Source organism: Vanessa atalanta, chromosome 14 (genome assembly GCF_905147765.1).
Source record: "Vanessa atalanta chromosome 14, ilVanAtal1.2, whole genome shotgun sequence".
Lineage (NCBI taxonomy): Eukaryota > Metazoa > Arthropoda > Insecta > Lepidoptera > Nymphalidae > Vanessa > Vanessa atalanta.
In genome coordinates this window covers 9,421,654-9,493,742 of record NC_061884.1, presented here as the reverse complement: position 1 = coordinate 9,493,742, position 72,089 = coordinate 9,421,654, and the positions used below count along the sequence as shown (strand labels likewise).

At 32.1% G+C, this 72,089-nt stretch overlaps 2 protein-coding genes across 2 annotated transcripts; both read right to left on the bottom strand.

Annotated features, from left to right (window-relative positions):
• Positions 1–33,159: 33,159 nt before the first annotated feature.
• Positions 33,160–34,821, bottom strand: LOC125069006. Its single transcript, XM_047678409.1, has 4 exons — positions 34,329–34,821; positions 33,984–34,116; positions 33,431–33,563; positions 33,160–33,347 (listed from the first exon to the last, which is right to left on the bottom strand). Exons 1-4 carry the CDS (start codon positions 34,388–34,390, stop codon positions 33,160–33,162), a joined length of 516 nt encoding a protein of 171 aa, XP_047534365.1. The 5' UTR covers positions 34,391–34,821.
• Positions 34,822–56,647: 21,826 nt separating this feature from the next.
• LOC125068692 lies at positions 56,648–64,439 on the bottom strand. Its single transcript, XM_047677972.1, has 3 exons — positions 64,285–64,439; positions 57,691–57,811; positions 56,648–57,268 (listed from the first exon to the last, which is right to left on the bottom strand). The coding sequence occupies exons 1-3, from the start codon at positions 64,376–64,378 to the stop codon at positions 57,151–57,153; spliced, it is 333 nt and encodes a 110-aa protein (XP_047533928.1). The 5' UTR covers positions 64,379–64,439; the 3' UTR covers positions 56,648–57,150.
• Between the last annotated feature and the right edge of the window lie 7,650 nt (positions 64,440–72,089).

Sequence of the window (72,089 nt, the reverse complement as noted above, 5' to 3'; positions counted from 1 at the left end):
ATGAATATTTATTACGTCTATCTGGGGTACAATGCCGGCTCTGTTCTCGGCCAAGATTGACAGGTTAATTTACGCCTTGACAGTCCGCCAGCCTCCATGTTGAATGACACATTGACTCGCCTGATTCGGATTGCTAAAAATTGTAAATGTTTGCATTAGAAGGACTGTATTCTGTAAAATATTTAGTAAGCTACGATGGTGATGTGGTTGAAGCTATCATTCAATGTGTGAGTTTCTGTTGGGCGTGAAAATAGAAGATTATCGAGATTGAAATATAACCTTGTTTTTTAAGTTAAATATGTCACTAGCATAAGAGTTAATTTTAACCACTGGTCTATCTCGGCTCGACCGTATCAACATCCATCAAGTATCTAATTTTCTAAGCCGAATGCTGTAGAGATGATGCAACTAGTCATCATATCAACCGCTCCATTGCAGCTCAGAATATATATTGACATTAGGGAATTCAGTAGTGTCTATAAAATTTTAGAGTACATCTTACGTTGGGAGTAGTGAATTTCAGACATGGTCTCTTTTATTATTTAATAGTAAGTTATTACGACGAAGCCAATGTACTATTATTCAGAATGACCATTTAGAATCAAAATAAAAATAAACTTTATTCGAGTAGGCTTTTACAAGCTTTTGAATCGTAATTATATAGATTTGAATTAAACGTTAAACTACCTCTGGTCCATAATGTAGATTCTACCGAGAATAACTCGAATCGAATAAATAGAGATAAGAAACTCAGTAGTCACTTTTTCCAACATACGGGTATAAGATACAAAGTAAAATATTTCCTCTCTGAAATTCGAGAATTATCAGGTCCACGCTTTTTTATCATATATGTATCATCATGTCTATATAAATTTGAATATTATTGAATAATAGGCGCTCTTTATTAATATTTTTATAATTTATTAAAAATTACTGTTATTATAAAAACTAGCTGTGCCCGCGACTTTGTGCGCGTTTGAATTTAACATAAAAGTTATTGTTGTAGCTTAAGTTACCCCTTATAACATCAGCTTTCTGTCAGTGAAAGTCCCGTCAAAATCAGTCTATCCGCTCCAGAGATTAGCCGGAACAAACAGACAGACAGACAAAATTGAAAAAAAATATTTTGGTATATGTAACATGTACAAATAATGCATTTAGTAAAAAGCAGTTATTTTAATATTACAAGCAGGCACTCCAATTTTATTATATATATAGATAAGACTAAGACTTAAGACTTAAGACCTTAATCTTAATCACCAACAAATACCATGTTCCATTTGTAACCAATAGAATTAATCATTTATATATACGTGAAATAAAAATGGCCCAAGAATTCACTGTTAGACTCCTTAGTTCCGCCACATGTATAAGATCATCAGAATACTTCTTTCTATGTTCATTTCGTCTGCATTAGCAGCCCGTAAATGTCCCACTGCTAAGATAAAGGCCTCCTCTCCCTTTGATCAGAAGGTTTGGAGCATATTCCACCACGCTGCTCCAATGCGGGTTGGCGGAATACACATGTGGCAGAATTTCGTTGAAATTAGACACATGCAGGTTTCCTCACGATGTTTTCCTTCACCGCCGAGCACGAGATGAATTATAAACACAAATTAAGCACATGAAATTTCAGTGGTGCCTGCCTGGGTTTGAACCCGAAATCATCGGTTAAGATGCACGCGTTCTAACCACTGGGCCATCTCGGCTCTTTTCATCTGAATTAAATTGTTTAGGTAAGAAAACTGAAAATTGCGCAGGGTTTCTTAAGTCTCGTAGATATAGCTTCCTGAGATTTGCTTAATGTTGCAGGCATTCAAAAGCCTTAGATACCTCAGGCCTCAGTTATTGAAAGATCTCCTGCAAATCAAAAATATTCATTATAACTTTTAATAATTGCAAATATTTAAACGAAAGCAATGTTTTTAAGTATATTATATTTTTAAGTATACAGTACAAAGTTCAAAGTAGTTATTTCACATAGTTTTTTAAGTCCAAAGGTTAAGTGACCTACTTATAATTTATACGTAGGTACATATATAGTGATTCAATATAATACTGAATCTATGTTTTAACAGTAAGGCAGTATTTTTGTTTTATTTATTATATAAGTAGGCAGACGGGCAAATGGGCTACTTGGTGGTAAGTAACCGTAGAAATTGGCACTAATGGCAATTGGTAAAATATATTAACCATTCCTTACATCGCCAATGCGCCAACAATCTTGTAAGGAAACTAAGATGTTATGTCCTTGTGCCTGTAGTTACACTGACTCACTCACCTTTCAAACTGGAACACAACCATCCTAAGTATTGCTGTTTGGCGGTATAATATGATGAGTGAGATGAGTGAGTGGTACCTACCTAGCCGGGCTTGAAGAAAGCCCTGCCACCAAAGTAGTAACTAAAAATGTATACGTAAACATTATTTAACCATCATAGTATAACGAGCTATAAAATAAAAATAATTTAAAAATACAAAAAATAATTTACTTGTACTAGGTAAAGGAATCTTAAGGCACTTTGAAGTTCACCTTTAAAATTAATATACGCCCGAGAAAAAGTTAAAATTAGAATATTCAGTGTTCAATGTTCTTTGTTTATTAAAGAAAAGATTTTACTAAATAAACCCGACTGTGCCTTGCTCTTTGAGGCGATTCCTAGACCGTAGAAATTTATAAAGGTTTTGTGTTTTAATTACTAAATATAAAAAAATACAAGTAATCTATATTTATTTTGATCAAATGTTATATATTGACTGCCTCGTCGATATAGTGATTGGGTATAAGGGCTTAAATCCTGATGTTTTAGGTTCAAACCCCAGTTCGGGCCAATAACACAGATATTGGGTTTTTCTGTCCCAAATTCTTAATGATAGCCCGAAATCGCGAAGTTGGAAGTGTTTAAACTCCCGTGCCTCGGAGAGCACGTACTCTCGTTAGTCCCGTCCCAGATAGGATATATTTGCCCAGATGTCGGAATTTACAGACCGTTGCCAAGTAGGTATAAAATTTCCTTATACATATACGTATAATTTATTAAGGAAAGCAAAGGAAAATTTTCCTTTCATATTTATCGTTTCGCGATAAAATATTAATAATGTTATAATTAAGAATAATTAATATTTACAAAAGAAAAAAATAATCTCTGACTACTGGCCTACTTATTTTTTAATCTGATTAAAGCAAAATTTTAAGATTATGGAAGCTTATAATTTTATATTATTTGTAGATACAGGCCTGTATAGGCTTATATCAAATTCTACGCAGCTGATAATATTAATAGAACTATTTAAAATGAAATCTAATAAGACTTTTTTCAAACTATCTGTATAAACGAGATGGTCCAGCGATGATTGCTATGAATCCAGCAAGCACCACTGAATTTTCGTGTATGCGTATGTGTGTGTGATGCGATTTGATGTGTGTGTATAATTTGTGTTTATAATTCCTATTGTGCTCAGCGGCGAAGGGAAAATACCTTGTGGAAACCTGCATGTGCCTAATTTCAATGACATTCTGCTACATGTGTATCCACCAACCCGCATTAGAGCAACGTGGTTCATAAATTTCGAAAGAAAAATAAGGCCTTATTGGGTCATTTACAGACAGCTTACATTTACGTTTTACAACAATTTTACTTACTCAGATTATACACAGACATTTTTCTTCTGTTAATGTAATTTTCTATTGTATAATAATTGGAAGAAACTGATACTTCCTTAACCTATTTCGAACAAAATACATTATTAAACATGAAAAAAAAAACCCTTAGCCTTTTCTAATTTAGACGACGAAAAGAGTCGTCGAAAATAAGTTAAGGCGTGTTACGCTGAATAGGCTGACCGTCTAGACTTCGCACTGGTATAATTAGAGATCTATAACGAGATTTTTCCTGCTTGCTCGTTCATCTTGTTCCACTTGTTTTTTTTTTTTTTGCTCAATCAATCAAAATCATTTATTTGCCGAGCAACTACAAAATTTTTGGGTAAATACTTTTTTACATACACTTTACTTATTTGAAGAAAAGGTCTGGTGATATTGTTTTGGTCGTTTAATTAATATTTAAGAGAAACGCGATAATCTTGACAGAAGATTTTTCCTTGCACGCTGCTCAACTCTTGGGACTATTTTGTCCACCAAATCGAATATCGACTGACCATAAAGCCGTTCATCAATAACTCTCTCAACAAACCCATCATTTGATGTTTCCGTTTTAACCTCAGTAAATCGTTTATATTCACTCTGCTGGTTTAATTGAAGTGTTAACATATAATTTCTTAACGACTTATTTAATTCCGGCTTACATGATTAATGATTCAGCGTAAATACAGGCACAAGGAAAAACATAACATCTCAGGTCCCAAGGTTTGTGGAACATTGGTTATGTAAGAAATAGTAAGAACTTTATACGGCGTCAAATGTTCAATTCATTTATGTCAATTTCAATTGATGACCACTTTCTATCAGGTTATAACTATGCCATTAAAAAGGGATTTATTCCGGTACATCCAAGATCTGAAAAATTATAATTACAAATTGTATCTATTCACGGCCAAACCACAGAGCCTAATTAGATGAAATTAAGCAAGTTTGAATACAAATAAAAGGAGGGCTATTTTATGCCTAACCTAACCTAATGAACTATTAAAACGCGAGTGAAGCTGCGAGCGACAACTAGTGTTCAATATAACTAGACAAAGAGATATAATCTCAGTTATATATATTTTTTTGTAATATATTATACAAATATCTGTACATATACTCTTATATTTTAGCTACTTTCGTAAGAATTATGATAAAGATAGAAAATTTAGTTTTAAGTATTACCTTAAAATGAAAATAGGGTTACCAGTGCGAATAGAGTGCAGCAATCAGTTCCATAGTCTCGTTGCGTTAACGGTAAAGGAGTAGAAATATGAAGCAGAATCGTCAGATTTCTCTTGTTTAAAAGTTAATAAATAGTTATTGTGCCCAAAATTTTTGTGACACTGTATGCAAATTAAAAGTTGCAGCACGTGTGTCAAATTAGAATCAACTGTTAGCATCTCTCAAATAAACTTCAGTTCTAAAAGTTCTGCGACGTTAGCTTCTAATATTTTTCAAACAGCGATTTTTTTAATTTAATCGAGGGAACTATGGTAAAAACATATTAATAGTATAATTAGTAGAGCTATCATGGATGCTAGGTGCTCCATCAAACTACTAAACACAAACTAAATAAAAAGTTCCTAAAGCGTTCCACACACATGATAGCAGTCGCACGACTTATTTATGCACATATTTAAAATAAATTAATATCATTCAATTTATTAACATGTAAATAGCAGAGTAAACATGTTGACATATAATATATGAAACATTCACGAAGCCGTTGAAAGTTGATAAACAGTTCACTAGAATGTGAATTAATCGCGTGTCAAGCGAGTCCTCAATCACCCTGTAGATATTGATGGATGAACACGGCAGTTTGGGAACTATCAATCATTGTATCGAACAAGTGAGCAATCGATTATGAATGTACACAATCAACTGTTTACATAAGGAAATTTTATAAAGCGCTGTTAACGCTTTAAGATCATATATTTTTTTAATAATTAAAGCGCTGTATAAAATTTTATAAGAAATAGCGATGTGTGATTTATATAATGGGTTCAAATAGATTCCGCTGACAAAGCGATATCTGCGTTCATAAAATCAGATTACATTCAGTATTGGAACGTAAATTAATCACATGTCAATCGTGTTCTCAATCATCCTGTATAGCTGATGGATGAACACTACTCTGGTCGCTATCGATCATGATTTTGAACAAGTTTGAATGTGTTAATGCAAGAACGTTTGCAATTACAAACATTAATTCTAGCTACTTAGAATTTAACTAGCTTTAAGTGCTGACATCGCCCTGGTGAATTAAAGTTTTGTGTTTAGTTTTGTTTTGAGATACTAGTTGTGAGCCTGATGAGGTTTTCCATCTGCAATTTCTTAGGAACAATTTATTTTCGATTGGGAAGAGTTTTTTTGATAAACCTACTCTTGCTTTTTGTGCTTTTTATTTACCTTTTGATTCTGGGTGGATGAATAAAGACGAAAATATCACGGAACATCCACGTTTCTAATTACGAAACTGATATACTTCCTTGACAAAAAAGGTTCCTTTTCGCTTCAATGGGATTTGATGAATAAACATTTGGTAGAGTTTCATCCGATGCTTGCAGGTCTCCTCACGATTTTCGTTGTATAGGCAAAACCCTCATTTAGGTTTAATATTCAAGTATCCTTCTCTCCGGACCAAAGATTCCGGTTAAGAGATATGAAACCTCATTTGCATCAGATACTGGCTTGACTAATCTCAAATGTTACATATGATAAAAATCCACCTTAAAATCTCATCGCGTCCAAATTGTTTCAATTCAATTCTAATTCATATTATAAATGCAAAAAGGACTGTATTTGTTTGTTATGCTTTTACGTCTGAACTACTCAATCAATCATCATAAAAATTGCATACACGTTCAGGGGTACATAACACCTGCCCACACCACATTCATAAGCAAACGAAACCGCGGGCGGAAACTAGTAAAATAAAACAAACGAGTATTCTCACAATGTCATGAAAAAATCATTTATCAAAGTGAAATTCCGAAATAAGACTTCTTAACTTCGACTGTATAATTGTAAAGAAACGGTTTCCGTACAATTATTTGGAGCGAAAATGGATATAATAAATCAAATGTGAAGAGCCTCTCTACAGCACATCACACAATGAGTCAGGGAAGCATTAACACTCTCAAATCCGGCTTTTACATTAATGTGTTTATTTATAAGCAATTTCCTTCCCTCGCTGTGGAAACATACGGATCTTATTTGCGTGATTCAACGTAACTGGTGGTGATTAGCGATGGGCACAGGTATACTACGGATAACTTTATTAGTTACTAGCGATCCGCCCCGGCTTCGAACGGGTGCAAGTTGTAATTAAATAAATTATATATCAATATAACTTACTACCCTATAGCACTCTACCAGTGAAGTTTTTTTTAGAATTTGATTTAGTTATATAACCTCCTCCATACAGACAAACAAATTTTACCTGTGTATATTAGTATTGATTAGGTTACTGTACTGGTTAACAGACTGGCTAGTCTATTTAGGTATGACCATTTATTAAAGTTCCAAACTGAGCTTGCTTTTTCTTTTTATATGGTGATACTTCTAAGGAAATGACTAGAATATGAGTTAACTAGCTAAGCTAAACAACACTATATAATATCAACCTAATATGAATTATTATTCTATAACCTACATTTGACTTATTCTTATTCTGAAAAAGCCTCTTAGACGAGGTGTTATGTGTTATATGTATTTAAATTGTTTTTTATGAAATGAACGGGCAAATGGGCTACCTGATGGCAAGCGAAGAATTTACCACAAGTGGGTAATAACCTAACCTAACCTAACCTAACCAGATGAGCTTGCATAAAATCTTTTGCCCTAACACAAAGTGATATCATAATTAAAAAATATAATAGCTATTGTATGTATTAAAAAACGTGTTCATTTTTGCCAGTAATGAAAAAAGCGAACACGTAATTATTTTATAAATTAATCAATAATAGAATCGTTCATATATGAAATAGAAGCCCGTATGTTTCCAATCACAATAGGTGTCAACTGGGACCATTGATAACAGGCGGGAAGCGGCTAATACCCGTGAGGGTGCATTTTTTGATGCAGTTCTATTATAACATAAGTAAATGAACACGAAAACGTGTTACAAATGTCATTTGATTTCTGTCTATTATTGTATAACTTAATATAAGCATTTTACTTTATTACGTTATCTCCATTTACAGGAGTATACTTGGTAATGTTTTGTTGTGTGATGGTTAATGTTTTTTGGGTAAGTTTTAATACGTATTGTTTGATGACTTAGTATTAGTGTGCGTGAAAACACTTAAACGTATATTATAACACAACAAAACAGACCGCAGAAATAAATACAAAAATCTGAAGCTAACTTTTGAAATATTCGTGTCTTGTTCCAAATTTTTTTTGTACCATTTGCTGTTGGAGTACGAGTGCAAGAAGATTCATTAAAAGTATAACACCTGACCTTTTTTTTTTAGTTTTACGAGGAGCAAATACATCATGCATTTACGCATGCCGCCCGATCGGGGGACTGGGACGGATATGTGGGACTCCCCGGGGCCTAGTGCCCCGTCCTACCCAATAAAACCTCCTCGAGTTTCCACCGCGCCGCATGATGGTGGGGCTACAAGAACGCTCGTGGCTTACCACCGCGGCCCCATCAGCGGAAGCCGCCATAAGGCAACTGAATAAATGAGTGCGCGCCTTCCTCCTCTGCCTCCGTCTTGTAATGTGACGGACTCCCCCGAGTCCACCACTGGAGGCCAGACGTCAAATGCTGATAGCGTGCGGCGAATAAAATAACTGACTCCGCCGCTGACCACCGCTATATAACAACTCAACACCAATCTACTCTACTGATCAGAGAAGTACCAGGAGCTGTCCCGTGGGATACCGCCGTATCAGTCTTAGCCGTGACCTGGCCTTATTGCTTCAATTGGTGACAGAAGGGCTGGTTAGGTTAGGGTAGGGCAAATGCTGCTAGTATTCTTGCCACTTGTAAATTAATGAAAAATCATGAACGATTATTATTGTTTGTAATCAAGTTAAAAAAATTGCACCTCAGAATTCGGTAATTTATGAAACGATTCGGATTTTTTTTTTTTTAAGGGTATTCTTCTCGTTGTGTTACATTGAAATTTGAAGAAAAAATACCATGCCAAAAGGTATGAAAATATATGGGAAGAAATTTTTAAGCGCTCTTCTCAGAAAATTATTAGAAGTTTTTTATAAATAAAATTACGACACTCAACCAAACAAACTTAAAAGATTAAAGAGTTATATTAAAATGTCATGCGTTTTATTGTAATTGAATATTTTACTTTACTTTGATTACCTCGTTGGTCTAGTGGCTTGATATAAAGCTATAGATCACCAGGTTCTGAGATCAAACCTCATGCCGATTCGATAAAAATTTATTGGCTAATTCTATCAAAAATTCTTAATAATAGCCTGAAGTCTGAAAGTTGCAAGTGTGTGTGCTCCGGTGCCTCAGAGAGCTCGTAAATCCGTGCTGGTCCTGCGTCTGAACTATTAACGTTCGTCTCGTTTTATTAAAGTAAACGAATAGAAAGCGTCCTTGTATTTACCCCAACACTTGTGCACTGTTAAATCCCCTAAGTAGTTGGCTAGGCACCCTGGCGATTGTCAGTCGTGGCCACTATCGGTCAGGGAAATATAATCATAATAGCTTAGTAGATAGTTCTTTAGCTAGGTATTAATAAAAAACTGCTCATTTATTATTTAAATAATTTTACTTTATAAGATTCGTTTAACTGAAAATATGCAATTCGCATACGAAATCACGTTTTATGAGTTGGATAAAAATGTCCTTAGCTTCTTATTAACTAGGCGGCAGTGTGAATACAAAAAAAGTCTTAATATTACTGAGAAGGTTTGCATGGGCTTGGATAAATATTGTTCAGACTCATTTCGCCCACGACAATATTTGCCTCAAATATTTTCTTCCCTTTGTGAATAATCAGTGAATGATCTACTTAAATGTAATAAATGCATATATATTGTTACTTTCGTAATGTTTTTATTTTGAGTTCGTTCAGTATCATTTATATTTTTTTAACTTATATTTTATTACTTACCGTTTATACTTCTCTGTCAGACGATTTTTTTTAATAGTCAAGTACTTGGTCGTTACACAAAGCTTATTGATATTGATTGCTCTGACGTATAACGGGAGATAAAAATGAGTAGATGACAGTAGTCTGAGAGCCGAGATGGCCCAGTGGTTAGAATGCGTGCATCTTAACCGATGATTTCGGATTCAAACCCAGGCAAGCACCACTGAATTTTCATATGCTTAATTTGTATTTATAATTCATCTCGTGCTTGGAGCTGAGGAAACCTGTCTAATTTCAATGTGTATAATTTCAATGAAATCCTGCCACATGTGTATTCTACCAACCCGCATTGGAGCAGCGTGGTGGAATATGCTCCAAACCTTCTCCTCAAAGGGAGAGGAGGCCTTAGCCCAGGAGTGGGAAATTTACAGGCTGCTAATGTAATGAAAGTAGACTCTACTAAAATAAAATGTACTATATAATAGGTACTTCTATATTTATTGCATTTTATTATGCAGAGAGATTGCGTAAAATAAAAATAAACTAACAAATATACGTGCTCGTATATAATATTAGTAGGTGTCAGCTGTAATAATGTCTATGTGGTTGCGATCTTCGGAAATTCTCACTAACTTTGAGAAGGTGTGAACACTTCACAGGATGTTCGGATGCAACTTGCTTAAAACTTTGGTCAGTAAAGTCATAGTTAATAACCTTGAATTTAGGTTAAAATTTCTATTTAATACCGACAAATTAAATAGTGTTAGTTTACTTTTCACTTATAACTGTTCAAGTACGTATTAATCTAATTCATATATATTTTTGGTGTCTTTATTTATAAGTACATTACACATCGTCACACACACTAAGATATTTTTGTTAGCACGAGCGTCACGCATACAAATGCACGCCTACAATTTAACATGGAAGGGCGAGCCTTCGTGAGTGAATAATTTTATAGAAACTCAGTATGGCCACAGTAGTCAATGAACGTGAATCACGACAGAAGATGGCGGATTCAAATTCAGCCAAGTACCACTAACTTTTCGTATGTTTAATTTGTGTAAATTATTTATCTCGGCTGTAAAGGCAAAAATTGCTTTAGTTGGAAGAAAATTTGGACCATGGGTTACATTGGAGCACTGAGGTTGAATAAACTGCAAAAGTTTTATCCTCAAAAGGAGTATAGGTCTTTGTCAGCTGTGGGATAGTGGTGCCCAGCACTGTACTTTATTTTGATAACTAACATAAATAAGACAATGAGTTCATCCTTCAAACCGAAATACTTTGTTGTAGAATTATTATACGTTCATTTTATATAAATACACGACTAAATTATTCTGCATATATAAATTTATTTATAATATTTAAAAATTAATAAAAAAAAGTTAAGTGCACCGCAATACAGCGAGTAATAATTAAAAAATAAAATGGATTTTACGATTAAGATCTAAAACAAATATGTCACCGACTGAAATATATCTTGTCTGAGAAAGGTAAATAAGGAATGGGATAATCCAATAAAATTTTCCAATTTCGCCTTTTGTCGGCACCTGCGTCGCTTGCCATTGTGAAATGAATATTTCGCTACAATTCCTATGCAGGTCGAGGCGGAGACCGCGATTTTTATTCTCATATATGAAGTTTTTAAAAGTAAATATATGTACATGATATTGTGGTAAGGTGATTTCATTTAAAAAAAAAAAAAAAAAATTTGTTGTAATAATATTTTTTATGTTCGTTTCCCACTAGCCATTACTATTAACTGCTTGTAACTAATGTGATAATCGAAATGCCCCATATTTTAATTTCAAGGTCAAATCGAAGAAAAATCGTATTCGTTATCATCGCATCGAAGACATATGTATGCCAAAATTCAGATCAATCGAGGATATGCACTAAACTGAAGTTTATCCCTATTAACTGCAGTCGTATATAAAATTACAAAATATGAAGCGTCGAAATTCTCTGGTGACTTCGTTTCCATTTACATTTCACTTCCAAGGCAGATCGTGACCAAGAAAATAAATATATACCTCAGTGTTTTATGTTTTGGTTATTTTTTTTTTCATTACAATTTAATTGATATAATGGGCCTCAAGTGGACGAAGCCGCTGGCGGATATTAGTTATAAATAAAAACGTTCCAAATTTAAATACGATCATATGACTTTAGACAATATATCATTGCTTGTAAACTTAATTACGTCTGGATCTTTTTAGTAGTCTCTTAAATAACACATCACTTAGATTCACTCGAAAAATATCGTCCATATGCTCTTAGAGCACTCAAGCACTTGAGCGCTTTCTAACAAATAATTACTCGTTATTTGACGCTTGAAACAATTGTTCTAATGTTTTTACTAGCACTCGGGCTTATATACTTAGCGTGATTAATAAAGACTAATTGTGTAAATTAGGCTCATTGTTTTAGTATCTAATAGTAAGTGATATATATATCAATAGAAATCACCGATAAATTGAATGTCAAAGGTATTAGAGGTCCACTGTAACAGATTGGATGTAAATACTTTTGTTAGCGATCTTTTTTTTTAAATATTATGCCGTCAAAACTCTAGAGTACCAGTTTCACGGTATCTTTTAAACTCCGGACGACCGCAGCGGCTTAACTCAAGGTGTAGCCTAATTGTTAGATTATATGACTGCCTGATAAGATCACTTCTATATATTCCGACTCATTATGTATTCTACCGCCAAACAGCAATACTGAGTATTATTGTGTTCCGGATTAAGAGGTAAGTGAGTTAACTATGGGCACAAGGGACATAACATCCAAGTTCCTAAGCTTGATGGCGATTGGCTATATTATGATGAGTGATGAATATTTCTTACAAGATCAATGTATATAGGAAGTGTTGCCGCTTACCGTCAGGTAGCCCATTTGCAAACCTACCAACGACATATATAAAAATATAAAATTAAAAAAAATCACAAGTGTGCACAAAATTGGTATCCCATATAAATGGTATATTTCCTAATTCTCTTAATCCGATAGGACGACAATCCATCACGATCAAAGGCAGGTAAAAAATCCATGGCTTAATATATTTTCCTAACTTAGGGCTGATAATCCACATTTATTGACAAAGATTTAATTAAATTCTATTTTCCCGACCCGGGATTTAAACTCAGGACATCGGGTTGTGTAAGCATGAGCTACTAGACGATCATGACAAACCTTAAATGTGCTTTAATTTTACAAATATAAAAAGTATTTTATGTAATTAAAACCAGAGTATAAATACTCGCATTACCAAGCTTCAATGAATCGCATCCAAAAGTTTTTAAAGGAAATTAATTTTAATAAAAAAGTAATCCTTTTAAATATATATATTTATCATAGAGAGAAATATATTTTCTTTCTATATAATATCAATTTTCTATTTCATTTATTTTCATAGATTATTTTGAAAAATAATACTCAGTTTGAAGTAGTATTCACAGTACAGTGGAAGTAAGCCTACTAGGGCCCACTACTGAATCGTTTGGAAACCTTTGAGGAAAAGATTAGGACCTTATCCCATCTTGTTACATTTTTTTTAAATTAGCAGCCCGTAAATGGCCCACTGCTGGGATAAAGGCCTTTGGAGCATATTCCACCACGCTGCTCCAATGCGGGTTGGCGGAATACACATGTGGATTTCGTTGAAATTAGACAAATGCAGGTTTCCTCACGATGTTTTCCTTCACCGCCGAGCACGAGATGAATTATAAACACAAATTAAGCACATGAAATTCAGTGGTGCCTGCCTGGGTTTGAACCCGAAATCATCGGTTAAAATGCACGCGTTCTAACCACTGGGCCATCTTGGCCCATCTTGTTGTTCCAAAGTAATAATATATGTTCATGTTCAAGTTTTTCAGCTGACAAATGAAACTTTCCATACATTGGTTTCCACGCGTTGGTTGGAGATGAATTATAAGCACAACTAAAGCACATGAAAATTCAGTGATAATTGTAATAGGTTTTAAAACAACAATCTTCGTTTATTCACGAGTTCTAGTCACTGAACCATCTCGGCTCTTTTATAATATTCGTATTTATTTCATAAGCCATGAAATAAATACGAATCGATCATTTCAGACGAACGAACGTTCATTGAAGATTAAGGGCCGTAATGCGAAATCAATTTTAGGGAAAACACAAAGCAATGGGGCTATTTCGTTTGGTTGAAAAGGGTCCAAGGGTAATGCCTGATATACATAATGATCAGCAAATTTTATTTTTGGTACAACTAGATAAATACAATCGTTATCATTCCGGTGTATTTTAGGTATAACTATGTAAAGTAATTTTAACAATTTGTTACCAACGCTACCCGTTGAGTTTCTTTCGACGGCCCTTCTCAGATCCGAGGTGTTTATTTCTGAACTGATGGTTTATTTTTGACAAAGCAATGTTATCGCTTCTATATTGAATAAAGATTTTTTGCTTTGACTTCGCTCAAATTTAATTACTGTTAAAAGTTTGTTATTTGCCAATGATCATTTGTTTTATTTTTAAGCACTTAAGTCGCATAATCTTGTCTTAGATTTTCGCGATTATTACACATTGAAATAAAACTAGTTTTTTAACGGATTTAATCGCGTATATTAATTATTTTTAACATCCCGACGTTTCGAGCCTGTGACCACGAACACTGCAAAAAACTAGTTTTATTTCACTTAAGTCGCGTTTGATCCTATTGTTTAAGAACTCTATCTATGTGGATGTTGTGTTGAGATTTTATGTTTGCCTGCGTCATTTGTTACGTACGTTTAGCCTGGACGTTCCCATGCCTCGGATTTCTCTTATCGAGTCGGATAATGGTGCGACGGGTTATGCGTGAGAAAAAAGAGTACACAAGAAGAATATTTATTGCTATGACTCGAAATTGACCATCGTTGGCGCAACTCGGTCAAGAGACATTATTATAATTAAATTTATCACTTTCGTCTAACAAATAAACTAAATAGTTCATTCGTTTTGTAATATGAAGAAGTACAGCACGTTTTGTTTATTCTTGTACACGTGATTTTGCGCCCTTTTATCCTTAATCGCTTTTAATCCCTTAAATATAGAAAAGTTGCACTAACATTTTGCACCATTTGAGCGTAACTTTTCGATCTGTTAAGATTTATTTGTTTAAATATTAAACGGAATATGAATTTGTAGTTTCTTATTATATAATCAAATTACACCTTTCACCTTCGTCTTCATCTACACTCTTCATCAGGTGAGATGGAAGACAAACGACTATTCCACTACAACATTAAAAATAAAAAAATTAAATGAAGTACCACGATATTTTTTTATTATATTTACTCTAAAAAATTAGACAAGTTCCAAATATTACCATCAATCTACGTCTTTTTAATAATAATAAAAAAATATATTCATAATAATATAAAAGTCTCTGAATTTAATTCACAAAACAATAACCTGTCATTCAACCTTGAAATATATTATTGTTCTTTTAGCATATCATAAAGAAGACAGATGAATTGTTGTCAAAATATATTATTTCGTCTTTCATTGAATAAGTTTGAATTGCTCGGTTGAGTTGTAATTGGGCAAAGTCGACACTAAATGACGTAGAATCAATCTCAATTTTCAACGTTTTGTAAGTAAAGTGGCAGTCGTTTTGAAGGCTTTCTTTAAATTTGGTCGTTGGGAACAGGACTTTCTTAAAACGACTCGCAGAGAAAATATTTTATTGCTAACATTTTGTTACAGATTTTATATAAATATATTTTTGATGAAAACTTATTTATTTTCCACGTTGTTTATAAAATTTAGGCTTAAAAAAAATATTTTTATATGCATAAATTTCAAGGTCAACGTTAATCTCTTTCGCTTAGTGCTATTAGAGTATCTACATTTTACGCCTAAACCAAAGAATAAAACCTATAAGGAACGCGTAGAACTTGTAGATTAAGACAGCTTAGGAAATACCAGATAGCAAAGTAATACCATGCCACACGCAGTGTTTGCAATCCTCGAACGGGAGCGTATGTCTACTCACAATTAAATGAAATTACAAATGTACGGCATCGCTAAAATATTACATAAACATAACAGCAGATCGTAATAAAGATTGGATATTAATTTTAATAAGTAATCATTAAAACTAGAATACATTTCTTATTATTTTTGGGACAATATTTTATTGTTAACTAGAATACAAAACAATTCATACGATCTTTAAGTCGTGAGCTGTTGTTACAAAGAGTTTATTTTAAAAAAATCAAGTTGAATAAAGTAATGATTACTTTTTTATATTAAAATATACAGACTATTTTAAAAATGTGTTCAGTTCCCATTCTCTGAGCGAAAAATGAATCAAACTTCCAGTTACCTGAAGACGACAAAACAAGCCGGGCGATGGGGATAAGAAGTTTTAGAAATATTTTCACACCATCACACCAAACGTTTCAACTTCAAACGGCACAATATATTATTTAGAAATAGTGACGAATATTTACGCAGTCTTTTCGCTTCAGTATTTTCTCATCTCAGACCTTGAAAATATTATGGAATCAATACAAAGTAGCAAACCGTAATTAGATTATTGTACCTTAATAAGTAGTAAGAATATATTTTAACACCCGGTATTGCTGTTCTATCATGAAATTCTTAGTCCAGTGGCAATTCCGTGACCAAACACCTACAGCCGTTGGACCTTTATGACAGCAGGGGAATAAAAAGTGCTTATGCTTTTCCAAACACACTTGTGCAGTATAATGTTTCCTCCGCAGTTGTCTAGTCATGGTTGAGAAAGGATAGTGAACTAATAGTGAAGCAAAGACTAATGTTTAGTTAGAAAAACCTGGTGCCATCCATTCGTCAGTTCATTAATCGCTAAATAACAACATTGTGCTGCTGTATTGATCATAGGGTGTGTGTGTGATGTGTGAGCTAGTGTAACACAAGTGACGATAATAAAGAGTCTTATTTCCTATAATCGGTACTTCGATGTTATAAAAACTGTTATATATATCTTACAGCGTCTGTCTTTGGGCATATATCATACCATCAGACGGCCGATTTACTCGACTGTTTCACTAAAATCAGTTTAATATTTATACTTGTATGATGTTTAGACCAATGAAATATTACATTTAGAATTCAACTATACAAAAGTTGAGGACATGCACCAGTAAAAAGAGTAACAATATAGAATACTCTCACCGCAGGTGCACTTCTCACAGAATATTAGAAACATGTTCAACATTTTCACACAATATTCTGAATATATTTCATAGGAAAAGTCATATTTTGTTCTTACTAATACCATAACTGTATATAATAATATTATAACTGTCTAGTTGTCTTTGTATCTAGCTTATAAATCTGCAGATGTCGAAGTCTTGGACTTGAACCGCATTACCAATTAAAATATTATTGAGTTTTTCTGTCGAGAAATTCAGAGTAGAAGTCCTAATTTAGCAAATTTGCCTTTACTTATTAGATTTTTTTTTATCTTCTAGTCTCTCAAAAGGTACGTATAGTCTTAGTGGTATCACATGAGCCTTCAAACTGCATTAGTTAATATTGTAGTATTATGGTTAAAGGCTGAGTCAGTCATTGTAACTACAGCTACGAATACATAACATCTCAGTCGATCTTTAGAATTGGTGGCCCATTGGCCAAGTAAGACCTTCTGGTTTTATTTTAAGTTTTTGCTTTATGTTTCCTTAAATTTTCTATATTTCTATTTTATAAGTTTGTATCGTAAAATATTTTACATTTTACGTCAACGTAGTCGAAAGAACGGTATAATCTATCCTGTTATAACATGTAATTTTTTTTAAAAATAGAATGCTTTCGGCGTAAAATATATTATCTGTCTTTCGAATAATTAATTAAAAAAATATTATAAACTTGTAAAATATTCATTTGCAAATTTTAACGGTTTCGAAGATGATCTTGAAGTAACGCTCAAGACACGTCACGATAATAATAGAAATAGATGTGAAGAAAGATATGTTAACAAATTAAATCCGCATGACAAATGCTAGAGCAAACAAATGAAGCAGATAAAGTGTAACAACAAGCATTGTACCGTTTAATTTTAAGGGCCAATTTCTTGTCGTCCCTTCTGTCTTGACTTCAGTATTGGCTTGTGCTAATGTGCGAATTTTATAAAAAAATTCTAAAATGTTTGTGTAAAAAAAAAACTTCAAAACGTTAACTTTTTACGATCCGAAGAATCTATTTCATGTAAAATATCTGTTGGTGCGCCTTACCGACCAACAGGACGGGCAAGACCGTTTCGTATGCCGTCACGACAAGCGGCATTTGCAAAACTACCGACAAAAAAAAATTCAGCAGCAGCTTGTGTTAAAGCTATTAAAATATATGACGTAATTTCAATTAGGTATTAAAACATAAAAATCGCATTAAATCATACTATTAATTAAAGGTTTTAATCGTAATCACTAAAAATAATCATGACATTGAGAACTATGAACATATTCGTTATATATTTAGGAGTTTTTATTAACGTTTGTATTTGTGATTTTTATGTGGGTATGTTTAAGAAAAATGATTTTTTGGTTGCTCAAGACCGACTTTACAAAGAAAGAATACCGTATAGATCGATATATGCGAAATATGGAAGAATATTCAAATGCCCGGTGAATATATGTACTTTTTTCAATAACAACCTCTTTGATGTTTCATCATAATATAGACTTTCCATATTTAAATGGCATATGAAATAGCAAAGTTTGAAAGAGTTGAAGCGATCAGTAGTACGCATAGTCATAAGTCATTGGTGTTAACTTTGGAAAATTTGCTATCAGTGAAATATTTGACAAGACATACAATATACAAAAGTAACAATTTTTGATGTTTGTTTAATCTCACCGTGATGATACATGTTTTTGACAGTGACTTCGAAGTAAAATTCCCGCAAAGGTCAAGAGCATGTTATTTACGTAATAGTCAATAAATGTGATACAAGAAAAAACATCAATCATTATTGTACGAAACTAAATAAATCAATCTTCCATTTCAGATTACTTACTTCCGAGTAGTAGACCGTCTCGGCATAGGACGGGGACCTGGGATAGAAATTATAAGAGGAGGTCTTGGACAAAAGTACCTCGTACTGCGCTTAAAATCTCCGTACAATAGTCCTATATCCGTCAACATATACATCGGATGTGCAAACAGGATGCCTGTCAGAGCGTTGCCACATGTCACTACAAAGTCTGCGACAACATCTACTTCTGAATCTACTTCAAAATCTAGCGCCGAATCTGCTTCAAGCTCTTCACCTAAATCAACTACAATTCAATCCATTACAAATGATACTACGATAAATCCAGCTCCTGCCAATAATAGTACTTCTTAATTTGCAAAAATATAAATAAAAACTAAGTTATAAATTTTTTTGTGTTGGTCACATTTGAACATACCTCATACAAAGTAAACAGCTTAACTCGTTCTCATGTTAGTTATTTAAATAAAAACCATTACCATTGTCTGTTGGCACGCTAAAAAAGGAAGATATTATCAAATCTAATCCACTCTGCGAATAATAGAACAGATGGATGACAAGATATTCTAGCAAATTCCTTTTGAAGAAAAAACTAATGTATTTCTAACTTACGTCCTCCATTTAAACATAGCTTATTTGAAAAAAATATACAGAAATTGTATTTGAATACATTATATTTTGTTTTCATATAAATTCTTAATACAAATCTTTGCTCTTATTACAAATGAATAGTCGATTGTAGTAAAGTCGAGTACTCTAGTTCTTCGGGTTGTAATTATGAAACAACTCCAATAATACTACAAACAGCACTCCTTAACACACCGTACTAACAATTTCCAAGGGATTCCAAACTTTTTCATTAGCAATTTTACTTGGAGGTGGCGCTAACTACAGTCTGCGGCTTACTTAAGTTTTAGTCATTCTTGGTTTATTTCTTGCGATGAAGCGAAGAAAACTAAAGTTGCTTGAAGTATACATATAGAAATACAAAGTATCTTTTGAAGAAAACAATAAAACAACACTAGATAGAAATGTTGTATAGGAAGATTTTTTGCAAAACAACGATTAATAAGCGAATCAGTAATTATATATAAAAGTAAAGAATGTTATTAAGGATAGTCCACTTACTATCCGATGATTAGTCTGAGTGACGATACATAGGAAGTCGATATGGTATTATTATTATTTTTTATTAAAAATTGTAAGGAACTAAGCCACCTTAGTAAAAGGAAGTGGCCACCACCACCCATAGATATTGGTACCATTAGAAATTTTAATCATAATTACATCACCAATGCATGCCGACCTTTTGAACTGAGTTATAATGTCCCTTGCACCTATAGTTACACTGGCTCACTCACCTTTAAAACCGGAACACAACAATACAAAGTATTGCTGCTTGGCAGTAGAATACATGCTGAGGGAGCCATACAGTAAAATTGATTGAATTTATAATAATTTTCGTTCAGATTCTAAGATTACTATGAAAACTTATATAAAAAGGGTAATATTTAATGTAAGTTTTTATAACAATAAGAATAAATCATAACCAAAGAGGAATTTCAAAACATTTACTTTAATGGTAAAATAGAATAAGTTAAAGAAATATGTATAAGCCATTGTTCCTTATGTTTAACATTTCTAGTGATTATAACATGAAACGTTATTCTTATAAAAGGGCGCAGATTAAATACATATTTTAATTGTTAAAGGTATTTCAAAAGCAACTATAGTCATGATATCAGTAGCTATACTTTCATTTTTTTTAATGTTTCCTGCCTTTTCGGATACGAAAGACAATCAAACATTAATTTTAAATGTCAATAATACAGATAATCATAAAAAAGAGAGGAACTATTGGCAAGATGACCCATTCGAGATTCAAGATTTAATACGAAATTTGACTGAGCTAATTAATTTTAAGAAAAATGTGAATAATGCTAGAAGATATTGTCAACATTTTAAGACATGCTCTGATTGCAATAAAAGCACCTGGCACAAATGTGTGTGGTGTCACAATTATGGATGCTCCGACGAACCATCGCAATTATGCCCGAAGTTAAACATATCGAAATTTAAGTCAAGATATGATTTATGTCCGAAAATATATCATGAAGGCAAAGGAAAAATTCTCATACCGTCTGGCGTCAGATCAAATGTTAAAGTAAAATTACATACTCCAGATCCTGTGATACTTGATAAGGAAATTATTTGCCAAATAAAACTAACCGATCGTCTTACCCATCTCACAGGACTCATATTGGGTGATACAGTTTACTGCTACCCAGTTATTTTGTCAACTAAAGCTACCGAACTAGCTGATACAGGAACGGTTGAACTGATATGGGGAGGTGTCACTCCTTTATCAAATGCAATCCCTATTGTTGTATACAAGTGTGAAGCAATGGGCTTTGATTGTGAAACCTGTGGAATGATCCCAATTGAGTATGGCTGTGGATGGTGTGATCGTTTAAAATCTTGTGTGATTGGTGATAAATGTAGTGAAGATTATATGAAATGGACTCTTAATCGGATGACCTGTAATGGTTATAACAAGAAATTGTATTATATTTAGGTTTTAATCAAAAACTTGGACAATTTTTATTTCATTTTAATGCTTTCAGCAGTCTGTATTTAAATAAAGAACGGTTTGTATTTTAAGTACTTCATTATTTTATTATAAAAATTTAGACTCGACGGTGTAACACAGAAGTTGGAACGTTACATTATTTTGAATCGAACTACATTTATAACGATACGTCACTAAATTTCTGGAACAGTATGTGTCGAAACTCAGAGAGGAATAAAGGAATCAAAAGTCGACTTAGTATCACTAGAAGCGAATTTCTTTTATCTAGAAATTTCGTGTATATACAATTAAAAAAAAGTTATAGTAAAGAAAATTTTAATTTTGCGATGAAATAGCCGAGAAGTACAAAGTACGTAGTAAAGTCCAAACAAATTGTTAAATTTATTTTTAGTACACAAAAGTAGTAACAAAGCTTTTGCAGTGATATGCGACAATTCTCAAACTATTAACTAGCATTTTCAAGGGAAAATAGGTCACAAAGTCCAATTTAAACCTAAAGACTGTCTAGTAGTGTTTAGGTTTAAATTGGACTTTAGTGTAAAAGACAGATTTTGTAGAAAACTACTTTTTGGTTCCAATTTAATATTTTGAATTTTCATTAATATTTTTTCAATCATAGCGTGTATTTTGTCGACCACAAAATATTACATTACTTAAGAAATAAATTGGTTGTAGTTACCCTAACTTAAACAGATTTCATAGATATAGTTTAATGAAAGCGATTATAGAAATAAATCACAAACAAATTGATATATATAGTATATATATAAATTTCTCATAAATAATCACAAACAAAACCAATCTCGAATAATTGGTTGTAGAAGAAGTTTTACGAGATTCAAACTCAATCGATAACAGAACTCCATATTCATTCATGGAGTTTTGTTATCGATACATATATTCCCATATAACGCGTATAGTTTCAGTGATTGAGTCGATGATAAAACTCTATATTTACTTTAGATATGAAGCATTTATAAAAACAAAGGGTAAATAAATATTATTACTCTTTCTGACATTACGCCAATGAATGTTCCAAAATTGAAAAGTAACTATATTTTATGAAAAATATTATTCGTATCTGAAGCTTCAAGAGTATCACCAACTCCAATTTTACTACTAAGATGATCTACTAAGTTGTAAATGATGTTAAGTGATCTTCTAATAAAAGTAGTAGCGTATATTTATTATTAACATAGCATAAAAGTCGGATATCATAAATATGGAATACGTCTTCCTGAAATTGGTGTGACAGTGAGCTAATAAAGACGTAATTAATAGCAATAATAATATATTGATAAGATCATTGCTCTCACAATATTAACACTTACAATAAGAACTAAGATAGCCGAGATGGCCTAGTGGTTAGAACGCGTGCATCTTAACCGATGATTTCGGGTTCAAACCCAGACAGGCACCACTGAATTTTCATGTGCTTAATTAGTGTTTATAATTCATCTCATGGTCGGCGGTAAAGGAAAACATCGTGAGGAAACCTGCATGTGTCTAATTTCACAGAAATTCGGCCACATATTTATTCCACCAACCCGCATTGGAGCAGCGTGGTGGCATATGCTCCAAAACCATCTCCTCAAAGGGAGAGGAGGCCTTAGCCCAGTAGTGGGAAATTTACAGGCTGCTAACGTAATGTTAAAATAAAAGTATATAAATTTTCGTCCTACTAGTAGTGCTCATATACTAATATCATTCTGCTGAACTTCAAACTAGGAGACCTGCTTGGATCTTGGAAGTCATTTCAATTCATTAGTATGCATAGTCCATACTGCACTTAATTTTTATTAATTGTGAAATTATTATAGTGATTAATACCTATAAATTAGTAAATACATATTTTACCTATATGTTTTACATAAAAATACTACGTAGAAATACTTTACTTAGTGGTGGGGGTTTTTGTATTGCCCGTTTGGTTTGGTATCACCCACTCATCAGATATTCTACCGCCAAACAACAATACTTATTCTTGTTGTGTTTTATGTTCCGGTTTGATGGTTGAGTGAGCTGGTGCAACTACAGGTAAAAATCTATGCGAAGGTGACCACTTACCATCAGGTGGCCCAATTGACCTTTGCCTAACTATTACATAAAATATTATATATATAAGGCAATCTAAAATGCGACTTAGATGCAAGTCTCAATTTCAATATCGAACAAATAGGAAATTTAAAATTCAAATAAAATGAATTTCTTATTATTATTTTCCGATTTATATTTTCATTTTTAAAATACGCATGCAACGGTTTCAACGACGTCGTCACTAGTTCTAGATCAAATTTTATCTAAAGCAATGAAAACGACGATAGAGCTAAATTTAAGCATATCATAAATACTTTTTATTCTTTAAAATAATATTTTAATTTATATGTTAAGGCAGATGTTGTTTAATTAACCCTTTCAGAAATAATTCGTGAAAAATATGTACAAATAATCAAGTTAACCCGTTCCGTGCAGCAGTGTAATATCTCAACTTGGTAGACGCGTAAATCACTTATTGCGCGCGTTCGTTGCTTCTCACTTTAGATTATTACGGATGGAATCGATTTGCACACTGAATTATGGTCGTTCATGTATCAGTATATAACGGTCTTCACTTTATACGTAAATACAAATGGCATGAAGTGCATATAAATGTTAACCTTTCTATATAGGTTAATAAAAAAGACATGCATTTTTGACAATAATAAAAGTAAAAGTAGAAATGTTTTAACAATTTCCTTTTAGCGAGCAAATCTCTACAGTTATCCTTGCCTTTTATGGATTATTTGGATGCATTTTGCGTATTTTTGAATTATTCGGATTGAGTTTTGTTTTTGATCCGCCTGTACGTTTTTAATTCCCTTTGCCTTCTTTGGTTATATTTTCTGACTTTTACGCTTATGCAATACATGTCCAAAAAACGGTTTCTAGAAATACAATTGCAAATAAAAAAAAAATATATTATATCATGACCGTGTCTCCCTCTACGTCTACTCATCTAAAGAAAAATATCAAGTATTAATGTTTATCTGATTTTGAAATTACATTAAACTGAATAATTAATAAAAAATTAAATCATTCATCATTATATATTCACGAAATTATTAACGAACAGACAAAACAATAGCTCGTAACGTATTGTATACGTTTTAATGAACAAACAGAGTACAATAACATCAAAGTTTTTGATAAAAAAAATTCGGACCGGCATTAATTTGGCGTTGGATGCAATATGTCTTCCAAACTTTCCAATTTACACAATCCGATCGTAAATCTGCGGAGCTTTGTCTGAAATTTTAAAATATTACCGGTGCGGCCGACGCGGAGCCGGTCTAAGATAGCCCAGATTACATTTTAAGGGTTGAATGATTTATATTGTACAGTTTCGGTTACACAAAATCATTTCACGATCAGTGTTTAATTAGTTATTACGTATGTCGTATAAATTTCAAGTATATAAAATATAGCAAGTACTGTTAATGCTATCGAAAGAAAACAAACTAACAGGTAGTCGTTGAATGAATTTCATTATTAATGCCACTATATCAATATGTCAAATTTATTAGATCGGAAACTCCATACGCCGAAAATTTGTACAATTTGGAAGAAACCCTTGTCTTAACTAAGAGGTGAATTCGTGGTTAACCTTGCTCGACTTTGTCGATAAATACGCCTCGCACAGACCTCACACCCCCTGAGCCTGTGTGTGTCGAGGAAAGTGTCACAGGTCTGCACAGGTTCGGCACAACGCCTTGTCCACCACTGATTTATTAGGCGACTGACTCCTCAGCATGTATCGCTATTCACGCACATAAATTTCACAAAATAATTTTATAAAAAATCAGCCTAAGTTTCCTCAGGCGTCGACCTTAATTCAATATGATATTGTCAATAGAAAAAAAATCATATTAAATAGCTTAGGAGCTAAAAGCGAAATAATTTACTAATAATTGTTTAAAAATATTGCGAAACGAAGGGTTACTCTACTTAGTTTCACAATAACGATTACTGCGAAAAATGAAAGTTATTGTATTGAAATTTTAACAAAACAAAACACTTTAGATATATTTACGCCTTAAGCCCCGATACATGAATTGCACGAAATCTGAGCTCGACAAGTTAAAAAAAAAGTATTAACATGTGAAGTATTTCTCACCCATATTATCTCGATAATTCGAAAAATAATGTATTTGACCTTTGTATCCCTAACATAATATTATTAATGATAGACTATCGCTACAACTCGCTGATAATAATGTAATTAATACCCTTTATAGCTGAATGAAAACCGATGAAGTTAACGACTTCTAGAAGTAATTTTTACGTGCTGTGAATATCAGGCCCGATTCTAGTAAAAAATTAATTGTTATGGATTTTATAAAGCCTTTTTAAACCACTTTAAATTGATTTTTTTCGTAATTCCCTTTCATAATTATATCATTATGTATATGATACATATGAAATAAATGTCACAATAATATAAAAAACACCACCGCTTAGCCACATTTTTTATTTTTAAACATCTATCTATCTATGAATAGGTAAAAAAAAAACCAGTAAATTTTTTTTAAATTGGAATTTAATCTAGTTTGAATTTTATCATAGATTCGAAATACGTTAAAAATAAAAGAAAATACATTCGAATAGATATAAATATAATTTCTTATAAAGAAAAATAACTTTTAATTGTCTGTAATCTACAAATACAAATATTCGCACTTACCTACTACAAGGAAATAGTTTTAATATCTATTCTAATGGTATAAATGCAAAAGTAACTCTGTTATGATTTCAAATAATAAAATTCATTATGAAGTAAACTTGAATCCCAGTGAAGAACATAAGCTACGCTTTTATACGAAAACTTAAAAAAAAAAGGTGAACGTAGTCACCAGTCAGTGAGTGTGTACACCGGTTTTGATGGGATGGACCTACGCCACTCCGAGGTCCCGGGTTCGATTCCCTTCCGAGTCGATGTAAAAAAAGTTCATTAGTTTTCTATGTTATCTTGGGTCTGGGTGTATGTGGTACCATCGTTACTTCTGCTTTTCCATAACACAAGTGCTTTAGCTACTTACATTGGGATCAGAGTAATATATGTGATGTTGTCCAATATTTATTTATTTAAACTCCATACGAAACAAGCAACGATTCGTACATCACTTTATCAATATCAAGGGCACATCGTTTATTAGATTTACCTTTCACGATAATGAATATGTAAGGAACAATATGGGGTCGGATTGACCCGAAACAAGCGGATCAAACTGAACAGATGCCGCTGAATCTGCTACCTTCATCGGGTTACATTACTTGAGAACAGGGAATTGGTTAGATGTAAGAATATACATCTTTGGAGGTGGCATATTGAATATTAAAATCAATACAATATAAAGATAGGGATGTTACTCTGTCTGTTTGCCTATCAGCCTGTCTGCGGATTTCACCGCTAAGCAATTGAAGCGATTTATTTGAAATTCGGTTCGAAGCAAGCCTGAAACTCAAGAAAGGATATTGACTATATTGACATTTGCATAAAACCCACGACCGCACGTGAGGGCGCACGAAGCCGTTTGAGAACACTAGTGTAAAATAAAACGAACCTTAATTAAGATGTAACAAACATATAATTATTTTATTATCTTTATATAATAAGTCAAAAATTTGTTAACATATTTTGTATACGTTCTATTTATAAAAGCGAATTTATATATTAATTATACCTCATTCTCACAAGTTTAGTTAGTCTCATTACTATTTACTATTATTATTAATGATAAAAGAATTATTTATAACCAGAACATCTAGACTTCTAATAATATTGTCATTAAACTTTCACAAATCGATAACCTACTACAAACGAGAAACGAATGTGATTTGAAATGAAGTAAAATGCCTTCTTCAAATAATTTGTCTCCTTCACCTTAAAGACCGATCTAAGTGTCTAGACATAGATTTTCTCAAATAGTTCGTCGAGTATATTGCGTTGTAAAACCAACGCTGACCGCTGAGTGGATGAAAGATCAAGCGGTTTGGTTCCAGTCCGATATGGATTTCTTTGATGTTTTTTTCTTAACTATTTCAAATGTAAGAAAGAGACGTATATTGTTTTATAAATACAACTATACATTACGCTTAATTCAGGGTTTCTAGGAATTGTAATTAATCCGCCGCTCTTTTTGAAATGTTGAGCTTTTGATAAGAAACGTTTCTTCGAATCCTTTTAAGGTATATTTTCTTTCATCAATATTAAAGTCTTAGAGAAATTTTGTGCATACACAATATTAAAAGAATGTACATATTATTATAACTATATTACAAGTAAAAAATTAATTCATTAACTCACGACAAAAATCTTTTTTCACGACTACAAGCACTTTGATATAAAATGATTACAGTGAGGCTACAAGTTTTATCTATATTATCCGTAATATATACACGGTTTACGATTTTTATAAAATACAATTTAACGCAATTGTTTTATTTAAAGTAATATGTAGGCGAACGGTTAAATGGCACCTAATGGTAAATGGTCACCACCATGATATTGGTGCTGTAAGAAATATTAACCATTCCTTACATCACCAATGCGCAACCAACTTTGCCCAGATGGACTCCAACAATGTCCTACCACCAAGTGAATATATAATTTAACTTCACATTTTTTTAAATAAAATTCTAAATATCAAAATACATAAAATGTTTCAGATCTCTGTTTAAAGATAAACCAATAGAAATCCGTCAGGGTTGATAAGCCTTTGGTTGCGATAAAGACAAAAAACAAAAAATAACCTAATCTTACGAGACGTTAAAGAGTGTATACAAAGGTGTTTTAGTATTATCCGGTGCAATCCAGTTTGGGGGTTATCCTGTTTCTTACTTGTAACCATGTACAGTTAGTAAAAAAAGTGATAAACTTAGAAATAATATTACTAAATTTATAACTCAAATACAACTAGATAAAGTCGCTTATAAGTAAATGTACATTAATGGGTACATTTACTTTACCAAGTCACTTCTATTATACCGATTACGGTATAATAGAAGTGACTTGGTAATTGTTTGGAATGTTGGTTGTAACAAGAAATGCTGGCGCGAAAAGTAACCCTTAAATAATTTTTGGTACGAAACATCTATTTTCGCAGCTTTAGTTTAAGACTAACGTCGTGTTGGCATTTCAATGTATTATCTACGGGGTCACCTGAAGACCATTTTTTCATTTCAGTTATACGCAGTTAGTGTGCCAGCATAGCCAATTTCATAATTCACTTGCTTTACAAAATCTAACGCATGATGAAAAGTTGTCATATAATATTGCCACTATTGGAATCGAAAGTCGTTCCGTACACTAGCAATATGTCATAAATAAGGGTGTGTGTATTCCATTACGCCCAGAATGACTCTTCAAGCGATGGAATACAAAATAATGCTATGGTTTCAAATAACTGATGAGTGGGTAGTGGTGGGTTCAACGCACTCATAGGAGTTTTTAAGAAATCCTACCATTGATAAGATACGTTGTATTTATGGGTTTACTTTTGGTCTCGCTTAAATATTATATGAACAATACTTCATAACAAACTATGTGAATTTTTGGTAATATTTTGCTTTTGTCAGATATTAAAGCCGCTGGATTAATTTCAATTAATGATATGAAAAAATATCAAGGAATTTTTCACATAAAATAAGAAAAAGACATATAGACAGGTCCTTCTAAATTTCATTTTTCCTTTATTGTATTTTGGAGCCAACTGTACGTCACAGAGTAATCCCTTTACGAACAAATAAGCCATTGGATTAGGAAATGAAAGGGAAATGTTTGAAAAGGAACGAAGCCTAAGATCTCGTGGATTTATACAGAATGTTTCGAAACAGCAAGAAATGATAGCTTAAGTCCTGCCATCTTTCGCGGTCTTTGTGAGATTTTTCTTGTATAATACATTTAAACTTTGCAGAAAAGGTCCGCTTTTATCTCAGTATATTTATATTTACCTTGTTACCGTAATCTGCGATGGACCGATTAAGATTCTTTTTAAATGTAAAATACATTTAAATCCATTAAAGTTAAGCCTTTTAGTACATTTTTACTATTCATTTGAATTCTTTTATCAAAGAATCGTATAGAGGTGCTGGCTGATTCAATTTAAAAAAAAAAGGTAAGCCGAGTAACAAATTACAAATATATACAGTGACGGTGACAAAAACGCATCGAAAAAAGTTTCACTCTTAACATTACATATAGAGTAGTTACATTCAGAGGGATTTCATACAAAGTTGAAACAAATTAATTTATTAAAGGTTAAAAAATCTAACTATTATTACAATCTAACTATACTTACAATTTCGATTAGACATTATAAATTATTTTGAACAAATTATTAGGCACAAGGGACATAACATCTCAGTTCCCAAGGTTGGTGGCGCATTGGTGATGTAAGGAATGGTTAATATTTCTTACAGCGCCTTTGTTTATGGGCAGTGGTGACCACTTACCATCAGGTGGCCCATATGCTCGTCCGCCAACCAATGCCATAAAAAAAAAACATATTTTAATATTACTATATAATTTTCACTCATTATTGACAATGTCAGCGCTTTTTATTTCACTTCCAGACAACATTTTACTGAGAAATATAATCAGAATTTTCATAAGAGAATTTGCATTGATACAATTTCGTCCAAGACTCTGCTTTCGAATTTTAATAATACTACAATATACTATTTCAAAGTCGAAATAAACTGCTTGAACGTGAGAAAAATGTTAATACACTAAAAACTAAAGAAAATAAAAATGTACTGTCTACAACCACTGAGATTAGAACTAATATACTATGCTAACAGTTATTAAAATTGTGATTGAACAATGAGTACAGATCACTAATATTAAAACATTTGGATTAAGAACAAACCATTCAAATATGAGATTTATATTTCTTAGATTACATTAGCAGCCTGCAAATTTCCCACTGCTGGGCTAAGGCCTCCTCTCCCTTTGAGGAGAAGGTTTGCAGCATATTCCACCACGCTGCTCCAATGCTGGTTGGTGAAATACACATGTGGCAGAATTTCGTTGTAATTAGACACATGCAGGTTTCCTCACGATGTTTTCCTTCACCGCCGAGCACGAGACGAATTATAAACACAAATTAAGCACATGAAATTTAGTGGTGCTTGCCTGGGTATGAACCCGACATCATCGGTTAAGATGCACTCGTTCTAGCCACTGGGCCATCTCGGATCAACGAGACGTGTAACAACAAAATAGTCAGAATACATCTTCATTAAAAATATATAAGAAAGCCACCTCATGGTAATCAAACGGTGTTGAAGCCGGTAATTATTAAACAGATACACCAACACCAATTTTATGTACAAAGATAAATTTATAATATAGACCGACGTACGAATGGGTTATCTGATGGATGTCACAACCACCCACTGATTGACGCTATAATAAATATTAAACATTCCTTACATCGCATTATTGTACTTTGATAGCACTATGCCAGAAACCTTCACGTCATCATCAACAACTACTAGTTCAGTTCAGTTTCAATGCAATCATGAATAAATAACATAGGAACAAAGAGAGAATTATATATTAAATAACCAGTTAAAACTAGTTTCGCATGCGTTAGGTTAGGCTAGGTAAGTAAAACAATAAAACTACATTTCAAACAACAACAAATAAATGCAACTACCTACAGTCAAAAAATATTAAACATTAAACAATTATAAAAGCGATTATAAAATATTTATAGATTAATAGTATCACTTAGGTAAACAAACAGCGAATGATAGAGAAAAATACGAAGATTGGTTAGCAAATCAGGTCTCCTTACTTACATCCTTACGTGTAGTTTCTACATTTAAACTATTATGAGATAATACAATGAGCCATTGTATTTTCAGACAAAACAAAGTTGATTCTTTACTAGCGATGTATAGGATCGGTATCGCACCAGAGGGCTTAGCCAAGTTGACATTCTACAATCGTAATCGCTAATAGAAAACTAAACAAATGTATGGGCATGACGTCATCTCAACGCTAAGTCACGTGATCAAAACAAACGAATAGAAAAGTCGTAGACAAGTTGACAATCGTTTAAAGTGATAGAATTGAATATAATCGTTTCTACAACGATAATCGCTAACTCCATACAAAATGGTAGCCAAGTTACAGTTTTGACAAGCGCTGACGAAACGATGTCGAAGTTTTTTATCGATAACTAAGCGATCTTAGAGACTCAATAGTTAACGCTAAAAAAATGGCGTCTTATTTGGTGATCGACAAGTGTTTTGTTTGTTAAACTTATTTTTTTCTATTATTACCTTTTAAAATGCATACTTTAAATATGTTGTGGTGTGCTCATAATGAAGAAGTGTGGCTTAGGCGGCAAAAAAGAGACAAAAATCGTCAGTGCATGGAAAACATACGCGAAATGCCGGCAACATTATTTGTGCAGCAATTTCGGCTAGACAAAACAATCTTTGAAGCTCTTTGTCGTGAACTCCGACACAAGACTTCGTTAAAAGGAACCGAAGAGATTCCCCTCAATGTTAAGGTAAGTGCTTAATAATCTTATTGATAATTTATTTATTTATTAAGGATACCACATGTCATAATAAAAACATATTCAGAATTAACATAAAGTGTGTGACTCTTCAAGACAGCCACAACAGTTATTTACGTTACAGTTATATAATAATAACATAAACAATATTTTTACAATAATAAAAATTACTCACAATAGAATATTGTATTTGATATTTATTTTTTAACGTAACTATGATAAATTTCATTTCCTTAATTGTTGTGTGTTTGTATTGTGACTAACCAAATTTTAAAATAATTTTCAGGTGACTCTGGATATCCACAACATCCTTGGCTTATGACACCTATCCTCAATGCAGTTGAAGTTTCTAGGGAAGACCAATACACTCGATTGCATGTGCAAGCCCCTAACTGCATTGAGCGATGTTTTGGATTAGTCAAAGCAAGGTGGAGATGTTTGCTTAGAGACAGGGTTCTTCACTATCATCCTCATGTAGCTAGCAAAATTACAATGGCATGTTGTGTATTACACAATATAGCTTTGTAAGCTGGGCTGCCACCACCACAACCACTTCCTGCTGCACATGACAATGGGGATGATACAATGATGCAAGATCCCACATCCACTGTGTTTGTTGGTAGCCAGAGTGAAGTAATCCAAGGAAGAGCCATGCTGAGTTGTTTATTGAATAGGATATAGTAAGATTATTTTAAGATTTAATATGAATCTATTTTATATTTCTTAATTATAAATTAAACTTTTATACTCTATACTTAATTTATCTTCTGTAAATATTAATAAGTTGATTGTATTGTGAACAAGTCTAGGTAATTTTACTTTAAATGTAATTTATTTAATAATAAAACAGATTTATTCTTACAACAAAATTTTTATTAAAACACTAACATTTATAATCAAATAAAAGACGTTAAAATATAATATAATATAAATAATTTAGTATTATTGTGTAGGTAAGAACAAAAAAAAAACATTTAGGTAAAATCAGGTTTCTTAAATGCTACAACAAAATTAAAGTAATCAAAATAAAATTATTCTTATTTAAGTAGACTTTTGAAACATTATTTTACAAAACTATATTAAGTGGCTACCACCGGTTCTACACAGAAGAACTGGCAAGAACCTCAATAGTTAATCTTTTCAAACATTTAAAATACAAACGAATATGAATGTATGAATTAACAAAATTAAAAATAGCTGTAGAATTTTATTATACAAATGGATACTTTGCACCAAGAATTTACTAGCTTTGCGGAGTCAAAAACTTAAAAAAAAAACGACGCTGAAGGCGACAGATTTGCCTGATGTCGCTGCCGTTGAGGAGCACCCCGTGACGTGGAAGCGGCAGGCGTCGTCGCTGACGGCACCGGCGAGGACGTAGTGCCGGGCGGCGGCGTTAGCACTGGTGGTGGATGTTGTTGTGATGAGGTAGCAGTAAAGGCTGATGTTGTTGCTAATAAAATAAAAAACTATATTTTAAATTGGGCACAAATAAATTTATTCAAGCAAAACATTGTATCTTTAAAAAAAAGGTACCTTGTATAGAGCATGAAGGAATAAAATCCAACATAATTTCATCCGTGGCTGTGGTAGAAATTTGGGGTGGACAGACCGTACAATTAGAATCTCTGGTCGGGGATGGTTGAGTGTTTCTCAGTGATGGTTGAGCCTGAAAATATGAACAACTTGATAATTTTTATTTAAAGAAGAAAATACACTAAAAAGCCAAGACCCCAAGCAAAAAAAAAACTAGCATCAAAGCCTGTCTCTATAATTCCAGCTTGACCAATAACAGCAGTCAAACCCATTATACACAACACCCTCTCTTCTGAAGCAGTGAGAGTTTGTCTGCTGCTTGGACCACCACCAGCACCAGAAGCCTCACAACGTATTGCTAAAGCTTTTTTCCTAGTTTTAGCTTTCCAGTCTGCCCACACCTGGACATTATTTGCTAATTTTTGTCATTAATATTTTCATCAATTATTTTATAATTTTTGAAATAAGCTGATTGATAATATTTAAGTGAATGAATGATAATTATAGAAAACTATAAAATAATATTTTTAGGGGGGTTTTATTAGAACCATACTTTTTTCCACTTGTCCCTTGGTTTTACTACTCCTCCACCTATGGAGTTTAATAACTCTTCTAATTGCTGCCACAGTCGGTCAGCTTTAATTCGGCCTTGTGGCCCTTGCTGGGGTCTCGTTATATCGCCATAACTAGAAGATGTTAAAACTATTTCAGAGAAACAAAGGGTCTATTGATTAAGTAAAGAATCAAACACAATTATTGTTTGTTTCGTAAGTGGTAATATTAGTTCCTATCGCATATCGCGTCATTGTTTATGTTTTAAACTTTCAAGTGCTACAGTATGATAGATTTTCAAATAACAAAGGAATATATTTACGAAATAAGTAATAATTTTACGTACCTTTCCATAAATTCCAGTAAAGTTGCAAACTGTTCTGGGCTTGCTCGAGATTTATATTTCATTCTATAAAAGTTATCACATCATTTAAGGTATCGGTCATACTTAAGCAGGATAATAAAATAAAATTTCGAGTCACAAGTAATGTTTAAATTTACATTCGGCACTGTGATATTGTTATAAACCAATTACAAGGAGAATGTATACCCACCCTATTTAATTTACTTATTTTTTAACACTTCAAATAAATATTCTTCAAACTTCAATTCAAAACAAGAGTTGATCCCGCGCTCAAAGTACACAACTGCGACTTTGACGTTGGTTTGACGTTTTAAAGATCGCTCACCATAGACTGAAGTGTAGGTTTTTTCTAAGTTCATTGTAGAATGAGCGATCGAATCACTCGTGTCAATATGGCTAGCTACTTATCGTTTTCTATAATCGCTTACGCCGAAGCGTTAACGATTGTAGAAAGAGATTCGATATGAAACGAATGTAACTTGGCTAGGCCCTCAGGACGTTCACCGTGGAGGAGTTTGTCCGCCACGTCGCGCTCACGATGTTCCCGCGAGCGGTTATACCACCGGTATAGGGCCAATGCATGGCCAACCACCTGAGGGGCGAACTATTTCTAGGGAACTCATACTTTCAGCTGACATCTGCCCCACTGTAGGCATCGATGACAGCGACGATTAGGACGACGACAACCACCGGGCATGACTACCACCTAGATTGGAAAACTACAAGGATATAACGACACTATTGGTCCAACTGGGCCCGGAACCTACGGGTCAAAACAAAACGACATGGTAGCTGAGGCTAACGGTGAGGAATTGCCCGGGTACGAAGGGCAACCTCAAGGCCCGTACTTGTCTTGCCCTAACGGCCACTGCTGTTGCTTAAGAAATGACCTCCTCCAACCCATGTTCTACCCATCTTTCAGGATACGGATCGAGTATAGGCAGAACGAATCTTGGGAGACGCACTCGGTTCTTGCGGTGGCTCTTTCCCAAGTGCGCGAAATTTGTAGGGAGCAAACCCTGTTCCTGATTTTTGACCACATCACCATATTGTACGACAAAACCATAGTATTTCGCATTTGCATTGCATCGCAGTCTATTTTATTCACTCTCCTTTTCGCGTGCCATTTGTGCGCAAACACTTTCAGTCTTGTATAGCCGTCTTCGCTATAAAGCCCTCTTCGCTTCAGGATATGGTTAATAAAATATCCAGACATTCCTATTTTCTAACCACGACATTGAAGGTAAGGAATCTAGAGCCATGAAAAGCCACGAATTCTCCGCCACCGTTCATTCACGGGATAAGAGAGTGTTATGCCGTTTGGTGTCACGGCATACGGGTCGATCTTAAGGTAAATATTTACACTTGGTGTCTATTTATCAAAATACATTTTATTTAAATTTAATTACCTTAATTGTCCAGATATTGACGTAAGATAACCTGAAATTAAACAAACACGCCTAAATATTTCAAGATATAAATTGCCAAGAAACTCTTGGTAAAGTTTATTTAAGTGAAAACTTAAATCGTTCCTTGAAACATTTTCTCCGAATGTATGAAAAAAGATAGCTTGCCTGTGACATATAAAAAATACTCCAACCACATTTTCTTTAGGTTTTTATTATGCGAATGCATTTCACCTGTAAAATCACGTATCAGTCCCGCATTTTTTATTCGAATAAGGTTTTAACTTGCGACGTTTTTATTTTTTGTTTCTGGAAATCTTGATACCTGAAACATATTTTAAATTGAGAATATTAATTCATGATTTAATTATAAATATTCTGTAGTTAGAAATTTTCAAAAAAATTAGCGTAGCGGTAAATAAACACTTAAAGGTACCCAAAAAAATCCCTAGTAGTCTTAACATTAGGATTATACTGCTACCTGGAAATGGGACAAGCAATTGGTTTATTGGATATTACAACTTGGCTTTGTTCAAGCTCGTCTGGGTAAGCACCACCCAATCATCAGATATTCTAGTACTGTTATATTGTTGTGTTCCGGTTTAAGGGGTGAGTGAGACAACAGGCACAAGGGATATAATAACATCTTTGTGTCAAAGTTGGTGGTGCGTTGGCGATGTATGGAATGGTTAATATTTCTAATGTCTATGGATAGTAGTGACTACTTACCATCAAGTGGCCCAATTGCTACCCATAAAAAAAATACAATCCAATAAAAACATCCAACAAAATTACAGTCCAAAAAAGACGACTACGGTTGTCCTTCGAAATCTGATTAATTGAAAATAGCCCTACAAGAAAATCACATAAGAGTTTATTATATATATTCAAAATAATTCATTATCAAACGAATGTAGTTGTACATAAAGTTCTATTGTAATTATACTCACGCCGAGTCCGAAGAGATTAGTGCTGTAGAATTACGAATACGCAGACTTCGTGAATATAAACAGAAATATCTATCCACATCAGCAAACTTTGAACAATATGTAGTTTGTTTAATCTTATTATTTACTTACATTTATAGTATCATACTTTATATATTTTTTTTCCTTCGCTACAAAGCCAGCTTGGCCATCATCATTATGATAATATTATGATATAAAAGCCGAGATGGCCCAGTGGTTAAAATGCGACATCTTTAACCGATGATTGCGGGTTCAAACCGAGGCAAGCACCACTGAATTTCCATGTGCTTAATTTGTGTTTATAATTCATCTCGTGCTTGGCGGTGAAAGAAAACATCGTGAGGAAACCTGCATGCGTCTAATTTCAACGAAATTCTGCCACACGTGTATTCCACCAACCGTCATTGGAGCAGCGTGTTGGGATCTGCTTCTTACCTTCTCCTCGAGGGAAGAGGAGGCCTTAGCCCCCGCAGTGGTAAATTTACAGGCTATACATGTGTAAGTTTATATATGAATAACATATAGACATAAAAACTGGATTGGATTACTGATGCATTGTTTTAGGAGGAAATGATTTAGTTTCCGAAATGAGGACTTCTAAAAATGGCTTATAATGGTCGTGCTAGCCAACAATATACCATCATTATAAATTGTGCTTTATCTGTAATTATTTTACCATTATGAATGAAGTGTTTTAACTAAAATTAGAAAGACGGATAGAGATTTCGGTACTCATTGTGTGTTTTACCGGCTCTTTTAAGGGAAGTGCTCTAAGGAACTATTTGATCTGATGCCCACGGCACCATCCTTCGCAGTAGAGAATCTATATCAACAAGCATCACGCGTTTCCAGAGGTCGTTTATTCCTCGTAATCAAAAATTATGGAATGCTCTTCAGTGCTACAATATTATGTCTTTTATTCAGCGAGGCCTAGAGATGTTGCCCATACCATCCCATGGCCTATTTGCTTCGTCTTTTAAAAGACACTAAAAAAATACGTAAACTATTTGAATCCATTGCGAATGAATCTAAATCTCGATTTATAAATTAGGTGCCTCGTTTTATGATAAAAAATAAGTAGGTATATTTTGGATGGTTAAAAGTTTATTATAAAACACGGTTTTAAATCTGTTTCCTATAAATATGAAAGAAATTGTAAATCATAATAATTAATTACATTGAAAATAGCTTACGTAATTAAACGAGCTTTCTATGAATGCAATTCTAGAAATTATCATATTTCTAAAGTAATATTATATTTGTACCAGAAATTGTACTTGAAATTATATAGCTGCTGTATAGTTAATATCTTGTTACTTAACCAGTAATAACTAGTTTGAACTAGCTCTAGGTACCGTAAGTTTCAATTCACTTAAATCTGAAATTATGTTTAACCTTTTAATTTTCGTTCAGATAGACATTTGGTTTACTTTTATTATGCAAAAAAATACAAATTCCAAATAGCTTATGAGATGACCATTTCTAAAATGAACGTTACTAAATTGCCTGTGATTTTGCGATTTTATAAAATTTTTGTGATTTTCCCCAACAGTTGACGGCACCTGTCGCCTTCATTTCGAACATTCGACAAATCGTCGAACCTCTCATATTTTGTTATGCCTCCCATTAAAATTTCCAAATGCCTGAATATTAAAAATACGAACCCTTCCTTCACAGCGCTGATAAAACTGGGTCAAAACATTTCGCTTTTAATTATTCTATTCATAATAAAACAATGACGTAATCATATTAAACTGTATCTATTAATCAAATTGTTGTTTATCTTTTTGAGTAGAACTTTCGATATTGAGACAGTGTAAGTGGTTCCTGAAATGCCCATAGATGCCGCTGTTTCACGGTATGTCACATGAAGATCTTTGAGGATTAGTTTCCGCACGGCTTCGATATTCTCTAGCATTGGTTTTGGTTGTTTTCGGAATACCTTCACGTGGCTTGTCATTGAGGGTAGTGTGTCCACGTTGAAATTCTAAATACCAACGTTCTACAAACCTAAGACGTGGTGCTGCATCACTAAAACAGAAGTAATCTCCTCAGAGCACTGAAGTCGCTATAGTCCCTTTAAAAGTTGTAGAAAATTATCGCACTCAAATTTTCCTTAGATAATTCCATTTTTACAACCGTCTATTCAAAGGTGACAAACCTTTGAATAGACGATACAATAAAACTATTCGACCAATCTGAAAATATTATTTTGTTTTCGAATTCTAAATTCAAAAAGATGAAAATGCCATATGCTTTTTTTTAATAAGCGCAGGACGTTAGCAAACGACACGACTTAAAAGGCAGCCCTCGCAATACGCTCCAACAGTAAAACTGTGAAAAACAAAAAAATACTATGATATTTTTTATAAGTTTAATTTATTTAAAAGTAATAATGTAACAAATTATGTCAACGAAACAAATACAGTTCTTAAGTATTCCTTCTATGTCCATAATAAACTTTTGCGGCAGATGCTAGTGGTCAATCACATAAAATTGCTGAGTACCTTCGGACCTTTCCTATACTAAAAATACATGTTTATTTAAAAAATAATTCTAATATAATAAAATAATTTGGTGTAAAACCGGTATTATTCTAAACAGTAAATGTAACACTGGTTACGACTTATTCTTAATAAAATAGAACCGAGAAGAAAAGTCAATAACATCATTATTTCAATAAAAACTCATAATGAATGACATTTAAAAATAAAAATTAATTTATATTTTCTCTATGGAATATCAACGAATAAAATCCCACGCATTTCTTCTCATTAGTTTTCTTTATATATATTATCATTTAATTTATTAAATTACGACTTAATACTGTTCGGAACACCCTACATGAATATTATTTTGTTATTGTTGTGTTGTTGTATAATTGTCTATCATTCATTGATGTTGTTAATAGAATAAGAAATGGTTCCATTTATTCATAAATATTCCAGGATATACATTTATTACGATAATTATTACATCTACCCGTTTCTATGAATTAATCTAATGCACAGTTGTTTTCAACTGTTTCATAGAAGTATGAATAATCAATTCAATTATAATGTTCTTTATAAAACGTTCTTAGTAATTGCGATATGGTTTCAAATTTATTAATATTGTAATATATTATGCCTTGTATTTTACAAACGCTTCTGTTTATTAGCTCCGAAATAATATGAGCCCCTTTCGAAATAACGTCGTTATAAAATTAATATTAAAGTTTAATAAACGTCTACGTCAACGTGAAACGTTTGAAGGATAGATTAGCGACTTAAGAGATTACAAATACCACTAGATTATTCCACGGGAGTTCAAAATAAATATACAACATAATATAATAAAAAGTATTGATTAATGAATTTACATAATATTGTATACATATTCGTAATTTACGTTTACATGTCATTTAAAATTGTAAAAAATAACGAAGAACAAAAATTATTATTCTTAAATCAACACACACTTTTAAAATTGTTCGAAACACCCACACACTGAAAATGTTCTTTATTCTATCGGAACTACGAGTGCGTAAAATTTAATATTGACTTGTAAATCAACCTACAGCTTTACATCAAATGCTTAAAAATAAATCATTTTATTCATTTAATTAATAAATTATTTACATATACATAATACGTTATTTAAAAATATATTTCCAAAGAGCAAAACTTTTTCATTTAAGCTCAAGCAGTGTTATTGTATTTGTTTTGTTACAGTAAATTTGGAATCCATCAGACCAGAAGAAGTTGTTCAAGCACTAGAAAAGAGCTGATGATCTTCAAGCAGCTAAACAGCTTGCATCATAGCTTTATACATAGCCATGAATCTCATAAAACGATTAAATAAATTAAAAGAAAAAGTCTAAATTGGTTCATCCGTTTAGGACCTACGAGTCAGACACCGATCTTTTTGTATCGAGTTAGTATAAAGAAGGCTTTTAAATTGATCGTCCTTGTACTCAATAGCATAACCTCACAAGGGAACAATTATTATTTTATTAATTTCTTAAGCATTGTCAGCCTACGGTTTCAAGGGTTCACCTGATATATAATTAGCGAGAAATTATTAGAGACTTGAGTACTCTCAGTTTCAAGTTATTCCGCTATATGAATCATCTCACGAAATCTAAAATCCGTTACAAAATTTATAATATGTTTAGAGAAAGCTACGTTGTTCAAAAGTTGATATATTAATTTTAAGTTCTTTAATTAATCAAAGAGTCTCTACTAGCATATTGGCAAAGATCAAATGTTACTGGTTCTTATCTGGTTAAACAGTAAATAACATAGGTAAGTATCATACCACCAAGCAGTATTCTTAATTTATCCTGCCGTACAAGAACATGAACATGACGCTCGTCACGTTAATTTTCTGTTGATATACTAAATAAAACCTTCTCCGAATTATGCTGCCTTTTTTAGTAAGTTCTATGAGTATTGCTTTAGTAGTGTTTCAGTCAGGCACTAGCAAAAAAAGACTCATTATTATTAGTATATACCTTGGGTCTGAATTATTGGTGAGCCATTAGACGCAAGGGATGATGTTTGATCCCATTGACGGTGTCGGTAATCGTTTATATTACTGTTGGCAAAGGTACACATACTATCTGACGGACATTCTTGTCTGCATTACTTGAATGGAAAATAAAATAATCTCATTTATCTACAATGCCTTCCTGCATTCAGGAAAATGGGTGACCTCATTGCATGTTGTACATTGTCCATAGAGGTTACCACTAATAGTACAGTGAATTTTAATACTATTAATATGACATCAAAAGACCTAATATGTCACAACCCTAATCTTAAAATCAGCGACACAAAATATTTAGCATTTATGTAACGTTAGATAAAAAAGTGCTTTGAAAAACTACGTTCCAAACGTCTAGCACATAACATTCATACTATAAGTAAAAAGAGAACTATTACCTAGAACAAGATTAACTAACTGCATTCATTATACAAATGACTTAAGACAGTAGCCATAATATGTGGAACGGCCTGTTTCATTAAGACAATGGGTTTAAATTGCAGTGGTTAGACAGATGGACGGAAAATGTGCTGACCAAAGTCATAAGCTTAAGCGTTGAAATAAATTTAAGTAGAGGTATGGGGGTTTTTGGTATCCTCCACGCCGAATTGCACTGACAGCCTACACTGGAAAAAGTATAGTGCCCAAGCATTAACTCGATGGTAGGGTTTTGTAAAACCCTACCATCGAGTTAAATTAGGCTTAACCCATGTAAAGTTAGAAACAATATGTCTAACAAACTATGGTAGTAAATTATAACTCTTATCTAGTTTAGATACTTCTCTTTAGACACTAAATAGCAAGTGTATCGGTATAAGGCAGAGATACTTATTACTAATTATCTGCAGCATGACGCTGGACATGATTTCAACCTGTTTTCCCAAGACCGTGAAACAGTCGTCCGTTCACATAAGCAACCATAGCTGATGCACTACACAACATCAGGTGAGATCCCATATCAACCTGCAGCATAGTTATATTGCAAAAAATGCATCGTCTCAAACAAAATACCACCAATATATAACGGCAAAAATCATGATTCTTCAATTAAATTCTTTTGAATAAATGCCGTATATTGCAGCCAAGCTATGTAGATTGTACCCAACTCGGCTAGCAATTCTTCGCAATAGAATCTACATTCCATTATGTTATGATTCAAAATGTAATTCATCCTTTGACTGTTATCTATACACATTCCGAGCTAAGAATGCGACGAAAATAATAGTAACCAACTGTTGATAATGCAACTAGTAAAGTGGTATATTTGGCGAGTGTCAAGCGTAGCGCACACCACGATTATAAAGTTGGCCCATTTGTTAAAGGTCTTTTGTAGTGTGATAATCTATCAAGGTATATATATAATCGAAGAATTCGTCTTATTAAACTGCAATTCAATAGTGTTTTTAAGAATATTCAAATAAAGAACATGTTTTTTTTTATTACAATGACAAATACTTTTTTTTAAATCTTTTGACACCTATAAATAGTGTTAATAATTTAAAAAAAAAAAAAAACATCTATATCATTCTATATATTCATCTTTGAAATGTTATGTATTTATAATACTATATTTTTAAACCTAATGATACTGATCAGAAACCAAACCCACTATCCTTAATCGTAATCCTGCAGCACATTAAGCTAAATGTTTAATATTATTTAGATTTGGCTCGTAGCCATATTAGGTATTTAGTATTAACATAAAGTTTAATGGTATAATACAAGAACATAACTTCTAAATATGTAATAATATTCTCATGTGATATAAAATACAGACAGTGCGAGGATTTTATAAAAAAAAGAACATATAAAACCTCCTTTCTATGTATAAACGGACAAAGAGAATTAGAATGATATAGATGATGTACTAGTCAGACTAAAATTATTAAGAGGCAAGTTTTTTTTTTTGTTTACTTTTTTTGGTTTCCGATATCTTACATATCTTTATATTTACGAAACAGAGTTTTGCTTGAATTTTATTGCCATACAGTCTTAATTATTATCAAAATTTTATACTATTTAATTTCATTTATATGTCAATTGCCTTTTTAATATTACGAAATATTTAAATTAACGCGTGAAAACTTACGCGGGGCGATTAGAATGGCTTGTACCTATACGACCTCTTTGAACGGAAATTTATAAATTAAAAAAAAAAAAAACCAAAACAAAAACGCTGCAACTCATTTCTTACGCTGATCTGCAAGAGATAGACGAGCAAACAGAGGCATAGTTAATTCCCGACCACGGAAATAACGCGCATTAGTCAACTGCAGTCGGTTCGTGTAATGAAGCTTCATATCTATACGTTTCCAATTATTTAGATTACATCCAACCGTAACAAAGAATAGTTTAAAGGTATGTTAAAAGCGCTTGAACGATTTAATTAAAATACTTGTTAGTCTTGGAATAATGGCTATCGGAAAAATTACGGACTTCTTTATATTATTAGAACGTTGGCTATACGTAATTTGAAGAAACATTTTAATGATAGTGACTAAAAATATATGTTAAGAACATGAATATTCAATCGAAGTTGGACACTCGAAGAGTGATTTAGTAAATAGTCAAATGTGCAAAACTGTATTTTGGTGTATCCTTTATTATACCCTCATTCTCTAAATCGACAGGATGGCGTTTCGACACGACCCGACTTTACGTGCTAACATTTTTGAAACAATTATAAATGTCAACTATATATCCAATATTTAACGTCATTTCATAATTTTAATAACGATATACGAATATGAACTGTAAGTTCCAACTCATAGTTTAATTTGCGTTGTCTTTGGAAATTTCAATTTCAATAACTCTAGTGCTCTGCAATATGCAAAAAAATTAAAAGCAAAAAAATTAATTAAAATCAATACAATTTTATATGTAAATATTTATGAGTATGAGGACCGTTAAAATGTTAAGAAGGCAGACAAGAAGGCAATTCTAATATTATCTTTATTTGATTACTATTTCTAGTCACATACTTCTTTTAAATTACATCTTCTTATCTCATAATCTAACGATATGTTTTTCTGTCTTCCTGTGCAACTATATCCTTAAACAAAACTGCATGTTTTTTACAATTTATCTCAACTGCAAGCTGCTTTGCGAAACGGTACAGTTAAAATACTGACCTTTTAAAAACACCCGACTGCAAAGTTCACTAGATTAAAAATAATTTCATTTGAATTGATCTGTCTAGATGCCATTTGTCTTAAATAATCTATTAAGTTCTTATTTTCTATTTGACGCTCTTGGAAACCATTTATATCGACTAGTTATGATTTTACATGACAACACTTGTATCTGATTAATCGAAGTTAATGATTTGTTCTCAAGATTTCCGAGATGAAACAAAACACAACCGAACATAACATCCATGGATATACTTTTAAAATATAATGAATCAAAATCTGAACTCATCGAAACTTATGAGTCCAATGCAGAATTAGGACTTCCTTAATTGGTCCCATACAACAACATCACAATGAGAAAAAAAGCAGCTTAAAGTCTGTTGAAAAATATATTCTAATAGTCCGCCATTACCTTCTACCGAACGTAAACATTGTTATACGGCCATTAATGTAAAGCATCCAGAATAAGTAATGTTGTTGGCAATTAGTATTCCACTATTTTCCGATTTTATTGAAAGTGTTCAAAATTACAGTTATTGAGTTTCGTGTTTTCGATTTTACGATATTTGAAGTATAGGTTTATGATAAAGACGATGCAATCAATAAATTTAATACGACCTCCGTGGTCGAATAGTGTGTAATACACCGGTTTTCATGGTTACGCCACTCCGCGGTCCCGGGTTCGATTCCCGGCCGAGTAGATGTAGAAAAAGTTCATTAGTTTCTATCTTGCCTTGGGTCTGGCTGTTTGTGGTACCGTCGTTAATTCTGATTTTCCATAACACAAGTGCTTTAGCTTCTACATTGGGATCAGAGTAATTTATGTGATGTTGTCCAATATTTATTATTTATTTATTTTTATAATTTATTTAGTTATATCATGCACGATATTCAAATAAAATTGGTTATAATTATTTGCTAAAGAATATTGTACAGAGATAGAGAGAGATACCTGATCTTATATGTTTATAGAAAGTAGGTCAGGCGTAATTAATAATGGCGGTTATACTCAGATTTTTCTATATTATTTACTTTAATTAATTTACTTATTATATCATATTAAATACTACTTGATTTTTTTGTGTAACAGTAAAAACTACTTAATAATATACTGGTAGGTATTTGTGCAAGCCTTATGTCCAATGTCTGACTATGTACCACCGACTCATCAGATATTCTGCCACCAAACAGCAGTACTCAGTATATTGTGTTTCAGTTTGACGAGTGAGTCAGTGTCACTACAGGCACCAGGGATATAGTATCTTATTTCCCGAGCTTGTTGGTGCATTTCTTACAGCGCCAGTGTCTATGGTCGGTGGTGACCACTTACTAGGTAGCCCATTTGGCTGTCCACCTATCAATATTAAAAATATGCACGGCGTTACGAAGTACAATATAATATTATTATATAAATAGCTGGCCTTCGCAATCTATTGACATAACAAGCGTCAATTTTATATTCTTGGATATTATACGTTGTTAGCGATCACCTTGGTGGTAGAGGTTTAAGCAAGCCAACATGATTAGGTACCATCCATTTAGATATTCTACCGCCACACAACAATACTTAGCAATACTAGATGTGTTTCGATTTGAAGAGTAAGCCTTTGTAAATACAAGCACAAGGGATATAAATAACATCTTAGCTCCTAAGGTTGGTGGAGCATTGGCAATCTAAGAAACTATTTTATCATTGACTCAACCCGAGGTTTAAACTTCGGGATTTGCCTTTAATCTTTAGACTAAAGAGAGCGTTAGTATATAGATACGTTTATAACAAGCATACAATTTCATACCATGTAGCGAAAAAAAACAAAAATCCAAGAATTATTTTACTTACTAGCTCAACATAAAATTACTAGCATTCCATTTTTGAAATTAAAAAGCAGAGAATAATTTTTGACGCGACTACAATGTCACAAATTGTAATGAAATTAATGAGAACCTCCTGTACTTAAAAAATAGCGTCTCCACAAAGACACTGCTTATATGACTGTCGAGCTCATTCCTTTGTAAATTTTGACTTTATGTCGCGAAATAGTGCTAAGTAGTACGAGGCACGATTGCATAACGACGAGTCCTTTGATACTTTATTAAAAAAATTAAACAAATACAACTAACGACATAAAAAAGCATAAAGACGAAAAAAGCTACTTAAAGCTTTTTTTAATTTCACGATAAAATATGTACTGTGTTTTCAGAATTTTAATCAAGATCGCAATATTATTACTGACATAACTCGTATATTAACAAACATATATTTATAGTTCATTTTTTAATTGGACCACTTTATTGATAAAAGCATGACATTTTATTGATAAAAGCTTGAGAGCAAAACAAATAAAAAAGTTGAGAGGTGTCAAGGGACAACCGGATGGAACGAAGTTCTTATTATTATAAGAAATTATTATGATTATTATTTAATATGTACAAAAACCTGATACACTCAACAAAAATAATCGTCGCGACACCACACTGTTCAATGCGAAATAGAAATGAAAATATCTGGCTTGCTTTCTATAAGAGAGAGAGACAAAGACAGACAGAAAAACATGCGCACGCCGCACAACTTACAATAGCTTACTAATATGTTTTTACTAAATAAATAATAATTGGTAATTTCAAATCATGCATTTTTATTTAATACATTTTTAATGACATAACATATATAACGTTGCACAGGAACAACATTATAAGAAAGGATATGACACTTACAATAGCAAAAAGTGTCGTTACAACTTTTCGTGAGAATTTTTTCCGTCTAGCCCTCTTTCACAACGCGCGATAAGGAACTTCGTTCCAATAATAAAAAAACATTGTTACATTTTACAATTTTATATGATACAAAAGACTGTCACGTTTTTTACACCGCGCCACAAATAATATGTTGCAACATCTATTGCAACATTTTACGCAATGTATTAATTTTACAGTAATTATTTTTTATAGATTTTGACATACTCTTATAATAACAATATTTTTATAAGCTTAATGGGTCATCTGTTGGCAAATGGTAACCACTGCAGATATTGGCGTCGTAAGGTTTGAATCCTTCCTCACATTGGAAATTCGCCACCAATGGGAACGAAGATGTTTGTTCTCTTTTACGCTGACTCACGGTTCTAGTGCGTATATGTCACAAAATTTTATCCAATACGGGTAGGCATCAATGATTTCAGTAGTCACATAAAAAAGTACTACATTATTATTAAATACAAAAAGATGTATAAATTCCGCAATGAGAGCTTAGACTACACATTCTATGGAACTAGTGTTATAGTGTTGTGAGACTCACGGGTAGCATTTTTAAAATGTTTCAACTTTGTCGCGTTCATTAAATCATTGTTATCCTGTCTAGTTTTTGCTCGTTGGGTTCATAAAAACTATTCTTATTTTAGAGTTAAAATGTTTATTACATTTTTTATTTATGAATTACTACCATATTTCAAAGATTAAAGTATTCGTCTTTAAATAAAATTTTAATAAAACAATGTATAGACTGATCATTACATTCTTAAAATGTAAAATCGTTATCAATTCTTTGAATAAAATATTAGGTATACTTTTTTTGTATATACAATATATAGCTTAGTTTTAAGATTATAGGATTCTGTATACATTTATCGTCTTGATGTGAAACAAGAATCATTATTAAGACAAATTTTACTATTCCTATGATTCGTCCGATCGACAATACTTTAATTTTTTTTCTTACTAAATTTATAAATGAAATGTTTGTGTTTATTATTTAATCACGCTTTAATTACTTTACTATTTGATTGATTGTTCGATTTAAGTTTTTGTATCGTCGAATACTTGCATCTCATAAAATGTCAAAAATAAATTTTATATTTTAAATTACTAATAGAATAGAGGATGGCTAATTACAAAACATTTCCCTGGCTATTTTTATAGCGCAGTCTATTTTCTCAATCTCGGCAATTCTGACTCGACTGGAAGACACCTTTTGGTTCCGTGACGCGGGAGTGTTATATAGGCTCTACCTATTTCCAGATTGCTTCTAATTTCTCGAATAAAATCTTATTATATTTGGAACATGTCTGTCTGTCTGACCAAAAGGTAAATAAAAACCCTTGCTATCATGTAGCTGGGAGAAAGGCTCCTACTGCTATGTACTCAAGGGAAAATTTATTCTCATTATATATGCATTTAAAATCAAAATCAAAACATACTTTATTTAAGTAGTTTTTACAAGCACTATTGAATTGTCATTTTACAAAGTGAAGCTACCACCTACTCAGAATGCAGATTCTACCGAGAAGAACCGGCAAGAAAATCTTTAGTTATTCTTTTTCAACATTTATGATACAAAGTTATGTTTGTTAAATACAATTATATATGTATATAATATATCCTGCCTGGAAGTCAAAAAGTATAAGCTCCATGCTTTCTTATCATCTATATAATATTGTATTGAATTATATGCTTTTTTTTAATGTACTTTTTACAAATGATTTGAATTTATAAATCGGCGAAGTTAAAAATATCTGCGGAATTTTTTTATTTACCTTGTCCCAAAAACGATTATATATATATATATATATATATATATATATATATATATATATATATTTATAAGCCGTCATCGTCTAACGACGGCTTACAAACACTGACAGCGATATGAATGTTTGTAAGCAAGTCCAACGAACAACATCTCATGATTCACCAACCAGCACTCTCGATATGAAAGGGCGACGCACGCTGACAGTTGCCCGGGGATATATGTATGCCGGACGAGTGTGTTGATTTCCAAGTGAAGTATAAAATTAATTTGTAAATTGACGTATTGAAGTGATTGAATTGAGAATCTAAATAACACAAAATAAATAAATTAAATTTGGAGGAGTATTTTTACTAAAAATACAATATCGGAGCTTGACCCTACATAGATATAAAAGTGAAAAACAAAATGTATCATACCACCCTTTGGGTAAACTAATCGCCTAAGCAACGAATCATTAAAGCAAAAAAATAGAGAATATTTCTGTTACATAAAGGCGAATAGGGTAATTTCTAAAGGACATACTCAAGTACTTAATAATCATAAAAAAAACTCTCATTGTCCGAAAGTTTATTGAGGGCTTAGACTGAAACGCGTTTTATTGTTTCCTCAAAGAAATGATATAAAAGAGATATTATCGAGGAAATTAATCCGTAAAGTTAAATGGAAACTAGGAAGTTGAGCTCATGGGAAAACAGTCTTCGGAATTTCTTCCTACTTAACATAGATTGCTCAAAGACCGCACTACGAGTTTAACAGAACTGGGAAAGTAAATTACACTACTTCATTTATGAAGTATTTTCTTTATTAATTATAGTCGTATTTCGATAGTAATTTAATTTCAATTTAATAAAGAGATATACGTTCAGAATGCATTTATTGCTCAACAAAAGTTGAAAAGGAATGATCACAATACATACGTAAGCATTAGCATTAGCATTAGCAGTCCGTAAATGTTAGCTTTCATTCATTCATTTAAAGGCTGCTAATGTAATATTTACCTTAGAAATGTAATAAACGTTTCCACAAAATTATTTCCACAGTTTACAATCTACATTTAGCGACATAGACTACAACCTATTGGTATAAATTATTTATGTATTTATTGATCTTCGACAACACCATCGGCATATTCACAAATTATCGAGTAAAAGTAGGAAACAAGTTCTTGTACAGTGTGATATACCAATCCGTCACTACATGCGTTTACATTAAACATATACTTGAGCTGTAGGAACTGAGGTGGTACCCATACCACCCGATCATCAAATATTCTACTGCCAAACAGCAATGTATTGTTTTGTTCCGTATATATATCATAAATCCCAAAGTTGCTAGTGCATTGGCGATCTAAGAAATGGTTAATTTTTACAGGTTTTTACAGGGCCAATGATCGCGGTGGTGACGACCTACCACAAAGCCAATTTGCCCAACCACCATAAAAAATATATAAGTTTACATTATATTTAACGATGACATATACAAGTACAGGCTTTTGGAGCAATCCCACAAAAGAGTTGCTGACTATATTTAGTCGAATATTATTAGAAGTCTCAAATCATTTTTAATCTACTGGATGAAGATATACTCGTGTGAACGTATATTGTTCGTGTTGACGTGTTGACACATGATACATATTTCGCTGTTGCTATTTTACGTATAATGTCAAAACCCGAAATCATCGGTTAAGATGCACGCGCTAACCACTGGGCCATCTCGACTCGGCTTGGCTAATACTTATACATTACATTTTACATACATTAGAAGCCTGTAAATTTCCCACTGCTGGGCTAAAGGCCTTCTCTCCCTTTGAAGAGAAGGTTTGGAGCATATTCCACCACGCTGCTCCAATGCGGGTTGGTGGAATACACATGTGGCAGAATTTCGTTGAAATTAGACACATGCAGGTTTCCTCACGATATTTTCCTTCACCGCCGAGCACGAGATGAATTATAAACACAAATTAAGCACATGAAAATTCAGTGGTGCTTGTCTGGATTTGAACTCGTAATCATCGGTTAAGATGCACGCGTTCTAGCCACTGGGCCATCTCGGCTCTCTTATAATTGGTTTAAAATACTTTTGTATTTACCGTTGTTTTTGTAATCCTGAGAGAAATATTATGATTATATTATATTTAACGAAAATAATAGCTATATATTTTGTACATAGTATTTTAACATCATAACACTTACTAAAAGAGTATCTTTAAATGGAAGATATTCTTCGAAAAGAAAAAACAAAAGAGATTTTCCTTTAATTCCCATGGCGAATATATTTTTTATTATCTACTTTTTCGCCTTTATTTTGTCTCTTATTTTTAGATTCCCCTGAGGCTTCTTTATTATTTAGATAATTTTCTGTTTTTTTCTCACAATTATTCAAACCTTATAAATGCAATAACTATTTACTAAATAGTATGGATGTATACATAATAATGTGCCCTACATTAAATTTTTAATTATACTAGACTAGCTTTCTAGTATAAATACCTCGCTGCTAGACAAAGTTTAGATAAAGGTCTCATTTTGAAAAGAAAGTTCGGAGCTCTACCAGATTGACCAATGCTGGATAATATACAGCTGGATATATTTTCCTTGGTGGTTTTGTGCAAGCCCATCTGGTACCACCCACTCATCAGATATTCTATCGCCAAACAGCAGTACTCAGTATTGTTGTATTCCGTTTGAAGGGTGAGTGAGCCAGTGTAACTACAGACACAAGAGACGTAACATCTTAGTTCCCAAGGTTGGTGGCGCATTGGTTATGTAAGGAATGGTTGATATTTCTTACAATGCCATTGTCTATGGGCGGTTGTGACCACTTACCATCAGATGGCTCATATGCTCGTCCACCAACCAATGCCATAAAAAAAACCTACATACTTATTTTGATATAGAACGATATAAATCACATAAACTAATAATATTTTAGGATAAGTCAATACAAACAAGAACTGAAGTTGTTACTAAAAATCCCGTGTGAATTAAATTGATTAGGATATTATAGAAATAGACAAATACGGGGAAATATCACATGGAGGGAGCGGAAAGCAGAAGGCTATCCTTGCGTGACTATTTCTGCCAGTTCACTCTAGTGTAAGTCGCTTAAACTTTGTTCCAATGATTATATTTTTCTTGCTTCACTCATGATGAAAACCGCATTAAAATCCATTACGCTGCTTAAACGATCTTTGCGTACAGACGGAGAGAAGCGACTTTGTTTTATTCTATATAGGCAGATCTTGTGTATAAAATAAATCATTAAATTAATAACGCCTTAAATATCAGATTACAACAATACTTCTCTCGAACTTTTTGATTATAATATCTGATACGGGCATCTTATTTTTGATACACAAGTTATAATTGATGGGCCGTACTAACAATTAAAACTTGAAACTAACTTACCTTACTAATCGTTCATTAAAATATTTTTAAATTAAATTGTATTCCACGAGTGATATATTACACATTATTTATAATTTATGAGAATTGTTTCATACAGACACGTTATGATCTTGGGAAGACCTAAAGAAGTTTTCTTGCATAAATACGTCATTTATTTTTTAATCATACTTATCTATTAATAGGTTTAACTTCATATAAGTAATTATAAGAAATAATTAAGCTTTTAATAATTACAATTCACATTGCGTAATTCAGTCTTATCCAACCTCATTAGTTATTTGGTAACGAATCATCCTCACGTTCGTGATAAAGACATTACCGCTCCTAAAACATCTGACACATGACCTTAATTCGAAATAAACATCACACAATTAATAATAATTCTTTATTGTTCCAGATAGTACAACTCAGGCCTTAAGAATATAAATATACTTTTGTTAGAATACTGAATGAGTTTCATCCTTTAGCATATAATGAGCATTTCGGTGGGTACAGTTTGATCATGTTTCATAACGTTATAAAATACAAATCACGGTCAATTAAAAAGGGCACAGGGCCAATGTCCCGCTAGCTGTATCCTGAATATTGTATCACAGGATCCTTACCATCTCATGTATATATGTTAAAAGAACTATAACAGAACCGCCAAATCAGGGTTTGATAACATGTGGGATTCTTGGCCGACTGTCATAATATCCAATAAAAAGTTGCTCGACACTCCATCTTCTAAGGAGGTTTCATTTTATTTTTATTTGTGCATAATAGAATTACATTAAAATTTAAATGTATATTATATTGTTATTTTATGTTATAAAACATTGGCCTTCAAATTATGAGTTTATGTTTGACATATTGAGCCTATCTGCGGTTTGAATTCAAGACATTCATTTCAATTCGAATGTCAAAGAAAATGACACATTGTAAAGAAACGTTTATGATAAATGACGACTTTTTTATATATTTTCCTGATTTATTACACATCTAAATATATTTTGATTAGTTGAAAGAGCGACATTAACTGACATATACGTCATTGACAATTGTTATTTGACTCATAAAGTTTCTCTAAGACGCACGTTGACAAATTTATCTCGTTTAGATTCCAGGGAATTCATTACAGGCCGCTGATGAAAATAACAAAGCGGGCACGAATATACCTAAATCAAAGGACATCTTTGTGCCCTTTGTAATAAACACATTTGGACCTTATTCGCTCCTTGTACGGGAACATGTTGAAGGATAAGCAAAGATGTATAAGAGAGTGATCGTACAATAGCGAGTGATGGATCAGAGGATCACAAGACAAAGATAATAGAGAACTGAAACAAATAGACCGTTCTCTATTCACATAGAGGGTTCACGAGCTATTTGTATTAAGCGACACATTTGGAACTTTACAGGAGTGCATTATCGAGTTTTATTTTTCGGAAAAACAATGGATATGAAAAACAAAGCTTAATTTTATTTTTTTCAAAAACCTTGTCTCTGTTATCGTCCTTCAAGAAAACCGCGAAATTTAGTGTAGTTTTCAGTTTTTTACGTCGATTTTTACCAGGAATAAAGGTCATTTGACACAAAATGACCTCGCATCACTCGTATTTGAAAACAAGCTAAATAAACTGAAAATTATAGTTTTAATAAAAATGATTTAAGCGATATTCTAATCATCAGCTAACAATCTTAGTGACCTGAAGTGTCATGAAGTAGATGAAGACCAGAATTATTTATGTAGCACTTTATAGTAAAAGTGAATTCTTTTAAATGATAGTAAAATAGTGTAATGTAGTGTAATAGTGTATTATAAATATTGGTGTCAAGAATAAAATAATTTAGCAGTATTTTAATATAGCTGTTGAAGTCATACATACATACCTGGTGGTAGGGCTTTGTGCAAGCCCAACCCACTCATCAGATATTCTACCGCCAAATAACAGTACTTTGTATTGTTGTGTTCTGGTTAGAAGGGTGAGTGAGCCAGTGTAATTACAGGCACAAGGGACATAACATCATAGTTCCCAAGGTGGCGCGTAGGCGATGTAAGGTATGGTTAACATTTCTTACAGCGCCTTTGTCTATGGGCGGTGGTGACCACTTAGCATCAGGTGGCCCATGCCAGGTGGCATATGCTCGTAATCCAACCAATTTAATAAAAAAAAATATGCTAACAATTATTGGTGGAGTATTTAAATTAACTGTCACTTTTAATAATTGTAATTATATAAAAATGAATGACTTTAGTATTTGGGTTCGAAAGGACATAAGTCTTAAAACCTTAGCTTGAACATCTTAGCTTCCAAGGTTGGTGGCACAAGGAATATTACATCTTAATGTTATATCAATTGTACCCGTAGTTACACTGACCGACTAACCCTATTCGGATGTAGATTATCTGATGAGATGGGTACATACCCAGACGGGCTTGCACAAAGATCTACCACCAAGTAAGGTCTTATTTAAATAGGCGTTTTCTACTCAACTTATGTCCAATACAATGATTTCTGATTGGCCCAATGAGTTTTCAGTTATATCTGTTTTACACGTCCGAAAGGCAAAATGGCGTCTCTTGGTTTAAAAAATTATTTGTGATGTGATTATTATATGAGATGTATTGTTAAAATATTATATTTCCATTTAATACAAATATAGTGTATTACATCGAAATACAAGAGTTATAGGTTTGATTGGAAAAGGATTCATCGAATGGAGTTTTCGAACTACACCGCAATTTATTTTTCAATCACCAAACGAACTTTGCAAAAGGGATTTTTTACAACTTTTTAATCTCCGAAATCCGTAAAGCTGCGGATTTGAAAGCAAGGATAACATTTCAAAAACATATATTCATATCTGACCTCTTTCGTATACGTTTCGAATTCGTAAAATACGATTTCGTTTTAAAATACATTTATTTGTTTTTATATATGGCCATATGTGATACCGGTGATTTCATTTTAATTATTTATTATGGACGATATATGAAATAATAAACTCACATAACTCTTCAAAGACAAAGTTAATAAGAAATGATTTTGGGATGAATTTATATTAATATATATCGACTTCGAAGTTTAAGGACTTCAATATGATCTTATTTTATTTTTTTGTGATTTAAAAACCTTCTTATTTTTGAGTGTATATCTTTCTTGACCTTTATTGAAACAGTTAAACATCGAATAAGGTCTTAATACAATTTAAAAACAACAATCTTTATTAATCAAAAAAGCAGTCTCATTTGAGCACTGCGGTTAAAAATACCTCCATATCAAATAAATAAATTGCAACATTTAAGTTACAAAAAAAACTAGTGTTAGCTTCTTCGCGGTTTTATATATAATTTAAAGATAAAATTAATCCAAAGATATATATTTATAATTGGAAAACTACTGAACGTATCCTTATAAGATCAATCGACGCGGAATTCTCTGTAAATGTTTAAAGGCTATTCTTGTTTTGAATTCCGTTGATTCTTGCTCTATTTTTTTATTTAATTGCCAGCGAAGCGGGCGGTCCACAGATTGTATGATATAAAAGCTCTTTTTTAATGAATTGCGATATTGGGTAACCACCTCAACCCTCTTCGCTGGACGCAAATTAAAATATAAAAAATATATATTATTAAAAAAAGACGTCTCCTATATCATATTCCATTATACAGATACCATTAATAGATTACTTACCTATTTTCGGAGTAATATTTAATCCGAAATCAACCCAAATAAAAACAAAATATGTAAATCATTTTTTCAACATGATCAGCTGGTAGTTTGAATACTCTGCTCGATACCGGCCTCTCCTAAGGTGCTGAAACTCCCGATTCTGCCCCTTCCGTATCTAATTCAATCCCATCACTTCCATAGTGCCAATTGTCTATTAGGCTAGAGGGAATCCTACTATTATGTTATATGATAGAGTTATTTTTATGGAAGACAGTTGAAAATGTATCTATAATACTATATAACAAATATAAAAAAGTTACTTATAACTTTTGTATCAGCGCCATCTATTAGAATACAAAGGAATTTTTATGAAACCGAACATTAAATAAGAACAAATAATATAATCAAATATAGTAATATACTTCTTATATGTCTTAATATATTTGTAATATAGTAAATTAAATTAAATTAATCTTTGTTTATAAAACAAATGTAAGTATTGTTTGCATTGCATTTGAGTTCTTTAAAATTAGTTCTTAGTGCCGCCAAGAGATGGCGTAAGTTACCGAAGATAACTTAGATAATAAGACTATTTTTTAGGTATTTTATAATATCTTACATACTTTATTTGATAATATTAAATACTTGTTAATTCTGTATTAATAAATAAAACAATTTATAAAGTGAAACTAATTTAATAAAATAAATAATAACAATTTGGCGGCAAGATAGCTTCTCGAGACGGAGTATACTTAAATCCCTAACTCCTTTATAAGGAACTCTATCAATTAGTCTTTTCAGGAGCACCTTAAAGTTTTAAGACTGACGTTGGACAATTAATGAAGAACAATTCCTGCATCCTTAGTCTTAAATATTAATAATAACTCACACATAAAAAATCACTAACACATAAATAAAATATATTTACACAAATCAATTTTTATATTTCATATTTTTCCGATCAGCTAAATGCATTTTCGCTTTTTTCGTATAGTGTGAAAATATATCGTCTTAACTGTGCTCCAATATTTTAAGATATATCCTTCATTCGTTATAACCGACTCGTGTGAAAACTTTACTAAATTCGTACATTCTATTCTTTATCTCGATGTCTTCTTAATTCCTCCAGTGTCAGATCTTCAATTGTAAATGTCACCCAAGACTTGCTCCTGAAGAAGTCTATACTAAATGAGGTAGTTGTCTTCTTCGCAATTTATTTGTGGACAACAGCTTGGATACGGTCTACTTAGATCTTCGTCTGTGATGTAACAGTTTAATGAGTCAGCACTTATTACGTCGCAACTGAAATTTAAAAAACAATTGTTAGAGAACCACACATGTTAACATGTGCTATTTTACAACTTTAAAGACAATGAAATGTTAAACTATTTGAAATAAGAATTTACTAATTTAATTGTAATCACGTGATATCACGTAAGGTCAATAATGTTTAACACAAAAAATATACTATACTTTTTAAATCCACACTAAACCAATATTTAGTTATTGGGTATTGAGTCTCTGAATATAGATTTTTGGTTACAGTGAAATGTAAGGAAGTGGGCAGTTATTAAGATCCAATGCTTCGGAAAGCCCGTAACATGATTGGTTCTGGATCTTATTGCGGTTATTTCGGATTGTATTCCACTCTGATAATGAGGTTGAACTAAAACATCAACTCGTTTATGAATAGGATTTTCATTAAATATATAAGAAATACTTACGAAGCATATTCTAGTCTATGTTTCAAGCACTCTATCCTGTAGCATATTCCGACTGGAGATACAATTTCACCAAACGGTATGACGTCATCGATTTCTTTGATAAAACAGCCTGTTTTGTGAGCTGGAACAATAAGATAATGTCTTATTAAAGGGGAAGAAGAAAAGTCACATTCGTACTTCGAGTATGAACGAGCGTCGTACCTAAATTAAATTATGTGCTCGAATTCCTCCTGGGCAAATAGTGGAATCCGAATAGTGACAAATTTAAAAAACAATGTCTACTTTGATTTTTTTATTGATCGTAGTATTATTAAAATATCTGTATTAAATGGCAGTTCTTAAATATAATAATGATGGAAATGTTGATGAAATTCAACTCAAATAATATGATTACTTTAAATTATAATCTGAGTGAATTATTAAAAATTTAAGTAGGAAAAGCTGAAATTGTTGTATTGTTAATAGCAGTAGAAAGAGCATGACCTTTATAAACATATAGACTGGTAAGTACGCATATGCGCTCTACCATTAATCATAACATCTAGAACAGAATCAAATTTTTACATGCGATTTAACTTAAGGGGATTTTTATAAACATTCTTGAATATCCTGCCATACCATTTTTTTATTATACCAGCTAACGTGCAAAGTTTAAAAAAAGTCTGTATATGATTTTCACATTTAAAAATTATAGTTTAAAAAAATTGTGTTCAGTGTCGAAATGACGGGAGAATTATATTTAACTATGTAACATTTATGAACATAGCTCCTTTAAAATTGCATTACTCATATGAATTTATTAAAAATAATAAGGCGTAAATGTCGTTAAAATACAAAGTTACGTTCATTACTTCATAATAGAACAGTAATTACACAAGAAATTATTTTTCCATGGAAAATATATTATAATTTATTCTTTAGGTAACCGGATTTCCATTATGAAGATTGATAACGGAAAAATATATACATACGAATTAATGATTATTTATTTGAGGAAATACATTTATGACAGTTAATTTATTATTTAGATTTAATAACGGTTTGCGTTATCGTGGACTAATACGGAACTAAAAAACCGCTTACATTATGATTTTTTAATTAAAGTTACCAAAGAGGTCAGGCACAGATTAAATATTTAAAAAAAAATACATCAATCAGTTATGTTTTTAATAGATAAGAATATGCAAATACTAATTAATTGTTTAACTATTATTTTTTTTTATTTTATCAAATAGTAAATATTTATAGATTAGATATTTATTTATAATATTAATAATAACAATTATATTTTATGTTTTTTCTTATCACGTTCATAGCGTTAACTTTATTTTTATTTAATTAATCATTATTCTCCTCTAAATTCAAATTATTTTATGATTATTCTGTTTGTTATTAAATAAAAAGAAAACAATTGACTCTTGAAGAAATACTAGAAAACAATGAACGAAGAGGGAAAGCTAGCTTATATTTCGCATCGCAATTCAACAGGGACTTGTTGACTTGCCACTAACATATTTTCCACAACCCACGCGATCATAATTCGTGCATATACGATCACGATTTTGATCTAAACAAATGTAAATACATAATGTATGAACTATCATAATCATTTCTGGTAGAATATTATACAATATATATACAGAGCCGGATATAAAGGTGGAGGCCCTGCGCCACAAAGGAGAGGACTTGGGGCAACAGAGGACTGGAGTCTCTAATAATAATTATTTTACAAATTAATTTGTTAATATTTATTTCTGTCAGTAAGCAATAATTTATTTACTCTTTGTATTGGTAACTTTTCAAACAGTTATTAGTAATTATATTATAATTTGACATTATCTAGATACGTTGTGTGGCTCTTGTGGAGCAGGCAGTCGCCCCGATTGCCCCTAAATCCGATCCTGTATAGTCGAGTAAAAGCGATCAAATAAAAACAAATCTATTAACAAATTGACATGAATATTTCCTATTATCTACAAACTAAACTCCCACATGGTTACATAAAAAAACAACTTGATATTCAAGGAATGCGATCGACGTCTGTGTATGTTTATGATTACGATGGACTCGAATACAATGCAGCGACCTTGCGACTGAATAAGGATGTATAACGGTTTCCATTAGCCGATTTTAGGACTGAATATTGATATGCTCTTTTAAAATCGTAACGGAATTATGTATATAAATGAATTCGATTTGAAGATCGTCTGATAGATTTCGAGAGACTAGCGAACTGAACAGAACATATCAATGATATGTGATGTCAGTTCGATGCACAAGTGTCTGCGAAAACACTCTATAGCCCCTCTCGTATTCTAATGGACCGGGATATTCAACAGACAATTATTATCAATTAACGACTATGAAATTTATTTATTTATACTTTAATGTACACCAATACTTAAAATGTAATTTCACATTTGGATTAACAAAAGTTGCTTGAGGTGCAACAGCCTTATCGCTAAAATAGCGATAAAAGACTACTACGTTTTAAAACAAAATAAATATGAGAAGGGTGCCAATTATTAATGAAACAAATGAAAATCTACAGAACAATTTAAAAAACTATAATATAATGTAACAAAACTTGATTATCGAGACGCCCAGTGTCATCCGCCATTTATGCAAGAAAATAAGAAACATATTTGAATAAAATATCTTTAACGATTATAATTATGTTTAATTATCATCACGATGTACATCATTAAAAAGTATATAATATATAAATTAGAATAATTTAAACGTACGCGCATATATTAACATTTAATTTACGATTATGTCACTAATAAAATTGTAAAGTAATAAATGAACTTTATTACGAAGTTCAAAATATATTACTCGGCCGTTAAAAAATGTAAAGTTGAAGATAATTAAAAGGTCATAAATATAAATAAAATAAGATTAAAGTAATATGTCACTATTATCAACCAGTAAGCACAACGATGTTGCATCGGCCTTGTAGTATTGAGACTTTAACAAAAAAAACTCACCTTGTATGTTGTTTACAAACGGGTACCTTGACCCTTTGGAAGGTTTCGCTAAAACATACGCTAGGGCCATAACTTATGTTACGGCGGAAATCGAATTCCATGTACATTTGAGACACGTGCTACGAGTATCTACACTTATTATAAAGTCGTTCAAAACCTAATTATATAAACATTGAATCAACATCAATATATAATGAATTCATATAGGCTTTATCATTTCCAAAATGATTATTTTTTTTGTAATTTAAAATTATCTGAAGACACCAATTAAAAAGCATTAATTAATAATATTCTACCAATATTGTATAGCTTTCTTTTATTTTATTGCATACTTGCATTCACGATATCAGAGGTACAGAAAAAGGATACCTATCATCTGTCTAACGCGGGCAAAGACATAAGTGAAAATCTTAATGTCCTTAAGTATAGATAAGTATATTATAACCGTCAAAAGTATTTACATATGTACAATACGCACTAATGACTAATCATGTGTAACTATAGTTTAAATAAAACTTTTTTTTTTTTAAACAGAAGCCATAGTGAAATGAATATAAGGACACGTCGTTAAGAAGTTTAGTAGTCCAGTTTTGTTGTAAACAACAGACAACAAGAAAGTTAATCTGTATTTAACAATATGTTAGACGCAAACAGCGGAAGCTAGCATGTATGTATTATATGGTTCAGTTCAGTCTCATGCAGGATATTTTTTGTTAACAAAAAAATATATTAATAAACAAAATTATTATATAACATCAAGTCTGTGGCACCCCTACACTTAGTGTATTCTTAAAATAAAACTCTTATCTCTGTTGAAATTATTTTACTACTCTATATTTAAAGTGATAATTACTGTTTTTAATAAAACAAATTGTCAGTTTGACAGTTGTTGTTTTAAGTGTCATTACGTATTAATAATACTAAAATTGTGGCTCGTAAAGCGAATAAATCTTAGGGGAACATAGTTTTAGGGTTAACCTTTTTAAAAAAATACTAGTAAAACTCTGTAATTAAAGATTTGTTATTATTATTATTATAATTAGTTTAAATAAATGTGTACTTAAAACGTGATCTATCTTAACTCGTTCGAATTTATACAAAACTCTAATAAACCTATCCCATATCTTCTTATTATAAAAGTCCTTCGAGGATAACAAAAGGCACCGAACTATCCCGAACACAATTCTTCTAACAAATTGCTACCTTATCGCAATCGAATCGAAACGTGATCGTTGCCCTTTGCCGTTACAGGTTTCTAATAACACAACGATCCAGTTACAGTTCGGTCAAAATTAAATCGGAATAAAATTCTCAAATAATTCCTCATTAATATTAAGTACAATACACTCGTAAAGGCCCAACCTTTTGAAGAGCCATATTATAAGTCCTTTTTTTATGTTATAGGGGGCAAACGAGCAGGAGGCTCACCTGATAGAAAGTGATTACCACCGCCCTGGACATCTGCAACACCAGGTGTATTGCCGTCCTTTAAGGAATAAGTACGCTCTTTTCTTGAAGGTTCTCAAGTCGTATCAGTTCGGAAAAACCGCTGGCGAAAGCTGTTTCCACAGAGTGGTTGTGCGAGGCAGATAATGCCTTTAAAATTGCGCTGTTGTGGATTTTCGGACATCTAAGTGGCGCGGGTGAAATTTAGAATTTTGACGAGATGTCCGGAGAAAGGTGAAATTTAACTGCCGGGATTAATCCAAACCTTTGATTTGGTAGCTGTATTTAATTACTCCTGGTCCACGTGTGCGGAATTTACATTCCACTAAGAAAATCTTAGTTAAACTTTTTACATTTCGAAGATTATCTACATATAAATTATTAGAGAAAATAAACGATTTAAATACACAATATTTACAAATAATATCCTACACATATCAATAATATTATGTAAAAAAAAAATAAGCTAATAACATTTAGCCGGAACAAAAACAATGTCGAGACAGTTGCCGCGACAGATAGGTAATATAGTCGTTCACAAATTTCATTTACATGTTATTTTTTAAATAATAATCTGTCTTGTTAATATGCAAATCGATTCTTATTTTTAACGTTCGAACGTCAGATAATCGCGCGTAAAAAAAACTCGGATCCTTGTTTTAAATCACTCTGGTGCCGTTCTGGCGCTATTTATTCACGATTTAAAGTATAATTGATATGAAAAGGTTATCGCGGCGCCGCTCATCTGGTTAATTTGAATTTGTGGGACGGATTTGTGATTTATATTTACTATAGACGAGAGCGTTTTTTGTGTAATGTTTTAACTTTTTTTTTTTCATTTCATAACCCCTAATTGTAAAAAGTATACAATTTTTTTTAATCACGAAAATTTAAACTAATGGTGATTTTCACCAGAAATTCTAGAAAATTCCATTGTTTATAACAGATTGTTATTCTATAGAAAGTCACTATAATTACACGTCATATCTATCGTATTTATTTCTATTGTTAAATTAAGCTATCTAATTGGTGTCATTGATCTCCAAAGTATTTTGATACACACGCTTCATAACTACGTTGGGTTAAGATTAAACTACTTTTTTCTGCACACAACAAAAATTCAGATATAACCGACGGTTCCTCGGGAACCTCCCAAATATATGCCGTTATTTTATATTATATAGTAACAAGCAACTTTCCCATTTATAATTTTAATTATTTTATAAAACGAATTATATAATTTCTTAAAGTTCTAACTACAAAGTATTGAAATATTTTGTAAGTGTAAAGATCAAAAGGTCAATGAAATCCGCTGATAACTATAAGTAATGATACAAGGACAGATATGTTTCTATATAAATCACGTGTTTACAAGCAACCGTTTGAATAAACTCGTCTATGGGTCAAGGGCTTAAGTTTTGTCAAATGGTTATTTGAGAAAATTGTATATATTTATGAGAACACGAATCATAATTATTATATTAATTAATAAGTGGTAATTAAATTCGTTATTTTATTAATAAAATATTTTTTTCTAATTATAAATCGTATTGTAATTTTTATTTCAAACATTTAATGATCTTTAGATGTTTTTTTTTACTTATTAATTAACTATGTTTAATTAGCTAGTTCTTAAACATATTTTTAATTTAGTTACATATAAATTATGATTATTTGATTTTCATAGTTTTGTTAATTAATAAAGTAACTACAAAGTTTATGTACATTTAATAGAAACCGGTATATAAACAAATAATATTAATTAAATTGTTCAACATAAATACTCTAGTGGTTTTTTATTCGAAGTCTAATCGTATTGACTTCAGATAATTTTGCAGTAAGTACCGACATATATAAAAATAATTAAGTTTTCTTTTTCTAATGAGTATTTTTATAATCTCTGTATCGCATGCGAATGTACTACGCCAAGTTATTGTAAAGCGTAAACGGTGTTATATTTATTTTCAGAAATAATTAATTTATTATCATTATAAATTAAAATACCTATTCTTAAATATAACGCAGTTTAAATAGATATAGATTAATCATCAGTGAATCGATTAAATTAGTAAATATTTATAAATAAATAATAAATATACACGTCAAATATATAACCTTTATTTTTTAAGTCGGTTAAATATATAAAAAAATAACTCACCATGTTGACGGGGCTTCATTGGAAGTCTTCCCATCCAGGTGGCGCCACAGGTCAACCCAATAATCATCATCAGGCACACAATCCTCGACACCATTTTTTTTTTTAATATTCTCAGTCACGTCAAGGTCCCTCGCTAAAGATATACCGAACAAGACTGGCCCGTGGCTTATCTGCCTCTTGTTTTTATTCACACTCGGCCGACTACACACTCACGGCTTTGCCAGTTTATAATTTTATTTTTTATACAAAATTGATGATTATCAAAAAAGAAACTATTATTGAATTAAAATTTAAACTAATAACTAATAAAATAAATCTGAAGACTTAGAAATCAAACTAGGAAATAATAATAATTCAAATTTTATATCATATAACTTAAATTAATAGTTTTTTTAGACAGTTCACAATATTACTAAACTTGTTATTTTATTACTGAACACATTTTGATAATCGTAACAAAGCATACGATTAATATTTATGACAGCTGTAGTCTAACAATATAAATTAGCATATACATATATTTTTAGACATAATATAATAATAGTACGAAGTTATATTTATAGTTCTATGGAATTAATAACGTGACGTGACGTGTGAAAGTCGTGTCGTTTTGTGTGTAAGGATCCTTATGAAGGACGCGCGTTGGAATGTATTCACGGGTATTACTAGTGATTCATCTTATTGATGTAAACAAACGTCATTTTTATTATTACCAGTTTCTCTTACACAAGATCCGCGTGTTAACGTCCTTATGTGGTGCGAATGTTTGAGAGATTTTTTGTTTGTTGAAATTTTGGGAATTCTTGATCTCGTCGACACTTTAAGTCGTTGATTACTTAGAAAAACATTATATATTTAAATAATTATATTTATACATATGTGTAGAGTTATCGTTAGCTAATGTTTAGTTTAGATCTGGGTGCGAACTCTACATAAGGACTGCTAAAAACTTGGCAGTTTTTAAAAAAAAAATTTGTTCTTTCTTTTTTCAACTGAAATTTGAAAATTGGATAGACAACATATGTTATTTATCATAGATGGAAGTTTGAATGGAATACATTAATATTTAGTTTATAATCATGGACATCGGTGTTTTAGGCTTCTGTTTAATAATATTTTTAAAGGATTAATGATTATTGAAGGTCGAAATACAGTAAGGCAAATATCTAAAGAGCCATTACATACTTAGTTGTATCAATGAATGGAAATTGAAATCAATATCGCCTTAGAAGATTAACTGCCACTACGCTATTCAAAGACTTGACTGAGACTAAGATCTAATTCAATACTACTAGCTAGCCTAACAAACGCACACTTTCGAAAGTTGTACGTTGTATTTTACTAATTATTCAATTATATATATATATACTACAGCCATAAATAAATGCTGCCACTAAATATACTACAGAATGTCTTACAACGTCCACAGTTTTGCTGTCGTTAGACAATACAAACCGCTAGGTCCCAGCGTTTTAAATCTGTAATATTTTCGAAAATATTTATTTAAATTACATGCTGTAAAGGGCCATATTGATCTATATTAAATGCGCAATGTAGTTAAGGAACTTAATTGCATAAGAATTAATACTGTATTATTATATACATTATTTCTCATAAAAAGTAAAGTATAAAAAATAGTTATTGTAGGTTATCCCTAAGAGATAGGCATAAATATAAATGCAAGCGCAAAAGTTGTGTTTATTTACTACATCACTTTGGAAACCTCTAAAAATATCAGTGTTTCTCTACCATATTGTACACGTTTTATACATCCGTCGCGTAATTTCAAAGATTTAAGCATACATAGGGACAGACAGCGGTAAGCGACATTGTTTTATACTATGTAATGATATTATATTAATAACATAATATATAATACGACTGACACCGAAATACACGTAGTCGTTAGTTAATTAATAGATAAAATTATATGCCAATGTTTTTCCACATCCAGATACGCATTAGAATTACGTAATAGAATTATCAATTAATATAAAGACGTATGCACATTGGCTCAATGTGTACATGATTATTATGTCATTGCTCAGATAGCATTTACTTGGATTCGGCCTTTTCTGTTCCAATAATCTGTGGTCATGTAATTTTTTATAGGATTACGATTGACCACAATCATACCTGATCGTAAATACTGATGTGGTCTACGATCAAATGCATTTGCATGGAAGTTTTCGCTCTTTTGTTGTCTGTACCCGTTTTATAATACATAGGAAACATAGATACCGGAAGGATATGCTACTCATTGGCTGAGCGTGGGAAATAAGGAAGCAAAATAAGATAAAGGAAGAATGTGAACAAGTGCTACTTCGATGAGGTAACAGTGTTCTCTAATGGAGCCTAGTTGATCGATGTTAAAAAATTAAAAAAGGTGTCAAGTCATGTACTTCTTGTTGTCATGCAAATTTTGTCATGCCTCTAAACTGATCTCATTTTTTGTATTCCATTTTCCTCAAAGCCATCTAAATTCCTAACATTCTTGTAATATGATAGAGCCGAGATGGCCCAGTGGTTAGAACGCGTGCATCTTAACCGATGATTTCGGGTTCAAACCCAGGCAGGCACCACTGAATTTTCATGTGCTTAATTTATGTTTATAATTCATCTCGTGCTCGGTGGTGAAGGAAAACATCGTGAGGAAACCTGCATGTGTCTAATTTCAACGAAATTCTGCCACATGTGTATTCCGCCAACCCGCATTGGAGCAGCGTGGTGGAATATGCTCCAAACCCTCTCCTCAAAGGGAGAGGAGACCTTTATCCCAGCAGTGGGACATTTACGGGCTGCTAATGAGCTAATTGTAATATGATAATCATTCCTCCGAATTATATGTCCAGACAATGATACTTGTTTTCTTTTCAGCCTGTCTATAACATGAGATTTATGAATATGTAATATAGTTAAAGCCAATATAAATGCCAATATACCAATTGCAGATATACGGACTAATTCTTCAAAAGGGCATTTTCGAAGAATTAGTCCGTATTTCTTAAGACCGAATTATAAAATCGAGTCTTGGTTATTGCTCTGAAAAATTCGATATTGGAAGATGCCTGTGTGAGATATATATGTGCGTCTTCAAAGTAAATTCATCCAACGCGTATATGCATAATAAACATCTTATTTAGCCTGACTAAAACTCGATTTATTATTTTTTTTAAATAATAAACTGCATAAGATGAACACTGTGTCACAGTACGTCAAATGGAAAGTTGCTAGCGTGGAAAGACCAAATCTCACCAAGACCAAGTTTCGAAATTTGTTATTGCACAACTTTTATAAAAAAAAACCTTACCTACACTCGCTACCAAACAATTTATAACTGGATTTTCGTTTTTCGATTTTCAAATTTAAACAAAAATACGGAAAAGAAAATTGAAGCTCGTTGGTCCTGCACCTAATTTCTCTCCAGTCCTGTCTGATTGCTATCTATGAAAGTGAAAAAAATAATTTCACCTATTTTTACACACACAATTGAGAATCATCATATCTCATCATCATCTCATCTCAGTCATCAATGCAGTTGACTCTATGTATCGGCTGACCAAAGGCTGCCACTACGAACTCGTCACCATTATTTTTATTATTGATTAATACAATTTAATTATAACAGATGTCTGTTATTTATGTATAATTATTAGATTTTTATTATGATTCAAAGGACGGCCTATGAGGCCATCTGTTGGTCTCCGCTAAGATCAGCATCTCATTTTGTCTCAATAATTATAACGATAATTTTTTTTTTATTGCTACACATATTGAAATTTTATGAATGAAGTTATTCATCACTATTAAAAAGATATAAATAAAAAACACTTAAATATAAAATTTATTAATGTGAAACAAAACTATTCATAGAATTAATTTAATATAAAAAATAGCATCCGCGTATAAACCATAACCCAGATACAGAGAAATTTTTAAATCTTTACATCTTATTTGAAGCTCATCATAATAACAGTAAATCACACCAACGCATCGCTTTCTTTATCCTTTAATAAAATCAAATTATTTTTTTGTTTTTATTTTATTTATAACTAGCTGTGCCCGCGACTTCCCGCGCGTTTGAACTTATTTATTTTACTTACTTACTTATTTATCTGCCAGTGAAAGTCCCGACAAAATCGGTTCAGTCGTTCCAGATTAGCCGGAACAAACAGACAGACAGACAAAAATTGTAAAAATTGGTATTTGTGTATTTGTACCGTGTACACATTTATTAAGTCCAATTTTATTATATGTATATAAGACATACTTACCGCATGTTGACGTCTTCCAAATTGACATAAGTAGGCGGACTTGCACATGTTTCCTAATCCTCATATCACCAATTTGCCGCTAACCTTGGAAACGATACCTTGCCTATAGTTACACTGGCCCACTCAGGTACTCATCCTTAAAACCAGAACACAACCATACTAAGGATTACTATTTGGTCGAAGAATATATGAATTTATCACTAAGACCTACCGCCGAGTAAATTGATCTTTTAATTTGGACTTTAAAAAGTTAAGATGTTGTCGAACAGTATTAAGAGAAGAGAACACAGAGTGCACCTGTGTTTGTAAATCCCAGTCATTTGTGCACTGTAATACGTCTTGCACAGTTGTCTAGTCATCATTATTACCGAGGTATCAGTATTACCGAGGGGTATATATCTTATTACAAACATGGGAACATGGTTCAATACTACTACACTGCCATATTCAAAATATTATGAGTACAAGATTTTTATAATCGAATCCCCGAGTACTAACAACTTGAAAATAAAAAATCAACTTCGAATTTCTAAATACGCGTCGGATATGACAATATTTCACAAGGGTTAAACGGTGCTACAACAAAAGTTCCTGAACTTCTGTTTACTTCGGAATCCTATTCTATAAGAGAAAGAAAATTCGTGTGGATTCGAAATTTAAATGGGAAACCTTATCTGGATAAGCCGCCTGTTTGTTTTTATCGAGTTTGTTTTTCAAAATAAACCTTATATTGTTTTGAATGGTATAAATTCAATACAAATACAAATGGTGGAAAATATTGTAATTGACAATAAAAACCGATCTAAAAATGCAATGTATCTTGTAAAATAACAGTAAAATCCAGCAAGCCTTACAATGAACGCATAATATGAAGTGTAACATCGGCCGTCTCAACTAGGTAAAAAGCAACATTAATATTCAATCATCTCGGGACAAGGGTTGCTACCATTTGATAGCCAAAAATAGCACCGCGAGCTCTCACTGGTCAAATCAAATGGCACGCTTCCAGTTACACATTACCGTCCCTCTTCACAAATCACTCACAAAGCTTGAGGAAAAGAAGAAAACATCATGCTTGTGTTGCGTCTTTAACGCATGTTTAACAACGTAATATATGTTTTTAGGGTTTTTATTTTTCATTAAATCTAAGGGATATTTGGTAAGTGTTAAAATGAAAACAAACATATATGTATGATTGTATTCTGTTAGTATTTGCTCCTTTTACATATTCAGATATTTTAAAAGCGTAAGATACCACGAACCGCATTCTTTTATAGGTTTTTGACACTCCCGATCGTCCTTAACCCGCACTATAGCAAAACATGTTTTGCATTCTTGTGGCCGAATTTTTCGTCATCTCGTTCCTTTTTTAAATGAACAAGATCCGGGTTTTATTTTGACCAAATCAAAAAGGGCAAAGACCGTAAATACTTTTTTTTTTTTATTCGTATATTCTGTGTTAAAGAACATTTCTTTTTAATTAAGCCCCATGAGTGGGAACTTGAAACTCTTATTATAAATCTAAGTAAAACATACCGTGCACAAATTTCTATATTGAGAAATGATTTCTACAAATTATTTGATTTCATCCAGTTTTAAACGCATGGAAAGAATTTTGCAAAATATTACGGCCTACTTAAAGCCACCTTGTTGCCTTTGCTGGTATACTGTTTCCCGACCACAATTAGTACTCGATTACTCTATATTAACAAAAAATCTTAAAGCCAGCTTGCTAGGACAATGTACTGAAACCACACAGCAAAAATAATGTATACCAATAACTTAAAAAAAATCTAACATACGTCTTCTTACGCGATGTCTTGACACATTATTCGTGGTCGTCATTTCAACTATGGCTTACTTGATGATGGTCATGATGATGACACTGTCTGATCACTTCTTTAGCAGTTATTCTTAGTTTTCGATTGAGACCTAATCGGTTCCCGGCCTCAGCTACCTACGACGTCCTTTTATACAGTTAACCATCGACACTTTAGTTATTAATAACTTTATATGTGTGTGTGTATTTTTTACAGGCGCATTGTTTGATGAAAGTCAACAAAACTTCGCAATCAATATCGTTTTTAAATTAAAAGCTATCCTGAGGACAAACAATGTTAACGCGTGTTGTTTTTGGGACCAATTTTAATATTTGACTTATATTGTGTGAATATTGAATAAATACTGATCCGATTTCAAATAGCTACAATGACAGACCTAACTGTTTTTTTGGAGTAGGTTCATTTTAAATAGACACCTATAATATTATTAAATTAAGGGAGTGAAATGGTGAAGTGCAGTATTTTATATAACAATATTATATAATAAATAAAACCAGCAAAAGGCGCTGCATCTTCTGAAATAGGTTTTATGCTGTTGCTTTTTTGTTAGGCATAAAGAACATACATCTCGTCGTTTATTACGATAGATTACAAGATACTTATTGATATATATTCAGGTCATTCGAAATTATTTTTACTTATAAATATCGAAATAGCGATTGATTAATAAGTTGATGGAAAACATGGTGTTCAATCGGATAATGTAATATAAAGTTATATAGCATAAACGAAAAAGTTCTACAGAATACATTTATTAGGTACAGAGTAACTTATCTTAAGACACAAAGTTCTCTTTTTTTTATAAATCCTAAAGATAAAACGCAATGATTATTGTGCAATCATTATCTGCATAAATATACTATTATATATTTCATGTCATTTCATCATAAAGGTACCACCGATACCACCGCCCATGGACATACTGTATGAAATATAAATCTGTCCTCACTACACCACCAACCTTGGTAACTAGGATGGTATGTCCCTCGTGCCTGTATTTATATCGTTTTAATCGCCCTTCAAAACAATACTAAGGATTACTGCTTGAAGGGCTTGTACAAAAACCTACCATTAAGTATTTCTTACTCCTTAGGTTTTATCTCAATTAACATATTGTATTTACATTTTTATATAAAACAATTTATATATAATTTTCCTCCTTTGCAAATCTAATGTAATAATGAAGTGTGAAATCTTCATTTACATATATGTATTGAATAAATCAACAACATATCAAGGAAAAAGACAATAAGTGGATATAAACCTGATATTAACTAAACTAGGTAACATGTTTAGTTACGAACGAATTTGATTAATATACTTATAAATTTTGCCTTGACAAACAATACGTATATACATTTTTTTGTTGATAAACATTCGTCGAAATATTTACAATATCAAACGAGATTAATTTAATGATTATTACATTCATAAATTTTTCAAAACAAGACTTGTAAACAACTCGTAAATTGGAATGTTAAAGATGGCGCCTTCGTATGTATAAATAAAAATTTGGTCAAACAAAATACTCTTCACGATGTATGTATGAATACCCCTATATGTGTGTGTAGCACACATATAACCAAGCGAATCATAAACATCGGAAATATATATTTACGGAATAAAAAAATGGAGTTTGAAATAAGAACTCCACAATAATTACATCATAACATAAAATCAGGTAATTATT

Coding starts and splice junctions, on each gene's coding strand:
- LOC125069006 (XM_047678409.1), bottom strand. CDS start 34,390: ATGAAATATAAATCTCGAGCAAGCCCAGAACAGTTTGCAACTTTACTG. Junction 34,117..34,328: donor TTACTGGAATTTATGGAAAG/GTACGTAAAATT, acceptor AACATCTTCTAG/TTATGGCGATATAACGAGAC. Junction 33,564..33,983: donor CAAGGGACAAGTGGAAAAAA/GTATGGTTCTAA, acceptor TCATATTTTCAG/GCTCAACCATCACTGAGAAA.
- LOC125068692 (XM_047677972.1), bottom strand. CDS start 64,378: ATGGTGTCGAGGATTGTGTGCCTGATGATGATTATTGGGTTGACCTGT. Junction 57,812..64,284: donor AATGAAGCCCCGTCAACATG/GTGAGTTATTTT, acceptor TTATTGTTCCAG/CTCACAAAACAGGCTGTTTT. Junction 57,269..57,690: donor CATAGACTAGAATATGCTTC/GTAAGTATTTCT, acceptor TTTAAATTTCAG/TTGCGACGTAATAAGTGCTG.